General features: G+C 35.2%; 2 protein-coding genes across 3 annotated transcripts; both read right to left on the minus strand.

Moving 5' to 3' along the window:
• Positions 1 to 31,489: 31,489 nt before the first annotated feature.
• On the minus strand, positions 31,490 to 48,375 carry LOC120191332 (pumilio homolog 5-like). Of its 2 annotated transcripts, none has more exons than XM_039194306.1 (10): positions 48,203 to 48,375; positions 38,952 to 39,635; positions 35,343 to 36,751; positions 35,107 to 35,248; positions 34,882 to 34,989; positions 33,922 to 34,134; positions 33,696 to 33,806; positions 33,017 to 33,211; positions 31,978 to 32,149; positions 31,490 to 31,722 (listed from the first exon to the last, which is right to left on the minus strand). In XM_039194306.1, exons 2-10 carry the CDS (start codon positions 39,597 to 39,599, stop codon positions 31,691 to 31,693), a joined length of 3,030 nt encoding a protein of 1,009 aa, XP_039050237.1. In that variant the 5' UTR covers positions 39,600 to 39,635; positions 48,203 to 48,375; the 3' UTR covers positions 31,490 to 31,690. The 2 variants fall into 2 exon arrangements, with proteins under 2 accessions (XP_039050237.1, XP_039050235.1); XM_039194304.1 differs by having other exon boundaries at positions 48,224 to 48,374.
• A 4,527-nt stretch (positions 48,376 to 52,902) lies between these two features.
• LOC120191203 (uncharacterized membrane protein At1g16860-like) lies at positions 52,903 to 58,998 on the minus strand. Its single transcript, XM_039194172.1, has 5 exons — positions 58,913 to 58,998; positions 55,742 to 56,725; positions 55,240 to 55,395; positions 54,574 to 54,785; positions 52,903 to 53,329 (listed from the first exon to the last, which is right to left on the minus strand). The coding sequence occupies exons 2-5, from the start codon at positions 56,639 to 56,641 to the stop codon at positions 53,137 to 53,139; spliced, it is 1,461 nt and encodes a 486-aa protein (XP_039050103.1). The 5' UTR covers positions 56,642 to 56,725; positions 58,913 to 58,998; the 3' UTR covers positions 52,903 to 53,136.
• Positions 58,999 to 72,089: the final 13,091 nt, after the last annotated feature.

A 72,089-nucleotide genomic window follows, 5' to 3' on the forward strand; every position in this document is an offset into this window, starting at 1 on the left:
TATTAGCAAAAGAGTTATCATTATAAAATCCGATATTTTAAAATAAGGTCCATGTCACCAAAATAAAGTCAACTTGCCAGATAAAAACATTACAATCTGATTTACTTCAAGAGATATGTTGATCCTCCAAGTGCTCGAACCAAGGTATCTAACCAACAGTATCTGAAAGGGGGAAAACATTTTCAAAAGGTGAGCTAGGCTCAGTGTGTCCCAACATTTCCATAAAATGTCAATAGGTACAAATCATAGTCCAGTAATCTCACAATTTCGTAAAAGAGTTTAACTTTTGAAAATCATAGTTTAAACCCTTTTCTGGTACACCATCAGTAGTTCTCAAAATTATTTTCTATATAGCTTACTTTATGCACATAGCAAAAAGAAAGCCGACTTAAGGATAGGCTCTGAAGCTTGTATCCTTAAGCCCAAGTCAATAAGTCCATATAGCTTACCCAAAGCACACAGCAAAGGAAAGCCGACCTAATGAAACATCTTGGGGCCCTCAAGAGTCACATTAGGCCCAGTTAGCTTGATCAGAGCTATTCCATCGTAATTCAATTACAAAATTCAATTGCACCGTGACATAAATTCCATAAATCCAAAAACATGGTAATCATATACCATTTCAAAACAAAAATTAGATAGCAGCCATATTCCATAAATTGTCACATTAAATTGGTGCATCCATAAAACAATAACCAATGAATTCGGTGTACCACATATTAAAACCAATAAAACAGTTCAATAATAAGTAGGGAACACACCTCGACAATAGATTCAAATAACAAATCTACTGATTGCTGGTTTCACCACGCTCTGCTACAGTTTTCGAACGGGTGAATACTGGCACACGTGGTTTAACTGATCTAGAAGAGCTGGGTCGAGCTGTCGAACGATCCGTAGAGTCTCTTGTACCTTCAAACAATAATATTTATCAGTCCTAAATCCTATTTAATTGTTCAAAGCTAAACTTCTTAAGTATATAAGCATTTTTCAGGTTTGACTATCAATTTGAGGTATTTCGAGTCTGAATTTAGCCAAACGGATTGCAGAATCGGAATCAGGGCGTCGAAAAACATAAAGTATGACTTTCCAAAAATTCAAATTCTTGGTCAAAGTCAAAGTCAACCACTTTGACCGTAGATTTGGAGACCTTCGGATTCGAATTTGACAAAACGGACCATGGAAACGGATTTGGCACGTCGAAAACTATCAGGATAGGTATACTCGGAAAAGATTAACGGTCGTTTAATGCTCGGTCAAAGCCATTTTAAGTTTTGGTCAAAGAAAGTCAACGGTCAACGGTCAACGGTCAACGGTCGGGTAAGGTCGGGTCAACGGTCGGGTCGGGTCAACGGTCGGGTCGGGTCAGACCGGTCAAACCGGCTCAGACCGGTCAAACCGGTTCGAACCGGTTCAGACCGGTCAAACCGGTTCGAACCGGTTAAACCGGTTTCCAGCAGCCACTCGCCCTGCGGCGGCGCGTGTGGCGCGTGAGGCGTCCTCCGGGGCCCTAAAAATCCCGAAAAAATTTCTAAAAATTATTTTGAGAGATTTCGAGATACTTACAACGATCGGTTCAAATTTTTGAACGGCGGAGAGCTCAATTTCAAATCGGCCGAATCTTTGACTGCACCACCTCCTCACGCGCCGCCGTCTACGGCGGACAAGGTTGACACCGGTGAACTCGGAACAGCACAAGGAACACGATGGTGCGGGAGGTGTCGTAAACAGAGCAACGATCAGCGGTGAATTTAAGATTTTCTCGGCGATAGAGCTAACAAAACCGTCGCTACTTTGACTGGAAATTCCCGACGTTTGGCCGCGTTTCACTTCAATTAATTTGAAGGGTTTGCTCCTCGCTCGATGATGAACACAACGGTGGTTTCAAAACAACGATCGGAATTCGGACGGCGTCGGAATCGAGTTTGGAAGTTGTGTGCGTGAGGAAGGATTTGTGAAATTGATTTCTGTTTTTCAAAACAGAAATCACGCATATAACAATTGTCTGCCGACACTCCATGGTTAAATTCAGGGTTTGGTCCCTAAATTTTCTTTAACTTTAAAACAAGCTCCAAGTTTTAAAATCTTTCAATTCAGTCCCAAATTTTCGCCAAATTTTCACAATTAAACCCTCCAATTTTAATTAAATATTATTTTGAAAATCGGGTTGTTACAATTCTCCCCCTCTACAAGAAATTTCGTCCTCGAAATTTACCTTATGAGAATACTTGAGGAAACTGAGCCTCCATTGACTCCAATGTCTCCCAAGTAGCTTCTGAGGGGCCTCGATTCCTCCACTGAACTTTGACCATTGGAATTCGTCTATTCCGAAGAACTCGTTCATCTCTCTCCAAGATCTGAATGGGCTCCTCTTCATATGACAAATCAGGTCTCAGCTCTACTTCTTCAACCTGAATAATGTGACCTGGATCTGGACGGTATCTCCTCAACATTGATACATGAAAGACATCATGAATACGACTTAGCTCAGAAGGCAACTCAAGCTGATATGCAACAGGTCCTACCCTCTTCAAGATACGAAATGGTCCAATAAATCTTGGACTCAATTTACCCTTACGCCCGAATCTTAATACTTTCTTCCAGGGTGAAACTTTCAAAAAGACCCGATCTCCCACTTCAAACTCTATATCCTTCCTTCTTTGATCTGCATAAGATTTCTGCCTATCAAATGCCTCTTTCAGACGGTCACGGATTAATCTGACTGTGTCCTCCGTCTCTCGCACTAACTCAGGTCCCAACGTTTTCCTATCACGCAACTCAGTCCAACAGATCGGAGTGCGACATTTAAGCCCATAGAGCGCTTCATAGGGTGCCATACGAATACTGGTCTGATAACTGTTATTGTAAGCAAATTCAGCCAACGGCAAAAAGTTCTCCCAACTACCATGAAAATCGATTACGCAACCCCGCAACATATCCTCCAGAATCTGAATTACTCTCTCAGATTGACCATCAGTTTGTGGATAAAATGATGTACTATAATCCAATCTTGTTCCCAAAGCCGTATGTAACGCCTTCCAAAATCTCGAAGTAAATCTCGTATCTCGATCAGAAATAATAGACAATGGAACACCATGCAATCTGACAATCTCTGAAATATACAATCTTGCCAGCTTATCCAAAGTATAATTTACTCGCACAGGAATGAAGTGAGCTGACTTTGTAAGTCTGTCAACAATCACCCAAACTGAATCTTTTTTCGAAGGAGTCATAGGCAAGCCAGTAACAAAATCCATAGTAATACGCTCCCATTTCCATTCAGGAATCTTGATAGGCTGTAACAAACCTGATGGATGTTGATGTTCTGCCTTAACTTGCTGACAAGTCAAACACCTAGCCACAAAGTCATATATGTCTTTCTTCATACCAATCCAATAATACCTCTCTCTCAAATTCCGGTACATCTTATCTCCTCCGGGGTGCATAGCATATGGACTACTATGAGCCTCAGTAAGGATAGTCTGCCTCAATTCAGCATCATCAGGCACACAATATCTACCTTTAAAGCATAAAACTTCATCCTGATCAATTGCGTAATCTGTGTTTGTCCCCTGCTCTACTTGCTCAAAGATGGAAAGCAAGGAGCTATCAAGGGGCTGCTTAGCTTTGATCTCATCAACCAAGGTCGGCTTAACTTGCAATTCTGCTAACAAAGTGCCATCGTCATATAAATTCATCTTGGCCATTAAAGACCTCAACTCCGATACCGTCTTTCGACTCAAAGCATCTGCTACAATGTTAGCTTTACCAGGGTGGTAATCAATCACGCAATCATAATCCTTTAGAAGCTCTAACCAGCGACGCTGTCTCAAATTAAGTTCCTTCTGGGTCAGAAGATACTTTAAGCTCTTATGATCTGTGAAAATGTAACACTTCTCTCCATAAAGATAGTGTCTCCAAATCTTCAAGGCAAAAATTACTGCTGCCAACTCTAAATCGTGAGTAGGATAATTACGCTCATGCGGCCGCAGCTGACGGGATGCATAAGCCACCACCTTACTTTCCTGCTTTAAAACACAACCAAGTCCTGAATGTGAAGCATCACTATACACTGTAAAATCCTTCCCGGACTTCGGTTGAATCAACACCGGTGCTTGAGTCAAAACCGCCTTTAATTTCTCAAAGCTCTCCTGTTGTGTCTCGCCCCAGTCAAACAGAACATTCTTCCTTAACAACTTTGTCAAAGGAGAAGCAATGATCGAGAAGCCCTCAACAAAACGTCGATAATAACCAGCCAAGCCCAAGAAACTGCGGATTTCAGATACGTTCTTAGGTCATTTCCAATTCATAATAGCCTCTATCTTGCTGGGATCAACCTGAACACCTCACGCAGAAATAATATGCCCCAGAAATGACACTTCTTGAAGCCAAAACTCACACTTGCTTAGTTTGGCATATAGACGATGCTCTCTCAAAGTCCGCAGAACGATCTTCAAATGCTCGTCATGCTCTGCCTCAGTACGAGAATAGATCAGAATATCGTCAATGAAGACCACCACAAATTGATCCAAATATGGTCGGAACACCCGATTCATCAAATCCATAAAAGCTGCAGGAGCGTTCGTCAAACCAAAAGGCATCACTAAAAATTCATAATGACCATATCTAGTGCGAATGGCCGTTTTTGCAACATCAGATCCTTTAACTTTCAATTGATAATACCCCGAACGAAGATCAATCTTAGAGAATACAGTAGCTCCTCGCAATTGATCAAATAAGTCATCAATCCTGGGTAATGGGTATTTATTCTTGACCGTCATCTTGTTCAATTTCCGATAGTCAATACATAATCTTAGCGACCCATCCTTCTTTTTCACGAATAGAACTGGAGCTCCCCATGGTGAAGTACTATGTCGGATAAATCCTCGATCGAATAATTCTTGCAATTGGACTTTCAACTCCTTAAGTTCCTTTGGAGCCATACGATAAGGTGCCATAGAAATAGGTGAAGATCCCGGATAAGTCTCAATCTCGAACTCTACCTCTCTATCAGGAGGTAACCCAGGCAACTCCTCCGGAAAAACATCAGGAAACTCGCTAACTGTACGAATCTCCTCGATCGTGGACAATGCACCTTTGGTGTTCAAAATACAAGCAATGAAGGTCTCATATCCCTTCCGGATCATATGATCAATTTCCATCGCTGAAACTATATTGGAGAGATAACCACGCCGTTCACCAATTAACACAACAGTCTGACCATCTGAAGTCTTCAGAGTAGCTCGCTTGTATTCGCAATCCAGTTTTACCTTGTGTTTATTCATCCAATCCATTCCAAGAATTAGATCGAACTCCCCTAAAGGAAGTTCCATAAGATCAGCGAGAAAAATTTCTCCCTGAACCTCGAGAGGACAACGCCGAAATACTTTATTCACTAATACCGCTTGTCCTACTGGACTTGTAACTGTAACAGTATTTTCAGTGTTCTCGATCGGAATCTGAAGGTTTTGAGATACTGAGCTCGATACATAGGAGTGAGTGGAGCCATTGTCCAATAATACAAAGTATGGGGTAGAATAAATAGTAAATGTACCTGCAATAACCTCAGGCTCATCTCTGTCATCACGACGCCTAGTTGCATAAACTAAAGCTGGCTGTCTAGCCTCAGAAGCTGTTGGCCCTCTATTTTGCTGAGGTTGGGCTCTACTGTCTGTCCTGGACGCTGATCCTCGAGTCTTTCCTTGACTACGATCTCTAATTGGGGTCTGTATTGTAGGCTGCGAACGCACAGGAGTTTGGGTAGTGGTCTGCTCAAACGAAACTAACTGAGGACAATCCCTCCGATAATGACCACTAGATCCACACTGATAGCAAAGACCCATCTTCTTACGACACTCTCCTGAATACTGTTTACCACAATACTCACAAAGGGGCCCATTATAATACGACGAGGAACCGCCTCGACTGACAGCTAAAGGTGAGGATGCTGCAGGCCTGAAACGTGTATTGCTTCTCTGAGGGGCTAAAGTACGAGTCCTCTTTCCGGACTGTGCTGATGACTCCATCGGGCCTGAAAATTTCTTAGATCGATCTTGATCAACACGTTCTCTACCAGAAGCTAAAACCTCCACCTCTTCCGCATCTTTGGCTCTGCCCACCAGCACATCAAATATCTCATCCTGATGGGTTACAACTTGCCTACGCAGCTCGTATCTGAGTCCAAGGGCAAATTTACGACATCGATCTCTCTCCGTAGGAACCATACTGAATCCATACTTCAGCAACTTCAGGAACTCGATCTCATATTCAGAAACAGTCATGTCTCCCTGAACCAGGTCTTGAAACTGTTGTCGTCTCTGAGCTAAATAGCGCTCTCCCAGAAAACGGCTCCGAAAGCGATCCTTAAAGAAATTCCAGGTCAAACGATCGGTAGGAACACTACTGGTCACTGACTCCCACCAAGTGTAGGCATTGCCATCTAACATCGCCACAGCACCCTGATATCTCTTAGTTGAGTCCAAACCCAACTGATCCATGCGTCTCTCTGTATCCTGGAGCCAATCCTCAGCTTCAGTAGGAGCTCCACCTATCTGTCCCCCAAAAGTTCTAACTCCATTGGCAATAAAAGTCTGCGAAATAGGAACCTCAGATACAACACCAGTAGCTCCGACTGCTCCCTGTATTAACTGCAGAAATTGTCTACCAAAATTCTCATCCAAAGCAACTCCGGTAGACTCTGACTCAATATCGGTCGCTCCTATTATCGGTGTAGTCATGCCAATACCAGCGGCAGGAGGCAGATCCGTTGGGGTCGTAGGAGCATGATCACCTATCAGAGGTGGGGGATCTACCCGTATCTCATCGATCGGATCTGCGAATCTAGCCACTCGACCTCGTCCACGGCTAGTTCGACGACCACGTCTAGCACTCATTTTGATGGATCTCAAGTTTACTACAGAAGATAAAACTTAGGGTTAGAAAAGCACTTGGAGTCTCAAACATAGTTAAAATCTTAATAACTTTGTGACATGGCCTTAGTAACTCGTTTTGTAAAATATTTCAAAACCGTATTTTCAATGTGGACTCATATACAGTCCGAGGGTTAAAAACCAAAAGCTCTGATACCAATAAATGTAATCCCCTCGACCCGGTTTATGCGTTTCGACTAAGTCTAATGGATCACATTATGATTATTAAAGACATTTTTCGAAACCGTTATTCCATCAATATAAAATCACATTATAAATAACATGAAATTATAAACAAATTATACTATCAAAATCCAACTCGTAAATATAGTACCAATAAATAATAATTTAATTTAAAACATGTCTTCAAATTCAATATCACAATAAACCGAGCAGTATTAGCAAAAGAGTTATCATTATAAAATCCAATATTTTAAAATAAGGTCCATGTCACCAAAATAAAGTCAACTTGCCAGATAAAAACATTACAATCTGATTTACTTCAAGAGATATGTTGATCCTCCAAGTGCTCGAACCAAGGTATCTAACCAACAGTATCTGAAAGGGGGAAACATTTTCAAAAGGTGAGCTAGGCTCAGTGTGTCCCAACATTTCCATAAAATGTCAATAGGTACAAATCATAGTCCAGTAATCTCACAATTTCGTAAAAGAGTTTAACTTTTGAAAATCATAGTTTAAACCCTTTTCTGGTACACCATCAGTAGTTCTCAAAATTATTTTCCATATAGCTTACTTTATGCACATAGCAAAAAGAAAGCCGACTTAAGGATAGGCTCTGAAGCTTGTATCCTTAAGCCCAAGTCAATAAGTCCATATAGCTTACCCAAAGCACACAGCAAAGGAAAGCCGACCTAATTAAACATCTTGGGGCCCTCAAGAGTCACATTAGGCCCAGTTAGCTTGATCAGAGCTATTCCATCATAATTCAATTCCAAAATTCAATTGCACCGTGACATAAATTCCATAAATCCAAAACATGGTAATCATATACCATTTCAAAACAAAATTAGATAGCAGCCATATTCCATAAATTGTCACATTAAATTGGTGCATCCATAAAACAATAACCAATGAATTCGGTGTACCACATTTAAAACCAATAAAACAGTTCAATAATAAGTAGGGAACACACCTCGACAATAGATTCAAATAACAATCTACTGATTGCTGGTTTCACCACGCTCTGTTACAGTTTTCGACGGGTGACGGGTGGCACTACGCACACGTGGTTTAACTGATCTAGAAGAGCTGGGTCGAGCTGTCGAACGATCCGTAGAGTCTCTTGTACCTTCAAACAATAATATTTATCAGTCCCAAATCCTATTTAATTGTTCAAAGCTAAACTTCTTAAGTATATAAGCATTTTTCGGGTTTGACTATCAATTTGAGGTATTTCGAGTCTGAATTTGGCCAAACGGATTGCAGAATCGGAATCAGGGCGTCGAAAAACATAAAGTATGACTTTCCGAAAATTCAAATTCTTGGTCAAAGTCAAAGTCAACCACTTTGACCGTAGATTTAGAGACCTTCGGATTCGAATTTCATAAAACTGACCATGGAAACGGATTTGGCACGTCGAAAACTATCAGGATAGGTATACTCGGAAAAGATTAACGGTCGTTTAATGCTCGGTCAAAGCCATTTTAAGTTTTGGTCAAAGAAAGTCAACGGTCAACGGTCAACGGTCGGGTCGAGTCGGGTCAACGGTCGGGTCGGGTCAGACCGGTCAAACCGGCTCAGACCGGTCAAACCGGTTCGAACCGGTTGAAACCGGTCAAACCGGTCAGAACCGGTTTCCAGCAGCCACTCGCCCTGCGGCGGCACGTGTGGCGCGTGAGGCGTCCTCCGGGGCCCTAAAAATCCCGAAAAAATTTCTAAAAATTATTTTGAGCGATTTCGAGATACTTACAACGATCGGTTCAAATTTTTGAACGGCGGAGAGCTCGATTTCAAATCGGCCGAATCTTTGACTGCACCACCTCCTCACGCGCCGCCGTCTACGGCGGACAAGGTTGACACCGGTGAACTCGGAACGGCACAAGGAACACGATGGTGCGGGAGGTGTCGTAAACAGAGCAACGATCAGCGGTGAATTTAAGATTTTCTCGGCGATAGAGCTAACAAAACCGTCGCTACTTTGACTGGAAATTCCCGACGTTTGGCCGCGTTTCGCTTCAATTAATTTGAAGGGTTTGCTCCTCGCTCAATGATGAACACAACGGTGGTTTCAAAACAACGATCGGAATTCGGACGGCGTCGGAATCGAGTTTGGAAGTTGTGTGCGTGAGGAAGGATTTGTGAAATTGATTTCTGTTTTTCAAAACAGAAATCACGTATATAACAATTGTCTGCCGACACTCCATGGTTAAATTCAGGGCTTGGTCCCTAAATTTTCTTTAACTTTAAAACAAGCTCCAAGTTTTAAAATCTTTCAATTCAGTCCCAAATTTTCACAATTAAACCCTCCAATTTTAATTAAATATTATTTTGAAAATCGGGTTGTTACATTTGAAATGTTCATACGATATCTAATAAAATATGCTGACACTTAGTGTGTCCTCTAAGTGCAACAAATATTAATACTTAAATGTAGACAATTCAAGCATAATATCATATACAATATAATAGTCATACAATCAGTAATATCAAATATTTTATCATTATAAGTTCACAACCTTACCTTTCGTTACGAATAAATAGGATTTGAACATTATCCTTCGAAGAAGATCCCAAACAGAAATCAAGATGGGAATATTACCCTACGAAGAGGATCCCATACAGAAAACAAAAATTAGGATGTGGATGTTACCCTTCGAATATGATCCCAAAAATAGAAATCAAGATGAGGATGTTACCTTTTGAAGAGGAACTTGTACAAAAATAGAAATCACGATGGGATGTTATCCTCCAAAGAGGATCCCATACCAAAAACAGAAATTATGTACCTGAATGAAGACGTTGCCAAGAGGAACCCAAACAAAAATAGTCAATATAAAGATTATAAATAATATAACATTTATTAGGAATCAAACATGTCGGTGCAACATACATAACAAGAAAACAAAACATGCTTACAATGAGAATCATACAGCATAACAGTGTAAAAAAAACTATAATGCTCTCAAGACAATCTAATAACAAGTACATCCACTGAACATAGCATAGAAGAGTAAACATAAAATACGGGTCAAGGGATACACCTATAACAGTTAAACAATACCGACAAATCCTTACGCTTTCCATAGTCGTTAGTATTAGGTCTTGTGGGATGGGAACCTAATAATAACATAATATTATGAGTATCAAACAATATATCAAAACAGAAATAGACTAGTAATTAATTAAACAAAACTCACATGTATCTTGAGTCGAAAGTACGGAATCGGGCTAAGCCAAATGGACACATTCCAGATATACTAGAGAATGATACGGAGACGCATGATCACCTTCAAAATATAGTATCAAAAGTAAGACAAAAAATTTCAAAATTTACTTAACATAAATGCAACACAAAACAATAAATGATGGAAAATGAGGCTTTTAGATCAGAATTTGAAAAATGAATCATAAAAATGGATTTAGGAAGTTGAAAATTATAAAGATTAGGCTCAACTGTCATAGTCGACGATCAATTGTCAACAATTCATATCAGAGTGATTCAATTTAGTCGGCGATTCTGTTCAATCAACAATTGATTTGATTAGATAAGTTCAAGACTGGTTCAGTATCGATTCAGGACTACTGGTTTGTTGGAGCAACTCCCACATGCGGAACGATTGGGCATGTGGCGTGTGGGATGGCCTTCAGTGGCCGGAATGACACCAAATTTCTCAGAATAACGTTTTAAGGCATGAGAAGTCCCTTGCCGATGTTGGTTTGTGGATGTGAGCTGTAGAGATGAGGTTTTCCGCAAAACCCAAAACGATGTTTGCTCCTAAAACGACGACGATGATGGTAATAAAATAACCGAGAGTATAGAACGAATGGGACACGGAGCTGAGTTGAATGATGCCCATAGTGACAACCACAGCGACATGAACGGCGAAAAAAAGCCAAGGAACCGAATATGCACAATCATGATGAATAAGTTGGAAGGTTTAGGCGATTGGGAGAAGAGGAGTTAGGAATTGTCTCATGAAAGCAAGTTAATATACTGCTAATATACAGTGTTATATATATATTTAATGAATTTAATTTAGTGTTATCGGAAATGTTGAGTGATAATAATGTAGTAGGTCTAAATCATGAAGAAATATTAAAAAATTTAATAACCGGCAAACTTAGCTTGTTGGTTTATGTCGATATTTTATAAAAAACTATTGATCCATATCAATATAACAGGTAAAAATATAACAAAACCGGTAAAGCGCTACCGGATATATTAAAAGTGTCGATACTTTTTAAGTTTGTGTCGACACTTTGTGAATTTAAAAGAGAAGCAGTTTTAGCGCTTATAAAGTGTCGATACTTTATAAAAATGTATCGATCCATAACGATACAACAAATAAAAATATGATAAAACCGGTCTCGAAATGACAAAACCGGTAAAGCGCTACCGGATATATTGAAAGTGTTGATACTTTAACATGAGTATCGACACTTTGGTAATTTAAAAGAAAAACATTTTTAGCGCTTATAAAGTGTCGATACTTTATAAAAATGTATCGATCCATAACGATATAACAGGTAAAAATATAACAAAACCGGTCTAGAAATGACAAAATCGATAAAGAGCTACCAGATATATTGAAAGTGTCGATACTTTAATAAGTACGCGTAACAAATTATCGATACTTTCAAAGAAATAGGTAATTATACTATCGAAAGTATCGACACCTGACATAAAAGTATTGACACTTTGGTAGTTGTATCGATTAAATATAAATAACATATCTGGTGAAAATATAAAGGGCATAGTTAAATATCATGTGAAAAATAAATAGAACGGACGATTTTTTGAAATCGAAACGTAATTGTTGTTGCATTTCAGAATGCGTTTCTAAAGCGAAGTTTGTTTGTTTGTTGCTGCAGTCGAATCGAAAAGTACGTTGTCGAAACCCTAGTTTTTTATTATTACAGTAGTCAGAAATAGGGATTTTATGTGTTGTTTGGGGTTTTAGAGTAAAGAAGCATTTGGAACCGATTACAAGTAGAAAGTGATATTCTTGGTAAAATACAAATATTGATATTTTTATTAAATATTATAGGTAGAAAATGATATTATAGGTTGTATAAATGTGCCGATACTTGGAGTATTGAGTGTTCTCATTCATTTGAAGGAAATAAGGATTAGGGTTTTTGGGTTTGGTGGTGGGATTTCGAATCGAAGCCAAGAAGGATATGGGACCAATTATATAATATTATAGGTAGAAAATAAATATAGATGCTTGTTTATAATATTATAGGTAGAAATGATATTGTAAGTTGTATAAAGGTGTCGACACTTGTTGTAGTGGCTATTCAAATTCTTTTGAAGGAAACCGTTTTACTACAAGAGTAGTTATCGATATTTGTATATTGAATAAAGTGTATGTAATCAGTATTTGATTTGATTTGCGTAAGCTAATATATGAAAGAAAAATGAAGTCAAAGGATCTTGGAATTGTTGGTGGTGAAGATGACGTTGAAATTGAGGCCGAGATTCGAAAGCAACCAAACGGTAGATATATGTACTTCTAGTAAGTATCAATGTCTTTTTGTTATTATTGTTGAAATGGTAATTGGATTAAAGTATTTAAGAACTTTAAATTAATTAAAAATTTTAAATATTGATAGTATGACCGAATGCCAAAGGATGAAGGAAGGTGGCAAACACATCGGTTTCGGTATGTAAATTGAAATTGATATTGAGTATTATTTAGCGTTAATGTATTGATTAAGAAACGTTTATGCTTAATATTAGGTGAGAAATGATGTGTTGGAGAAATGGAATTCGATGAGTGATGCTGATAAGGAACCTTACATCGCACAGTCAAAGATGGATAGTGAAGAATACAAATAATGGAGGAAAGCACATGAAAAGAAGGTATTCATTAAACTTGTAAATACGTTGATACAAAATATATAAGAACTATAACATTATATTGTTAAAAATGTAGGAAGTGTCGACAAGGTGCAGCATTAAAAGGGTGAATTCATTAATTAAACACCTTAAGGAGAAGGGTTAGTGGAATGTGCTGGGAGAAATGGGGTTTGGATCGTTGGTAGGAGTAAGGGATCGACCTATTCGGAGGGAATTGTGTTGATCCTTGATGGAGCAATTTGATGTCGAACAATGTATTGTTAAATATGGTGATTATTCATTTCATCTGGGGATCTCATGTGCTGCAGCCGTCTTGGGGGTAGAAAATGAAGGCAAAAGTGTTGTAGAAGTCTCTAAGAGTAAGAACTAGAAAGCACTTGCCTCCAAATATGGTTTAAAGCAGAAGGTGACATATGTTGAACTTGAAGAGGAAATCAAAAGTGGATCTTACAGAGGGATGAGCTGAAGGCCCGAGTTCTATTGTACCTTGTCGGGATCTTTTTTTGTCCAACAGGTGATACGTCAACGAACGAAGACTATATCAAGCTCATTTACGATGAAGGCTTAAAGGGTGAATTCAATTGGGCTGAATATGTCCATTCGAGATTGATTGAATCAATAATCACCTTTAAAAAGGGCAGCCATAGATACCTCAAAGGGTGTATAGCAATCTTAGAGGTAAATGAGTTGAAGAACGTTTTTGTTTTTTTATATAAAATGATAGTATAGTTATTATATAAAATGATAAATTTTATTATAAATGCAGGTTGCACTGTTCAATTTTTCGTCGAGCTGTGAGGCAGTGCAGGCTTATGAAAGAACCGGAGTGGCACACATCCGTGCATGGGGGAAGGAAGAGGTGCTTAGAGTGATGGCAAAGTTGAAGTTGGATAGACCGAGGAAGCAAGAAGTGATAATAAATGTAATTAAATAATATTAAGAATATAATCATTGTCTTAATATTGTAATTTAATTTTGAAGGTTATTGGCAATGAGGTAGAGGAGACAGATGAGGCAGTGGAGGCAAAGGAGAATGAAGAAGAGATGGTTGTATTAGAGGTTGTGGTTTACAATACTTAACGTACTGACAATTTGAATATAGGTTGTTGGACATTGGGATCGATTGCGAATATTAAACGATCTCGTAAGCCACAATCAAAATCAACTAAGAGAGGAGATAACAAAAGCTGCCATGAGACACAAGAATAACAAAAGGAAGCGATGATGTAAATGTAGGGTCAATTTTGTATAAGATTTATAATTTTGTATACGATTTATAATTTTGTATGTGAATGTAATTATGTATGAGATGAGAAAAATTAGCAGTAGGTTGTTGTACATGTTTCTTATACACAGTAAGAGTCATGTTGATACTTACGATATATGGAGATCATTGTCTGCATTATTCCAAATGTCATCATAATTGTCAACATGTGCGGGACTAAATGGTCATTCCATATTGAGGGTATGTACAATAACTACAAAATTCAATAACTTTAAAGTAAAAGGTAAATTTACAATATATGTGATAAAAATATACTTTTTTTAATGAAAAACTTAATAAACACAAAGATTTGTTTCCAGCATTTTGTCCAGTATGGTTCCCAAACGTAAAGTTTCCAAAAAATAGGTAAGCAGATGTGTCAATACATTTATAAAATGTATCGATCCCAAAAACATCGAAACCCATAATTATAATGTAATAGGTGATTTTGTAATATAACTGGTATAAATATACCGATTTTATGTGAGAATATGACTTCATAATGTATCGACACTTTTTAATTTGGTGTCGATATATTTTGTCCAGAATGAATGCCCAAAATGGTGAACGCATAAAGTGTCGATACATTTATAAAAAGTATCAATCCCAGAAACATCGAAACCCATAATTATAATGTAATAGGTAAATTTACAATGTAACCGGTATAATTATACCAGTTTTATGAGAGAATAGGTCTACATAATGTATCGACACTTGTGGAATTGTGTCGATACTTTTTATCCAGAATGAATGACCAAAAGGGGTGCACGCATAAAGTGTCGATACATTTATAAAAAGTATCGATCCCAGAGACATCGAAACCCATAATTATAATGTAATAGGTAATTTTGTAATGTAACTGGTATAAATATACCGGTTTTATGTGAGAATAGGTCTACATAATGTATCGACACTTTTTAATTTTGTGTTGATACTTTTTGTCCAGAATGAATGCCCAAAAAAATGGTGCACGCATAAAGTGTCGATACATTTATAAAAAGTATCGATCCCAGAAACATCGAAACCCATAATCATATTGTAATAGGTAATTTTTCAATGTAACCGGTATAAATATACCAGTTTTATGAGAGAATAGATATAGAAAATGTATCGACGCTTGTGGATTTTGTGTCGATACTTTTTGTCCAGAAGGAATGCCCAAAAAGGGTGCACCCATAAATTGTCGATACATTTTTAAAAAGTGTCGATCCCAAAAACATCGAAACCGATAATTATAATATAATAGGTAAATTTCAATGAAAATAGTATAAATATACCGGTTTTATGAGAAAATAGGTCTACAAAATGTATCAACACATGTGGAATTTGTGTCGATACTTTTTGTCCAGAATGAATGCCCAAAAGGGTGCACCCATAAAGTGTCGATCCCAAAAACATCGAAACCGATAATTATAATATAATAGGTAAATTTCCAATCTAACCGATATAAATATATCGGTTTTATAATAAAATAGGTCAGCATAAAGTATCGACAATTTTTAAATTTGTGTCGATACCATTTTAAATATCGCGTGTTTTCCCCTTCATTATTTATAGATTATAATCGATACAATCTCTAAATCGATAAACCCTAAACCTAAAGGCAGAAGAGAACTCTTCCTCTCCGATGAATATCGGGGTTCTCATAACAGTGACGATTAGATTTTCAGGTAAGTTTATTGATATTTTATGGGTTTGATTGATTTTCATATTGGAGTTTGTTTTCCCTGAATGTGTTTGTGTTCCAATGTAACAGCATCCACACCCAAAATGGCTCCAAAACATTAGCGTCAGAAGCGTGGTCTTTCTCAAAGCTCTTCTCAACCCAGGTCTTCTCAACCACAACCTCCTTTTCAAAAAATCACTTCTTCTGAGGAAATCAGGTCATTCGAAACTCTGAACTTTAGATCCGATGCGGAGAAAAAATGATGGAAGAAGAGTTTTACAGTAAGAAAGATTCGTATCGAACGTGTCATTGACCTGAGTTTCTTATTCGATGATAAATATGCATTTAGTTTTAAATCCACATTTACATCTTGGGGTTGGCTTGAATTCCTTGGTGTAGAACCAAAATATTACCCCAGCCTAGTTAGAGTCTTCTACAACAATGCTTCCTTACAGCACGAGCCTAATAGACTATATATAGGAATTAATACCCATGTCATGGGGATGATATCTATACTATGCATAGGGTCTAGGTGTCATGAATAAAGGGGATTCAGATTAAAATAATTTAGATACTATAATACAACATGTTACTAGAAATATCCCAATTCACCTAGATGTAGAGTCTAGAGTGTTTCACAAAATGCTCACTTGGTATATCCGGCCTACTGGGGGAAAACATTCAACGCTTCGAGACAGTGATTATTGGTGGATAGCAAAGTATAAATCCAAAATGGCTCCAAACATTGCTAAACTGATATTTAATACAATTGTTTATATGGTCACAAAGGGAGCAACAATTTCAACTTCACTACCATATGGATGTGTCATCACCCATCTGTTGAATAAGAAAGAAGTTGACTTTTCGTATGACGCCCATGTTCGATTAACACGCAAGATTGACATGTTATTTATTAAAAAAGTGGGATATGATTTTGTTGAAAATTTCGGATGGAAGCGTGTCAAGGATGTCGGATTAGATCAAGAGAGGGAGGACATGGAACCCATTGGCCATGAAGACGACCAACCAATGGGAGACGCAATGATAGAAGAAGCTCCATAAGCTCCAGTTGGAGAGGATGTCACAATTAAGACGGTGATGGAATACATGGTCAATTTTCGGGAGCATATTGATTCCCTTGTGAGTGGAATACGAGCCGATATTTCATCATTTCGCAATGAAGTCTCCATGTTGCGTGACGAACTACGTCAATGACATCAAATGAGTTAGGTAATTAATTATTTATGTTTCTAAACATTTACACGTTCTAGAATGTATTTTATTTTATTTTAACAGATGTGGACAACCAAGCGGTTAATGAAGATGAAGATGATGATGAAGATGATGATGATGATGATGATCCAAACAAGTATATCGTGTCTGCAACACCACCTGTAATAAAACTAGTAATTTTTTATGTCAATGGTGTCCTTGCCTACTTCCCAAGACAGCCAAAAGGTTTTAATTTTTTTCTTTTGTATCCATTATTTTAACATATAAATGTAGAACTTTAATCTCATTTTCTCCATGTAGTAGATGTTGTCCTCAGAACAGGATTATATGAATTTATGCATTTTTGTGTAGACAATTTTGTTTGTTGCCATTTGGTCTTCCAATATTAGGTTAGAACTGTTGAGCAATTGAATTACTGTAGCCAAAATCATTAATATACAATTAAATGTTAACATTCAATCTTGATTACAATCTCAGGCATAACATCGACCATGTACTTGAGAAACTACCTTTGCAGTCTGACCATTTTCTATTCATTCGGGTAAGATGGATGTCATTACAGTTTGTTGACTTTTATTTGTCTATGATTCCTACATATTTATGTTCGACTGTTTGTGAACAGGATCAAGCAAATTGCAAAACATATGATAATGTTACCTACTGTAAAGATCTCAATGATGTTTGGAACGCGTTTCCTAATTTTAACGGCCTAAATACACTGTTGGTTGATGATTCAGCGGAAAAAATGATTTATAATCCAGTAAGTTACATTTATGCAATATGTTTTTCCAGTTAAACAGGTGTTCATACATTGATTGATTAACAATTTATGTGTTTATATAGAAATACAATTACATATGTCCACATTCCTTTGACGTTGCTTCCCATTCGGGCGACAATGCTCTAGGTATGACACAAATTTATTCATGCTTATGCGAATTTAGTTTATTGTTAGTAAAATTGCATCTCATTAGTTTGATAATTTAAATTATTTATATATGTCCTCAGAAAAAGGCATAACATACGAGAGTATTTGGAAAATTTGTTAAACGCGCCTAATGTTCCGGACTTCGTTAGAAATAACCCTTTTTCATCGGATTAATTTCATTGTGGGTACATTATTTGAACATTGTTATGTATAAATTTGTTGTGCATGTATCTTTTAGTTTGATTATATTGTGTGTATATTTTTCATTCGGATAGGATGGGTTGCGCATAACAAAACAATCTATCTATCTCTTCCATGTGAGTATTTTATTCCCACCATGTAACAAGTGTGACAACCCCATCAACTCACAACTCAGCTTTGAACTCAATCAATAGTGTCTTTTACCCGCTTGATGGTTTATAGCGCATGTTACTTGAGCAGTATGAATCAATTATGCAATTTCCATGTTCAATTTAACACTGCATTTCAAATTCGTTTCATATGTAATTGGAGTTTGAATTTAAATTTCAATTTGAGTTTGAATTTCAATATAAATTTTGGCTCCACTATAAATATTAGCCCGGGCATTTGTTCCATCCAAACAACAACTTACTCAATGGAAGCATTGGGAGTGTTTCAAATTTCATTTATAAGGTAACAACTTACTTTTTCCAAAACTTATTAACTTAGATAATATGCATGTTATCATTGATTATTCCTACTTAGAAATATCGGTAACTTACAAACATGTATCGACACATAAAGTTTCCAAACTTAAAATTTCCCATAAAGTGTCGATACATTTTTAAAAAATATCGATCCAAAAAACATCAAAACCGAAAATTATAATGTAATAGGTAAATTTACAATGTGACCGGTATAAATATACCAATTTTATGAAAAAATATGTCAGCATAAAGTATCGACACCATTTAAATTTGTGTCGATACTTTTTGTGTGAGGCTTTGTTTGTTCAACAAGGTACACGCATAAAGTGTCAATATAATTATTAAAAGTATCGATCCAAAAAATATCGAAACCGAAAATTATAATGTAATAGGTAAATTTACAATGTAACTGGTAAAAATATATCGGTTTTATGAGAAAATCGGTATACATAATGTATCGACACTATATAAATTTGTGTCGACACATTTTGTCTATAATGAATTCCAAACGGGGTGCACTCATAAAGTGTCGATACATTTGAAATTGTATTGATCCCAAAAACATCGAAACCGATAATTATAATGTAATACATAAATTTAGAATGTAACTGGTATAAATATACCGATTTTATGAGAAAATAGGTATACATAATGTATCGACACTGTTTAAATTTTTGTCGATACATTTTTTCCATAATGAATGCCAAACGGGGTGCACGCATAAAGTGTCGATACATTTATAAAAAGTATCGATCCCAAAAAACATCGGAACCCATAATTATAATGTAATAGGTAATTTTACAATGTAACCGGCATAAATATACCGATTTAATTAGAAAAGAGGTCAACATAATGTATCGACACTTGTTAAATTTGTGTCAATACTTTTTGTGCGAGGCTTTGTTTGCTCTACGAGGTGCACGCATAAAGTGACGATATATTTATTAAAAGTATCGATCCAAAAAACATCGAAACTGAAAATTATAATGTAATAGGTAAATTTAAAATGTAATCGGTATAAATATATCGGTTTTATGAGAAAATGGGTTAACATAATGTATAGACACTTTTATATTTGTGTCGATACGTTTTTAAATTACACATTTTTCCTTTATTATTTATATGTAACGCTATACAAACCCTAAATCGACAAACCCTAAAGGCAGTTCTCTTCTCTTCCACTCCGACGAATACCAGCGTTCATAACGGTTACGATCAGTTATTCATGTAAATTTATCGAATGCTAGGGTATTGATTTCCAGATTGGACACTTTTTTCCCTTCATGTGTTCGATAGATACGTTGTCGAAACCCTAGTTTTTTAGAATATTAGTCTTCGAAAAGAGGGGTTAGGTTTTAAAGTTTGTTGTTTTTGAATGGTTATAGGTTGAAAGTTCAATTTTTGTTTGCGAAGATGATGACCTTCAAATGGAGCCCCAGCATATCAATATTGAATAAAATCGAAAGCGACCAGTAAGTATCAATGTATTCATGTAATTGTTCCTGAAATGGTAATTGGATTAAAGTATTTAATCCAATTTAATTGATTCAAATCTCTACAATCTGACTGAATGCGAAAGGATAAAGGAATCTCATAATCATGTTGACAGCATAGCCAATAAAACCCCTTGTAGGGTCTAAATGGTAAGCTAGGAATTGGTAAGGCAAGTTTCCTTTGAGGGTTTAAGGTTTAGAGCTCTCCAACGTAAGGAGTGCATGAGTGAACATTACGTATAATAGTTGTATTTAGTTGTTGAAGAATTGTTCTTAATTTTATATAAGGATAGTTGTTATGATATACGTTCACGTTTCGGGACCAATTAGTTAGATGCATGCAGTAGCCTATATCCTCGTGGCAAAGCACAAGAAATCTGGCACTTAAAGATTTACCAAGAACGGTAGCTTTTGCTTTGCATGAATACTGAACCTAGAATCAACTTTGCAATCATGCCTATCATGCTGAAGAGAACCTGCTGAATAATAGGATTTACACACAACTGCAAGCATTTTAAACGCATCAGCATGATAGGCATGATTGCAAAGTTGGGTTTAGGGTTTAAAATACTTACAGTTGTGTGTAGCATGATAGGCATGATTGCAAAGTTGGGTTTAGGGTTTAAAATACTTGCAGTTGTGTGCAAATCCTATTATTCAGCAAGTTCTCTTCAGCATGATAGGCATGATTGCAAAGTTGATTCTAGGTTTGGTCTTCATGCAGAGCAAAAGTGATACATCCATCACAAGGATCACATCAAAGGAAGAAGTAATAACTCTTCCAAATGATCCACTCGTCCAAGCTTTGGAAAAGAAGATCAGAACAGTAGCAGACTTGAGACGAATTTTCGAATGGGATCCTGATCTTATTTGGTCAACATATCTTCTGGAGATACAACCTTCTATCTCTTATCTTTCCAACGGTTCTTTAATCGTATCAATCCGATATCGGGAACTCAAGATATGGTCATTTTACTGAAGACGGTGCATGCAGAAAATCCTATACGGGATTAATACGGGATTTTGTAAATATTACGAATTTTCAATATTTTTATTGATTATTTGTAATATAACTTAATATATGATGATGCATTATCTTTTAGGATTAGATTTATTATTTTATTAGGAATTAAGGTTGGGTTAAAATATTATCTTTAGTTATTATTATTTTATTAGGAATTAGAGTTAAGACATGTTTAGTTTATTATTATTTTATTCATTAGTTATTTATGATCTTTAGAACTCAGCCCCTATATAAAGGAGGCTTCATTCTACTTTGTAAATCAGATTTCTTTGATTAATAATACAACGAGAGTTCGTTTTTGCAAGTGCTGATTGCCTTGTGCCTTCGAAGCTTCTTCTCCTAGAGTTCTTTCAAGTTCTTGTGAGGGAGATTAATCTTCACACTCCAATTTGTCTTTTCATCGCGACTAGGAGGGTTGGTTAGAGTCATTTATCGTGTTTGCTTTTCATTGCGACTAGGAGGGCTCGATAGGACACTTATCCATCTATTTTTCCACAAATCCATCCGCACCATCAATCATCTTTACCGTTCACCTTCATAAGGGAGATCTTTTGATTTCTTTATTATCTTATTTCATCTTTCATTTATTTATCTTTTGTTTATTTTATTCTAATCGTGTTGTCTTGATTCCAGCACATAAAAGAAACCCTAAACAATCCTAGCGACTGCCGCCACCTTCCCATATTCATCACCTTTGTTCTTCATCGAGTCTAGAGCTTTCTAGGTTTGATTCTTCAACAAGAGCAACGTTCATCAATCCGTCACCGCTTCCCTATCAATTGGTATCAGATTTGGGCCGATTCTTGGAAAGAAACAAGCAATCTTGCTTGTTCTTGCACACAAAACCGTCAAGGTACCCCAACGGAGCTAGTTCACAAAAGATTCAGCGTTTCAAGTTCTTTTTATTTAATTTTAATTTAGATTTAAATCCTTCTTGTTAGTTTGCTATTTTTTTTTCAAAAAAACAAAAAAAAAACAAAAAAAAGCCAAAATTTCAAAAAATTGCAAATGAAGGTATTTAGGGCTGATTTTATCCAAATATCATATTCATTCTAAGATTAATCCCCAATCCAAATTTCACCCCAATCGGAGTTCATTGGAGCCTTCAAATACATCATTCAAGTTTCATCGGCAGATTCGGTTTAGAATCTTGTCGAATTTCTTGAAAATTTTACAGGAGGACTCACCGTTCAACAGAGTCTACTGGATACTACTGAGGGTATTTGGTTCTGAAATTTTACAGGTGGTTTCTTGACGCATCAAAAGACATTCAATAATTTTTCCAGAATTGTTTGACACCGGTAACCCCCTCAAAAACGTTGCTCAAATTGATCTAGCATTTTCCAGGTTTCTGGGTTGGTTTTTTTTTTCTTTGACTCTTAGTACTTATGTTCTTTTGTTTTTCCTTGTTATTGTTCTTTTGCATTATCTAACACATTATCTTCATTGTTTTAGTAGGACTAAAGAGTTTGCATACTTCTTCCTTCTTTGCATTCTCGTTCTCTTGGAGTCTAACCCTTGTTTGGCCTCTTAGAACTTTTAGGTTTTTCTTATCGCCTTTGCTAGTAATCAAACTCCGATACGAACTGTGGAAGACTACTTGGTAAAGTGAGTTTTAAAGAGTACAAGATCGGCTTACTTGCCTCTCGTTGTGTTACTTTCTTGGAGTGACTTGTGAGGTTTCTTGCTTTGTTGAATTTATTTTATTTTTATTTTACTTTAAAATTTTCTTTTGAGTGTTATGATTTCAGGATGGGCGACAATAACAACAAGACACTTACGGCTATCTTAGCCACACTTTCCCGACTCACGACTCAAGTTAAAAGATTTGATGAAATCGTGAGAGAACGACAAGAACCACAACTGGATCTACCAAACCAGAATCCAAGACCAAACAATGCTGAACTTTTGGTACCCGAGAAATAACAACCACGTTTCCAAGCACCCAAACTCTTTACAAAACCAAAGTTCACGATCCCGTCTTTCAAAGGAGACAACAATCCAGACAGGTACATCGAATGGGAAGGAAAATTTGATCTCATGTTCGCATACCATGACTGCCCCCAAGCTAAACAAGTTCACCTCATCACCATACAATTTGAAGGATATGCTCGAACTTGGTGGATGCAAACAAGGAAAAAGATCCAGAACTTCCAAATTCCAACAATCACTTCTTGGACCGACCTCAAACAAACCATGAGGGACCGATTCCTACCGACACATTATACACGAGAAGTTAAACAACGACTACACCGACTTCGACAAGGTAGAAGTTCAGTTGAAGATTACTACAAGGAGATGCAGTCCTTACTCAATAGGGCTAACATAACCGAAAAAGAAGAAGTCACCGTGTCAAGATTCGTCGTCGGCTTAAACTCAAACATCACTGATCTTCTTGATCTACAAGGGTACGAAAACCTTGAAGATACACTAAAGAAAGCAATGATAATCGAAGCACAAATCCAAAGGATATCTCGAATCAGTGAACATTACCAAGGTACTTCATCCTCTTACCAAGGTAATCCTTCAAATCCTTCCTCATCTTCTACTCCATCTTCTCTGAAAAAGCCAAGAGATGACAAACCTGACAATGAGAAAGAACGACCAGCAAAGAATGACACACTTTCAGCCCCTAAAGATCAAATTTGTGAGGAGGTAGGGAAATCAAAAAAAAGAAAAAGTTGAGAAAGAGGCAAAAGAAAAAGAGGTCACTAGTTACAAAAGCCAAAAGCATAATGACCCATGGGAGGTGAGTGAACCTAATTGTGAGAAGAAAAGAGTGACTCAAAATCTACGTGTGAGCACAAAAGAATTGAGAGAGAACCTTCTTTACAAACAACCTTTCATCCTTGTTCGCTTTAGAGAATCAATTGTTTCGATTTCTAACATTAACAAGGATTTGCCTAGTGTGTTTTCATCTTTGTTACAGGATTTTCAAGAAGTGTTAGGTGATCCACCTGATGTATTACCACTGGAAAAAGGAAAACAACACCAAACCAATCTAATTCAAGGTTCCATCATACCTCGTCAAACATACAATCTCGAAGAAACCAAAGAGTTAGATTTGTTACAAAAAGGATACATCCATGAAAGCCTTAGTCGTAACGTCATCTTAATGACGAAACATGACTTGAACAACTCCACATGCTTTATAGTTCGTGCACAGGGAATCCATGTAAATGATGAGAAAGTAAAAGCAACACGAGACTGGCCCACACCATCTTCCATCGCCAAGAGTTGTCGAATAGTGCTAGGTGACCCTCCTGACGGGTTACCAACTGAAAGCCCTAATCACTATGTCATATTAATGAAGAGTCACAATTTACGAGAGTCCAAAGGTAAGTATTTTATTACTCATTTTAATGACATTGTAACGTACTTCTTCTCCTTCTTACAAGGTAAGTCTCTTGAAGTTGTCATCCATACTAAACACAACTCCTTTAAGTGCGTAACATACCGAGGTAAGCAAAACACAGTAGACGATACACTACCATGAAGGTATACTCTTACCTATCAAACTCATATTACTATTCCGAGAATTGAACATATCAAAGATGTATATCACGATAACTCAGATATTTCTGATATTTCTACCCATACTTTTAAAAGTGCTTTTAATCAGCTTTATCTTGTATATGAGTTTCCTTGCCAACTAAACAGGTTCTACAGTCCACAAATATCCTCCTGGGAATCATTAATTCATGAACCACACTTAGAAGACTTAAGGGATTACTTTAACAAACCAGTTGACATGATTTTTAAACACTCATTCTCACCACACACGAATAAAACCATGGAGAAATTATCTGAAATAATCATACAGAAAGCCAACAGTGGCCTGCGCCATGTTGAATTTCAACCAAAACATCATATTGCAAGACTTTTATGGAAAATAGGATTTCAAGACTACAAGAAATCAGTTCCTAAAAAGAAGAAACCTCGACTAAAACGCATAAAGACACATCACATTGATCCTGGTAAATGTTTCACAAGTTTTTCTTTCAACACATCTAAATCTCTTTCTTTTGGATTTTCAGATTCAAGGACGAATCCTTTTGAGGAGTGGGGGAATGATACATGCACCAGAGTCCATAATACATGCTTCTTTGGACTAATGTTTCTACTCAAACCTATTAGAAGAACAAAGTCTCGAAGATTCAAAGCATATCTATTCGGTAAGCATAATGTGAATGAATTATTAAACTATTCTAATTTTGCTCCCTTTAATGTTTCAGATTCAAGGTCGAATCTTTTTGAATAAAGGGAGGATGATACATGCATCACAAGGCTCACATCAAAGGAAGAAGTAATAACTCTTCCAAATGATCCACTCGTCCAAGCTTTGGAAAAGAAGATCAGAACAGTAGCAGACTTGAGATGACTTTTCGAATGGTATTCTGATCTTATTTGGTCAACATATCTTCTGGAGATACAACCGTCTGTCTCTTATCTTTCCAACGGTTCTTGAATCGTATCAATCCGATATCGGGAACTCAAGATATGGCCATTTTACTAAAGACGGTGCATGCAGAAAATCCTATACGGGATTAATACGGGATTTTGTAAATATTACAAATTTTCAATATTTTTATTGATTATTTGTAATATAACTTAATATATGATGATGAATTATCTTTTAGGATTAGATTTATTATTTATTAGGAATTAAGGTTGGGTTAAAATATTATCTTTAGTTATTATTATTTTATTAGGAATTTAGAGTTAAGACATGTTTAGTTTATTATTATTTTATTCATTATTTATTTAGGACCTTTAGAACTCAGCCCCTATATAAAGGAGGCTTTATTCTACTTTGTAAATCAGATTTCTTTGATTAATAATACAACGAGAGTTCGTTTTTGCAAGTGTTGATTGCCTTGTGCCTTCGAAGCTTCTTCTCCTAGAGTTCTTTCAAGTTCTTGTGAGGGAGATTAATCTTCACACTCCAATTTGCCTTTTCATCGCGACTAGGAGGGTTGTTTAGAGCCATTTATCGTGTTTGCCTTTTCATTGCGACTAGGAGGGCTCGATAGGACACTTATCCATCTATTTTTCCACAAATCCATCCGCACCATCAATCATCTTTACCGTTCACCTTCATAAGGGAGATCTTTTGATTTCTTTATTATCTTATTTCATCTTTCATTTATTTATCTTTTGTTTATTTTATTCTAATCTTGTTGTCTTGATTCCAGAACATAAAAGAAACCCTAAACAATCCTAGCGACTGCCGCCACCTTCCCATATTCATCACCTTTGTTCTTCATCGAGTCTAGAGCTTTCTAGGTTTGATTCTTCAACAAGAGCAACGTTCATCAATCCGCCACTGCTTCCCTATCAAAAAGCTACCGCTCTTGGTAAATCTTTAAGTGCCAGATTTCTTATGCTATGCCTCGAGGATATAGGCTACTGCATGCATCTAACTAATTGGTCTCGAAACGTGAACGTATATCATAACAACTATCCTTATATAAAATTAAGAACAATTCTTCAACAACTGAATACAACTATTATACATAATGTTCAATCATGAACTCCTTACGTTGGAGGGCTCTAAACCTTAAACCCTCAAATAAAGCTTGCCTTACCAATTTCTAGCTTACCATTTGGACCCCTAGGTTTTATTAGCTATACAGTCAACATGATTAACATGGATAATACCAGTTACAGAACTGATTCTGGCCATGATTGCGGGAGACGCTAGTTTACAGATTGTTTGGCATTTGTGTGATGATGCGGATGAAATATTAAACGGTCTCGTAAGCCACAATCAAAATAGACTAAGAGAGGAAATTTTGTTAATGTATGGTTAATTTTGTATAAGATTTATAATGTTGTATATGATTTATAATTTTGTATGTGAATGTAATTATGTATGAGATGAGAAATGTTAGCAATAGGTTGTTGTACATGTTTCTTATACACAATAGGAGTCATATTGATACTTACGATATATGGAGATCGTTGTCATCACGTGCGGGACTGAATGGTCATTCCATTCCGACTTCGAAAAAGTCAGTTGACGTAGGTTGTATGCTTGTAGTCAAACTGAGCTTGACTTGAGGACATGTTAGTTTGTTATGTCCCTCACCATTGCAGTACCCACATCGCCTAATTTTCTTCTCGACCTTGTTCTTCGATACTTCTTTTCGCTTTGTTTTCGTTGAGGGTTGTGAATGTTGTTTACTACACTGCTCTGGTTGACTGAATCATTCAAACCAAACGAGTTTTCAATTTCTTTTGTTGGTCTTTCATTTCATCTCTTGCGGTTTTGAAAAACGCTCTTTGATGCAATGTTGTAAAACCTATTTGACGTTGAACGTAGAGCAGCGAACCTTGCCATTTGCATCACTTCTTGAGGAACATTCAAGTCAACAAAACTGGGTGCAGAAGCCTACGCATCCTTAGTCCACCTACTTTGAATCAAAGTCCCGGGCAAATATGTGTAATCCAAGTGCTTCAAAATATGAAGTTGATGGTGATACGGAAGTCCAACAGTCTCAAATTTTCTGTAGGACAATTTAAGGTTTCCGTACGAGAATCAAAACTAATTTCAAATGTCCTATTTTTTTCTTTGTACTTTGTCAAAATATAATGTTGACATTCATCTGATAAGGACTGAATCTCTTCCTGAATCCGGTATAATGTCTCCCGTTGAAGTTCATCTTGGAATGCACGAAAAGATTCGCGGGTAAAAATCTCAGCAATATAACTTTCAAGGTTGACCAGTTTTGTGATCTGGAAGGGCTTCGTCTGGGAACTTAAGTAATCCACTTTCAACTCGTTCATACGTATTCTACTAATTCCATCTTCAATTGCACGAAACAACATCTAAATATGTCTTTTTGTGTTTCAGTGCAATCGCGAGTGAAGCATTCATAGACTCGCACCTTTGTATTGAGTGAATATTGGCAAAGAAATGACCAGTTAGATATGCTTGTGCCCATACGTGCCAAGTATTTCCCTTCTCAATCACACATGGATGCTTTTCGACGTTGAATTCTGAAACAACCGAACGCCATTGAATATCAAATTCCTCGGTTGTCCACTAGGAAGCCATGCATTTTGAGAATACTGCTGTAAATTTTAGGTCACCAATGTTAGCTTGTGCATTGCGAGAAAGATGCCAAGAACATAATCTGTTCTTAGAATAAGGCATAACAGATTTGATAGCCGTCTGCATTATCGTATCCCCATCGGTGAAAACTGAAATAGATGATTTATTCATCATGTCTTCTAAAAAATTCTTTAGCACCCACTCGAAAGATTGGGACGTCTTGTCAGCGATTATTGCAGTGGCAAACACAATTGTGTTATGGTGATGATTGACACCGACAATATTCATAATTGGTCGACCATACAAATTATCTTTGTACGTTGTGTCGAACGCAATTACATCACTGAAGCATGTGTAATCTGATCTCGATGTAGAATCCGACCAAATAAGATTATGCAATGCCCCTGATTCATCTACCAAGTATGTCATAAAAAACCCGAGATCATCATGTTTCTTATAATCAAAGTAAGCAATAAGCGCATTCACATCCCATCGACGATTTCCTTTGCTTTACCTCTTTGAAGTGCATTGTACAGGTCTTTATGTGTAAATCCATCATTATGATAGCCCCCCTGCCTGCTGTGTTAGAATGCTGTGACGTTCCAACACCGACCTCTTTCAATGATGTTGTCTCATTGATACCAGCCTTACTTACAGCTCTATTAGAATGCATAAATGGTGTCAAAGCAGGTGTGCACAATGCATGATTATGTTTATGATAAGACTTACTTATAACCCACTGATCGTTTGTATTTGTTGTTGTAACTACGACTCTAGCCTTGCATCCTGTTCTTATGACTGGCGTATGAGCACGTTGACGATCAACAATATTGACTTTTGATACTCAAAACCCTTCTTTGAAATAACAAAATTCTTGTGTCTTCACATTCCCTTACGTGCACTAAACCCATGTTCCTTTGCGAATCCCTTGTAAAAGTACCAAGTTTGATCACGTGAAGAGAAGAGCTGACCAACCAATCTGTCAGATTCATCAACATTATGTACTTTATGGCATTCCTCGGTTGGCTTAATATTGTTTGCATCAGTATGATCCATGGGAAAAGTTTTGTTGTGCAAGTTCAGTGGTCCCGGAGTTAATGGAGATATAAGTAAAGGTTCATTGAACATGTTTCAGTCGTGCTTTCAATAGGATGTGGTATTGGTAGTGGTAGTTGAAGGGTGGGTACAACATTAAATTCGCATGACATATTTAGGTATGTACAATAACTAGCTAAATATGTGTCGATACATTTCCTAAAAGTATCGACCCCAAAAACATCGAAACCAATAATTATAATGTAATAGGTAAATTAACAATGCAACCGGTATAAATATACCAGTTAATTAGAAAACAGGTCAACATAATGTATCAACACTTTTGGAATTTGTGTCGTTATTGTCCAGAATATAAAGTGTCGATACATTTATTAAAAGTATCGATCACAATAACATCGAAACCAATAATTATAATGTAATAGGTAAATCTACAATGTAACTGGTATAAATATACCAGTTTTATGAGAAAATAAGTCAGCATAAAGTATCGACACCATTTAAATTTGTGTCGATACTTTTAGTCCATAATGAATGCCAAACGGGGTGCACGACATAAAGTGTCGATACATTTATTAAAAGTATCGATCCCAAAAAATCGAAACCGATAATTACTATGTGATAAGTAAATTTACAATGTACCCGATAGAAATATACCGGTTTTATAAGAAAATAGGTCTAAATTATGTATCGACACTTTTTAACTTTGTGTCGATACTTTTTTCCAGAATGAATACCCAACGAGGTGCATGCATAAAGTGTCGATGCATTTAAAATTGTATCGATCCAAAAAACATCGAAGCCGATAATTATAATGTAATAGGTAAATTTGCAATGTTACTGGTATAAATATGTCGGTTTACTTAGATAATAGGTCAATATAAGCGCTACCTATTACATTATATAAACGCCTACCTAATATGTTATTGTACTTGATAATATTTCCGTTTAAATGATATAACATAACCGATCTAAATTTTAACCGGTCATGCCGTTTTTTAGTCGTTTTTTAGGCGCTGCATCGCAGAAGCTCCCAAGGAGTTGGGGGGAAAAGGAAAAAAGGAAAAGAAAAAAATGCATTTAAAATCCCTAACTCTAAATTTAATTATGTCATTAGTCCTTATGCTTTCAAGAATTTAAGAATAGACACGAACACTTCAACGGTATCTCAATTTAACCCCTAAAATTTGAGATGTGACATGAATTTTTAAATTATTGCAATATTGTCCTTATTTTATGAGGTGCAACAACTATCTTGTAAAACTTTAATTTCATGATCTTTTTACTTTCAAATTTTCAATTAGAGGTGTGTAGATTAATCTATAACCATTAATTGTAGTTAATCAGTGTAACATTTATATTTTACATGTTAATTAACTGAATTGTTAAAATTAAACAATTTTGATTAACCAAACCGTTGAAAGTAACGACTAATGATTATGATTACAAATTTTGACAAATAATTAACCTTTGTTAGATTATATATATATATATATAATAAAATTAGAAGTTAATGTTCCTATCCCTAAAGTTATCCAACTCCTATACTAATTTGTTTCATGTTTGAAATATAAGAACGAATGATTTAACCTTCAATCAACTAACAATTATGATTGGTGAGTCATATATTAATTTGGGGTAAATCGGTGAAGACCTTGAGCGTTGATGATTTAATCCTAGAGTTGACTTGTTATATCTTTTGATATTAAGTCATGAAACTTTCATTTATCTTATGTTGGAGCTCATTAAATCGTTAGAGGCTGAATTAGTTTGAAATTAAACTATTAATAATAGTTAACCATTAATAATAGCTAACGATTTCAACGGTTCAATGTAAAAATAAGCATTTAAATTACATATTAGCTCGTAGTTGAACCTTTAGTTAACAATTTCAACAGTTAGTAGATCGTTTAGATTAAACGGTACAATCAATTAATCGATCGTTTAGATTAAACGGTATGATTAATCGACCATAAACATCTCCAATTTTAATGATAAAAAAACACTTGACATAATTTAGTAATAATTTGAATACTTTATCCACAAATTATTTTTCACATAATTTACACCCTTAGGATGGTACTCAGGACTTGAAACCTTATGATCAAACCATACTTACACAGAGGCATACACATAATGAAAACCTGCAAGCATTTGTCAAATTTCTCAATAAATTTCAAAGCAATCACTGCAAGCTTTAGTTGTTTTATTCTATACATAGATACACAAACAGTGTACAATATACAGTAATACATTTATTCCCCAACTTTTTAACTAACAATTTATCAAACGCCCTGCAACAGTTTCAGCCTCTAACATCGATAAAGACCTTTCATGCCTTCTCCGAGGCCGTGGCATCGCTTTCTGCATAAACGATCAAGTATTATTCATTACTGCACGTCAACAATCTTGACTGATCAAGTTTTAATCATTCATGCATAAATGATCAAGTTAACCATATCTAATCTGTAACCAAATAAACAAGAGCACATGCTACTTTTCATCTTAATATTTTCAGGAAGTAGAGAAAGTTATCATTGATGATCTTGAAACTTATGTGCGTTAATGAATCGATGATCTTGAAATTCATGCGAGTTAATGAATAGAAAATCCACGCACCTTCACTAAGCAGTTGTTCAAACCGAGCAGCAATGTGTTTCCCATATGTATATTTCTTCAGAGCATTGAGATGAACTCTTACCCCATCCAGAAATAGTTCCCGTTGTCTATCGTTGCTTACTTCAAGAACCTTCTGGACCACATAATTAGCGAATTGGTCCTTCATCATAGTCTACCATAAAAAAGTCGGAACAAAAGTTCATGAGCTTCAGTTAGTAATATTATCCGTTTGAAAATCGAAAAACATCAGAAAACTAGCAACACTCCCTAAATCTTCATGCTCGGGAAGGCATTGTAAACTCTATAGTAGCTCCACAAAGCTTTACATTAGGCACAAACTTAAGGAAAATAAAGTAAAGATGTTGAATCACAAGTGTAGAACAATTTTATTCAGGTCAAAGAGAACTATGACAATAGAACAAAAGGACAAAGGTATTCTGATATCTCATCATGCAACATAAACAGTCATGGTCCCTCGATTATTCATAATCGAAGCACTGCATTATATAAACACCAAATATAATTGTAAAATGTTTTGGGAAAAACAAAGAACAGCAATTATTTATTGTTTGAGGGCTCGACAACCTGCCACCTGAAGAGAGTTCAATCTAAAAGCACATTGTAATTCATGGATCTCCGACGAAAGTAAGAATGTAGTGTTACAGCAACAAAGAGGGAAGACAGATACAAAAGTGTACAAAGAAACAAATTTGAGTTTACCATATTTATACAATACACAATACTCCCAAAAACAAGAAAAAACTAATTGTGCACTTAAAACATCGGCTTTAACTGGCTATTATTTTCATCCCTCCGTAATCTGGTTCAACCCGTACCCAGCTATTCAATTTAATGTTTCATAAGAAATCGGTTAGATCTTCAAGATTATATAAAGGTGGAAGCAATAAGGTTTAAACTGAACAAAGAAAATGCATTGGAAAAGCTTGAAAGAAACTAATTATCGAGAAGTTCTAGATCTTGCCGAGGACAGAAGCTAAGAGTATAATTGGTTGTGATAAATGTTTTTTACACTACTCACCAATAAAGAGTCGTTTTCATCAGGTTGTCCAATGATCTCCTCAACCAAACACTCCCGTTCCACACTATTGCCATACTCCAAACACTTCTCAACAACATTTGACGCATATTTATGTTGACTCAATTGTACAATTTTCCCAGCCAACTTGTTAATAATACGGCCTCGTTCATGCGGCTTTCCCCTCTCCAAAACATGCTGAGTAGAAAAATGCAACAGAAAGTTAAATCACTCGAGAGATCAGAAACTAAGGTAAGTGAAAAGGTGCTAAAGAGAAAATAATTAGGAACCAATGAAGAGGCCTTGATTTTATCGAGTGAAAAATGGAAATGAATAAAAGAAGCTAAAGTGAAAAAAGAATAGAAAGCAGTAACAGATATGCCATGCACCTACATTGCTCCAACTCCCTTTTTGAAATACCGAGCCCGACACCCGAGTTAGACACATATCCAGACATGGGTATGGAGACATGACCCTCCTACATAGAAAAACCTAGAGAAAATTGCATATACCAGAGTAGAACAAATACTGATATCCAAACAAATACTGATATCCAACACACCCTAGTCCGAGTAACATAGCCACTTCCACTCACCAGACAACATTAATAGGAAGTATCCAATCAGCCATCAATAAAACTGACAATCAGAAACTAAAAGTGAACCTGAAACTAAAAGTGAACCTGCGTAACATAGTTTCCATACTGATCTTGAGAAAGCTCGTAAGCAGCATCCAAAATTTCATCGATGATGCATTGGCTTTGCAGTTCGTTTGAACAATGCTCCAAAATTCTCTATCATAAATCCAAAAGAATAGCAAATGATAAGAACATGACATAACAGGTATATCAAATAAGACTATGTTCAGCGAGCCAATGTCTTGTATAGGCAAGCAAAATGTAATTTTACCTGAATGACACGGCAACCGTAGGGATGAGTAGAAAGTGTTGCAACTTGACCACGAAAAGCCGAAATAACAAACCCAATTCTATCCATAGGGATGCACTCTATACACTTTTGTATCACATGATTCCCATTTTGGTCACGCACACATTTCATAACGTGACCGTCAAGCTCCTCAACAAGTTGTATTTTCTGATCAAGTTCAATCACTTCTAACGCCTGGGAAATATTGACATAATGGAGGTCAGAAAATTGCATAAATTGATGAACATCTGCTTTGTCATCATCCACAACTGAAGCCCATTCTAAAATACACATCGAAAGATGCTCAACTACTTTATGACCCCAAGGCCAAAGATAAGCTTGGATGGCATCAAAAAAGCAATAAACAATCTCCGCATACATGACCATATCTAGATACATACGTTGGAACATATATTAATGTGAATGCCAACGAGAATAACCAGTTATTAATCCAACATATTTAACTAAATACAAGGCTGCTAAGCATCAGAATACTTACAACAGGTTTATGTGTTCATATAATAAAATGAGTGGAATGCGCACATAGATATTCCTTGAGAAAGCTAAGATCTCACTAGAGAGGACATATAACAAAATAATAATTCATGGCCTTGTTGAGAGTCTTACTGTTATAAGACTTTACTTTCAATACATTGATATTTTATTAGCTTATAGAAGAGTGTATGGCTTGAAAAGGGCATACCCTTCTCAACTCTTATTGCAAATTGTATTTGAGAGAGAGAGAGAGATTGCACATATTTATGTACATGTACAAGCTAAGTAGATGAAAACCAGGTGTTTTTTTTCAGACTGATCATAATATTTGTTTAATGATTCTTCTTTTGGGGGTCAAGTTTTTAAAATAATGAAACTGAGTTTCGTCCACTGAAATATTCAAACTCAACCACTGTCAAGATCATACTTTTAAAATGGTCCACACACCTTCTGTATCACACGACAACCATACATTTGCAGACTAAAGTTTAGCATATTTCCAACAAGTTGATCAGCAAGTTCATTCCGCTGCTCGGAACTTCCATGCCCAAAACACTGCAACACAGCAACACGATTAGGCCCTCCAAAACATGTCATCCAAATTGTTTACAATTCCCATCAAAAGTAAATTACTTAAAGCATTCATGACATAAACAACATTTAAAACCATACCTTTTGAATAACATAATTACCAAAAACATCAGTCATTAATCTTGAAGTATGTGGAAGGACTTCTTTGTAAACAGACTCCTTGTCCTCAAGACAGCAATGGTCCAGCTTCTGCTGGATAAATCGACTCCCATGTTGATCAACACTGAAGTCAAACAGGTATTAAATTATTTCTTCCACAGGAGATAATAAGAACAATATAAATAGAGAATGAAAACAAACTTGATAGAGAAAACTGCCTGAATTCAACTATACGCCCAGATATATCAGAGAGCTCAAATTTCCGGGCATTGCTGGATTTAAGTTCTTCGAGAAAAGAATGCCTTTTGAAGTCCTCAAAGCTGTTGATTCTCTGTCCTTGCCAACCAGAATACGGTCCTGCTTTTGGAGGAAACCAAATTTCGTTTCTGTGACCTAGAGGAGTCATTCCACCTACTGGTGATGATGGCATCAGTGGACTGGCAAGCGGTGATGTTGGGTATTGGGAAATAACACCCATGCTTTGGTGACCTCCATAATAGCCACCACCAATACTTCCAACTTTTCCAGGACTCGAAATTCTTAGCCTCTCATTAATTAGAGGATCAAGTTTTGAATCACTAATATAAGCAGCACCACTTGCTTCTTTCTGCACAAAAGAATCAACTTGACCCCCAGAAACACCAGTTGATTCCAAATGACCATGCTGAGCAGAAGCACCATATATGTTGCTAAAAGAATGTTGGAGGTATTGCATATGAAGTGGATCAACTAAGGAAAGCGGAAGCATTAAGCCATGGTGCCCATAAAAGTGGCCAGGAGGTTGCAAATCACTTGTATTTGGATTGCTTTCCCCAGTTGAAGCACCATAAGTTTGATTATTGAAGCTTGGACCAGATGCAGTAGAATCAAATGGCAAAGAAACAGAAGCATGAGAAAGGTATCCTCCCACAAATGGGGGAAGAAATGCAGGATTCATGGGATATCCGCTAATATTGTTTTGTGGAGCATATAGACCAGATGGCTGAAAATTGGCATACAGTGGGTTCCCGGAAGTCATATATGGTGCCGCCGTTGCATATATGGGGGGTGCGAGTCCAGAAGAATGTAATAATGGTTGTGAACCCACAGAAGAGAACTTAGGATGGCTATACATATGACTCAATCCTTGAGAAATGGCCTGTGCTGCAAATCCTTGGGATTGCTGTGCAGAAGCTGGTTGAATGGACGAATAATATTCCCTTGGCATATTCTTTCCATGAGTTTGTTGTGCTTCTTGTTTTTTTCTCATTCTGGAATTGGAAAGTAAAACCGACTGAGGAACATCACCAGATACATCAGCATCCGACCTAGCATCTTTGAAGTTTGTATCATCTTCCAAAGATGCTGATAATCTCCCTGTCTGTTCAGGGCATGGTGAGTTCTGAATATCGGTCACTGAAGAATCCTTGTGGGGTATCAAACCAGTAGCATGAGCATCTAGGGCATTTTTATCCACGCATACATCAGCAGAACCTAAGATCAATTCTGGTACTTTGGAAGAAGCATTGACAGAAGAAAAGTTTGATGAGATTGCATTAACATCATGATCTATTGGCTCATCTGCTGTTGCGATGCCTGATGAATGTGACAAACTATATACCGGTGAAGGGGTGCGGGGGAAGTCTTCCTGCACATTTAACAAGAAAAGAAGCATAACATCAATATAAGATTATACAAATACGTAGGTTGTGGATATGACATCTATATTAGTGATTGTAACTAATTAGTTAGTTTTAGTAGAAGACTTATTCATCTAAAGGATAAGTCACTAGTTTATCTCTAAGCGAGATTAAATTAGAGTTTTAATTCTTGTACAAGAGGTCATTTTAAAGGAAAGACTCTCCTTTCTGTAACTGTATGAAGAAATAGAAAAACAGAGGAATTCTATTTCTCTCAACTCACAAAATAAAAGATTCAAATGCAAAATGCTGAATACTAAACCAACACATGCTACTGATGAAAAAGAAACTAGCAAACAATACATGTAAAGCACGTTTCGGACAGCTTTGTATCAAACATCATAGGAGCATTCATGGCTGCATAGAGTATTTTTTTTATAGGAAGTGTAGGCCTCGTTAAAAACCCCCTTCATGATTAACAGAACACCAATCGGTGTTCCTTAATCAGCGGAAGGAGGAAAAGAGTGCCTCAAAATTCATTAATAAGTAAAAGATTACTTAATGTTTAAAACAAACAAACCCCTTACAAAAACAACCCGAAACACACCAAAGAACACATCTTTCACTCAATTAAACAACATCCTAACCCAACAAACAATAACTACCCAATACCAGCCTTAGCTAAGCTATCAGCTTCTATATTTGCTGTTCTGTCAACCCATCTGATAGCTCCTTCCAAAACTCTTATCATGACAACAATATCTTTCACTAGATGAAGGAAAACACCAGGACAGCTATCTAAATTCTTAACCCAATCCACAGCAAGCTTGCTATCAGATTCAACAATCCACCGATTCTTAAACATTAAGAATTTACTCCATATACTTTTATTAAAAGAAAATTAACAGATAATTGCTGACAACATTAAGATATTGCCTTTAAATTTATATGATTTTCCGTTCTGGTAATAACCTGCAAGATTAAACCCACGGTCCTTGCTACTAAGTTCAATTTGGGTTCAGTATAATTCTGATACTTAATGCTAAACCATCAATTTCAATTTCATTGAAATTTTATAACTTTTGCTTATCTCTATCTGTGCTACATCAACTCAGGTTCGAATGTCCAATACCGATGTATCTGTGGGTTGGACTTGCCAGTTTGTATTTTGGACTTGCAGTAATCTAAAATGTACCTGGAAACAGGACATACATATACATATATGGGAGTACTTCATTTTAAAATATCACAAAAATATTTCTACCATTAAAAATCAAGTTTCTTAAATTCAATTTTTTATAATTAATGTTAGTTTTAATTATTAAATATATGTGTGTTAGTCACCTTAAACACTAGATTATTATATTTTATATGATCCAATATACAAGCCCAAAACATAGAAGCCCAAAACTCCTTTTTTGTTTCTTATGGGTCAAGAGAATAATTATTCTTTCCTCTCTTTTTTTGCATCCTTTTCTTATTTCTTCCTTCCTTTTCCTCACCTCTCTTTTCTATCTGAACTCTCTCTACAGCAGCACCAAAAGAACCCCGAATTTGGCTGCCATCCTGGCCGCCAATCTCTGAAACTGGCACCAGATTTTCACCGAATTTCACCCACATACTCCCCTTTATCTACTCTTTCTGTTTCTTCCATAAAAAAAATATAAAACAAAATGCCTAGAACTAGAATCTCCATAGAAACTACCAGAAAAAAAAATATCCATATGTATGTTAGTCCCCTCTTCCTCCTCTCTTTTGATGCTCCAAAACAGCCGTTGCTACTGTGAACCACCACTGTCAACACCATAAGCACCCAACTCTCACAACCCAAAAATGGCAAGTCGAATATGCAGCACAGTGTCCAACATATACTCCATTACATGTTGTGTATGGCAATTGGCACCCAAAAGTGCTGAGAGTTCATTTCATTTAGGTCTCTATAACCAACATGATCAGTTTTTACAAGTTCAAATATTTATATGTTGTGCATACTAGTAGGAGTGCGTTGATATCTAAATATTGTATTAGTAGAGGCATGATGGACAAATATTAAGTAAAATGGACTCTCACCAATAATACTGTGCATACTGGAGAGTTAACTCTCACAACAATCTATCCAGAGTGGCAAACAATATAATAAAACAGTAGGTAAATAGAAGAATAAATGAAAAAATGAAAAAAATAAAAAAGATAAGAAAGGCTTTATACCTGTATCAGATCAACCAAACTCTTGTGGCGACCAGTGAAAGATGCCAAGTCTTGTTCAAGCAAAGACCCATTACCATCTTCTGACCACTTGTCTAAAGCTTGTCTGGGGGATGATCTATCCTCAACTTCCTCCTTATGAGTAGTGAGTGAAGTTCGATTAAAAGGTAAGAACCCATTGCCACTATCATCCATGGATGTTGCTCTCCAGTTATTACCGAAACAACCAATATGGCGCGCCAAGCGTCGATTTTCATGTGAAATCAGAGGTGGCGGAAGCCTTGGATTTAAGTTAATGTTTGAGCAGTAGTAAGCAAAATAGGCTGGATGAGAGCGCAGTTGCTCCTCAGACTCGCACTTGTCAATGACACTGCTCAAACTTGCCAAGCTGGAATTTAGGCTAGAATTCTGTTGAGCCAAAAGGTTGCCGATAGCTGTAAATGAACCTCCCATGCTTGGTGGAGCACTACCACTTCGATTTGGCACTTTGTCTGTTTGATCCCCATGGATTCTTTGCCCTTTCAAAAGCATCATCAACTCCTCCATTTCTATATCCTTCAATTGTGAACCAAATACTAGAGCTTCCTTTGAAGAGTGCCACTTTGTGACCCCACTACTTTCTATCATTTGCATCAGGCTCTCAGTTGCCATGTTCTATGGAGAAAGATCATCTAAAACTTCCTTTTCCTACAGCAGTAAGATTCACATTATTCTCTTTTAAGTGATCTAGCAAACATAAATGTAATGCATTGTCTAATAATTAAAACTCACTAAACATTCACAATCATTAGCACTTATACGAAAGCACCTTTTAACAGAAAGGAAAACCAGCATTTTGTGCTCTTGTCCTGTTTCTATATTGGGTAGGGTTATCATATCAAATCTGTGCAGTCTCCATAATAACATTAGTAAAGTAAGAAAATTTAAGTACTAGGTAAATCTCGGGGGCTATAAAAATACTGAATATTAAACTATGCCCTAATATTTGGAAAATAAGCAAATATAATTATTATATTACATTGTCCAAATCATTATTTTCAAGGCATGAACCCAAACAACAAGATCGCATCAAACTCAATATTTTTGGGCGTTTTGCATATTATCAAGTGCGAGACTAGTGCACATACAAGCTTGTTCACTAAGGTGATAGGACAAAAAAGCCTGCTTCATTGAAGTTCTCCCTAATTTCTTTTATATTTTTTTTCTTTTCATTAAATGTACCTTACTAGTAAGAAAAGGGATAATATCAGTCCCTAATTTCTCGATATTTACGCAATTCCAGTATTCAACAACACATCAAACAAAAAAAATATGCATGAAAAAAATTGTATGTTTTGTAGATAAACCGCACCACTTTTTAGAACTATGTTACTCAAACTCTGAGAATGAGTGCCAAATAAGGGTATGCATCCGAAAATATTATGTCCAGATCATTCTAAATTTTCCCATGTATGTGGAGGATCCTTGGAGGCCATATCCCTATATACATGTGTTATAGACGAGTGTTGTCGAACACAGGCACTTCAATAAAAATGAAGAACCAAGCAACATAGAGTTTATTGTGATAATAATACATCTTAAGCTTATATATAATATGATAAATAAATGCATGCAAGATCCACATTCAAAAACAAATATATATACATATTGCACCTCACTTCACTTTGGCAAGTGCTTTTTTTTTCCTTTTGCATTGTGCTTATAATGTATGTTGTGCTGGAGGCAATATAAGGGTTCTGGCACCTAGAGAGCGCCTTGTGCCCTTGACAACATCGATCCAAATATTATACAAACCCTACGTCTATACAAATTTTTAATTAAACCCATAAAATATATGAAAATAAAATCAACCCAAAATGGATAAAAAATACGAAATAAGTTTTTAATCAATTCAATGCTTGTGAGAATTAATCAACTTTTTTCCTAAGTTCTGATTCCTCTCAGCGACTAAACAATTCAAAATACTAAACATTTAGAGGATTGTTATTATCTTTCAAATAAACACATTCTTAAAAGGTCATAGTCTCAAGTATAATGTGTAGGAATTATAGAGATATATGAGTTGTTATCATTCCTTCAATTAAGGGATTCTGTAAATAGTTTTCTACAATCCCTTATTTTAGGGGAAAATATCTCCTAGGATTAGTATCTTTCCTTACTTAGAGTTTCCTAATTTAGAGAGATAATTTGTATATAAAGATGTAATCTGTCCTATTAAAAATATGAAGAAAATACAGAGAATTACTCTGATTTCTACATGGTATCATATTAGGTTACAGTTTCTTTCTAACCTAGACGATGTCCACAACTTCTTCTCCTACTCCAGAGATCACTTCAAATCCAGAAAATCTTTTTGGTTCTGATGCTCAATCAGAAGGTAATCTGGTCATGAAAGAACAAGAAAGTAACCCTCATGCTACGGTTTTTTCTCCTCTCAGTTGACTCCTAATTGGATCCTCGATTTTGGTGCTACGGATCACATGACTGGTAACAAAGATTTGTTTTGCAATTTTTTCCCCAACTTTGGTAAAGCTGTCAAAACGACTGATGATTCCTTGTGCAAAATAGAAGGACATGGCACTGTTATTCTCAATGAACAGATTGCACTTAAAAATGTCCTCTTTGTACCAAATTTGGCTTGCAATCTCGTTTCAGTTAGTAAACTTTCCACCGACTTGCACTGCTCTGCAACTTTTACTGATATTGATTGTACTTTGCAGGCACTGAACTCGAAGAAGATGATTGGTAAGGCCAACTTGCAGAATGGTATCTACATTCTTCTTGCCTCTACTACAACCGAAATCTCAAAATCTTTCACCGCTTTAAAAAAAAGTTGATAGTGTTATGTTATGGCACTATCGTTTCATCCCAGTTTCCACTATGTTGCAAAAAATTTTCCTGCTCTATTCACTCATAAAAGGCCAAATTATTTTTCTTGCAAAGTTTGCTCTCTTGCCAAACATAATAAATTATCTTATTCTCCTTCTACACACAAGCATTCTCACCCTTTTGCTTTGATCCACAGTGATATTTGGGGCTCTTCTCGGGTGAAAAATGCTAATAATTGTAAGTGGTTTATCACTTTCATTGATGATCACAGTAAGATAACTTGGACTTATATGCTAAAAGATAAATCTGAAACTGCTGGTGTTTTTGTCCAATTTTATAACATGGTTCTCACTCAATTTGGGTCTAAAATTAAGCTCTTTAAATCTAAAAATGGCAGTGAATTTTTTGCTAAGTCTTTGGGTGATTTTTTTCAGGGAAAAGGGCATAGTTCAACTTAGTTCTTGTGTTGGAACGCCACTGCAAAACAGCATTGTCGAAAGAAAAATAGACACCTCCTTGAAGTTACCCGTTCTCTTCTATTTACCACTAATGTTCCAAAATATTTGTGGGGGAAGCCTTATTAACTGCCACATATTTAATCAACCAAATGACTGGTAAGATTTTACAATTTCAAACACCTCAATCTATGTTTTTGCAATACTTTCCCCATTTTAAGCCTATCTCCTCCATTCTGACAGTTAAAATCTTTGGTTGTATTGTTTTTATCCAAAACATTGCTTCTAATAACTCCAAGTTAGATCCTAAATCGTTAAAGTGTGTACTGCTTGGGTATTCTTCACTTAAGAAGGGTTATAAATGCTATCATCCTCCTTCTAAACGATTTTTTACCGCTATGGATATAACATTTTATGAGCAAGATCCCTATTTCACTCAGGCTGAAATTCAGGGGGAGATATGGAAGGATTTTTAGCCGCATCATGTATTATCTCCTCCTACTCTTCATTCTCAACCTTCAGAATTGCCACCAATTTTGTCTTTACCTACAGATTTGTCAGCTGTAACTACTCCCGTAGATTCATCTGTAGTACCTATCACTACTTCACCCACACCTACTTTTAACGCCCTTCCTGAAAATACACCAACTCCCATTCAAAATCTTCCACAAACAACACCAATCAAACAACTTTGTGCCTATACAAGGAAAAGAAAACATATTCTTGAGGCTGTTTTGCAATCTGATTCTTGTCGAGAATTGGATTTAGGTCCAGCTGCCAAAATAGAAGAAGAAATCGGTAAGTCCACTTCCCTTACTCTAGATGACTTCCTTATTGCTATTAGAAAAGGGGTTAGACAATGCACCAAGCATCATATTGAAAATTTTGTTGGTTATAATTCGTTGATACCTTCTTTTCTAGCATTTACGGCAACCTTGGATAAAGAACAAGTTCCCACAAGCATGGCTGAAGCTCTAAAGGATTCTAAATGGAGAAGGGTTGTTGAAGAAGAAATTTGTGCACTAGAGAAAAATGCTACTTGGACCGTTACAGACCTTCCTCAAGGAAAAAAGGACAAAACGGCATCTTCAGGCTTGCAAAATCTAGGGAGAATAGGAAAAAGGATCTAGGTAGCATTAGGTTTATTAAGGACAACAATGGCGTTCTTTTAGCGAAAGATCATGATATTAAGAGGGTTTGGGGTAGTTACTTCTTTGGCTTATTTAATGACGGTGCCTCTCCCTGTAGAGATAGTACCGTTGATGGGTCAGCCGACCATCATACTACGGCCAATGACTGCCCTACAAGTAGGATTGGGTTTGAGGAAGATGGGTAGGGACAAAGCTGTCGGTCCTGATCAAATTCCTATCACTGTGTGGTTGGCCCTAGGAGAAGAAGGAGTTAAGTGGTTGACCAACATCTTCAATATTATTTTAGAGACTGCCAAGATGCCAGAGGAGTGGAGAGAGTCTACGGTGATACCAATCTATAAGAATAAAGGAGATCCCCAACGTTGTGGTAACTACAGAGGTATTAAACTACTCAGCCATACCATGAAGCTATGGGAAAGGGTGATAGAGGCTAGGTTGAGACAAGTTACTAGGGTTTCGGAAAACCAATTTGGCTTCATGCCAGGCAGGTCTACCACGGAGGCGATTCATCTACTTCGACGACTTATGGAGAAATATAGGGAAAAGTCTAGAGATCTTCACATGGCGTTCATTGACCTTGAGAAGGCTTATGATAGCGTTCCCCGCGATACGATCTGGAAGACCTTGGAAACGAGACGAATCCCAACTGCTTATATCCGAGCGATTCGTGATATGTACTGTAAATCTACTACATACGTCAGGACTACAGTTGGCGATACCGAGACATTCCCGGTTAAAATCGGACTCCACCAAGGGTCGGCTCTTAGCCCTTACATCTTCGTCTTGATTCTGGACGACATCTATTGTGCGACACCAAACGGTGTACCATGGTGTATGCTTTTCGCTGACGACATTGTCCTAGTTGCTGAAACAAAATCTGAGTTGAATAGTAGACTGGCTACCTGGAAGACTGCTTTGGAAGAAAAAGGTCTAAGGATCAATATTGAAAAGACAGAGTATTTATGTTCAAACTTCAGTGGGGACCAAAACGATGAAGATGTAGAAATATGCATAGAAGAACACGTTCTCCCCTCAAATGATTGTTTCAAATACCTAGGGTCTATGATACATAAAGATAGGGGTGTAGATGATGACGTTACACACCGTACAAAGGCGGGATGGCTAAAGTGGAGGGCTGCTACTGGAGTTTTGTGAGACAAAAAGGTGCCTCTAAAACTTAAGGGAAAATTTTATAGAATGGCAATAAGACCAGCGCTGTTGTATGGATCAGAATGTTGGGCAATCAAGAATGATCACGTAAGGAGGATAGAGGCCGCAGTTCGATGGACATGTGGTAGGACTCTGTGGGATATGGCAACAAACTCTGCTATTAGGATGTCCTTGGGGGTGGTGCCTGTTTCCGAAAAATTGAGGGAGGGAAGACTACGGTTGTTTGGGCATGTCCTTAGGCGACTACCGTCGGATGCGGTCAGGAGGTTAGAGTCGATTACAGTCGACGGTGCCAGAAGGAGAGGACGACCAAGGCGGAAGTGGGAAGACTGCTTGAGATCTGATTTGATGGATTTAGCCCTTACCGAGGACATGACATCTGATAGGAAAGTATGGAGACTTAAGACTAGGGTAGTCGAGTAGTGTGGGTCACATCTATTGGGTGTATCATCTCTGTATTTTTTTAATGCCTTTATAGTAATTTCCATGACTTCTACTTTTTATACGTTTCTGTTATCGGTATTTATGAAGGCTTAGAACTGGGCTTCCTATCGTTGACTTCTGCGTATCATTCTCTTCACTTTTAAATTTAGCCGGGTCTTACGTTTCTGTCTATATGCATAGATTTTTTCGTATGGATTTATTTGCAAGGATTACTTCCCATTACAGACCCGCATATGATATTAATGATATTAATGACTGCATATGAATACTGTTCAACTATGTATTTATGTATTTATTTATACATGCATTGCATTTTATTTATATTTTTAATTTTCTGACTGCCGGAGGTCTTTCACGGAAGCTACTCTCAACCTGGCGTTAGGGGCAACCTACTACCCTACCTCCCTCTTACCCCATTGCATATGGGAATTGGGTTTTGTTGTTGTTGTTGTTGTATAACTCCAATGGTAGTATCCAACGATACAAAGCTAGACTAGTGGCCAAAGGCTTTACGCAAACATATGTGATAGATTTCACATAAACTTTTGCACCTGTGGCGAAGCTGAATACTGTTAAAGTACTCAAGTTTGGTTGTAAATTGCGATCATCAATTACACCAAATTGATGTAAAAAACGTTTTTCTTAATGGCAAGCTCGAAGAAGTCTATATGAAATTTTCACCTGGCTTAAAGTCTGTTGAATGTAGCAACAAGGTTTCCAAGCTCAACAAATCTCTATACGGGTTAAAACAATCACCTAGAGCTTGGTTCGAGAGGTTCACTAAAGTCATTTTGAAAAACGGGTACAAGCAGTCCCTCGCCGATCATACTCTTTTCATCAAGGTAGCTTCTAAAAATAAGAATGCTATCTTTATTGTGTATATGGACAACATAATTCTTACCGGAGATGATGAAGAAGAGATTTACAATTTGAAGAAGTTGTTAAATAAGAAATTCGAAACCAAAGACTTGGGAAAACTAAAGTATTTCCTATGAATGGAGGTGGCAAGGTCAAAAGAAGAACTTGTGATCAACCAAAGAAAATACGTACTTGATTTACTCAAAGAAACCGGTTTTCTTGGTTGTAAGCCGAATGATACACCAATGGAGGCAAACTTGAGATTTAGCAAAGAAGATGGATCCTTAGTAGACAAAGAGAAATTTCAAAGATTAGTTGGGAAACTAATTTACCTATCCTTGACAAGGCCAGATATAGCCTTTCCCGTAAATGTGATAACACATGACTAACCCTACTAAAGAGCATATGGCATCAGCAAATAGAATTCTCAAGTACTTGAAGAAAACTCAAGGACACGGCTTAATGTTTAAGAAGACACAAGGCAGAACTGTTAAGATTTTTACAGACCCTAGTTGGGTCGGATATCTTATTGAAAGGAGATCTACTAGTGGCTACTACACTTTTGTTTGGGGTAACCTTACTACTTGGAGAAGTAAGAAACAATCAGTCGTGTCAAGAAGTAGTGTTGAAGCTGAATTTAGAGCATTAGCATTGGGAATATGCGAAGGAATTTGGCTACTTAAATTACTGAAAGAACTTGGCACTAATCAAGAGGATCACTTTGAAGTTTTGTGCGATAATCAATCTGCTATTCAAATTGCCAAAAACCTAGTTCAACATGATCGAACAAAGCATGTTGAGATTGATAGGCATTTTATTGCTGATCAAGTTAACAAAAAGACAAACACACTTTCATAAATTCCTTCAGAAGGACAAATTGTAAACATTCTTACTAAGGCTTTGCCAAAGCCTGTTTTCAATAAATTCCTATTCAAGTTGGGATTATACAATGTATATTCTCCAGCTTGAGGGGGAGGGTAGGAATTATAGAGATATATGAGTTGTTATCATTCCTTCAGTTAAGGGATTCTGTAAATAGTTTTCTACAATCCCTTATTTTAAGGAATCATATCTCCTAGGATTAGTATCTTTCCTTACTTAGAGTTTTCTAATTTATAGAGATAATTTGTATATAAAGATGTAATTTGTCCTATTGAAAATATGAAGAAAATACAGAGAAATACTCTGATTTTTACATGATGACGATATCGCCGAAGTTCACAACAATGCCAAACATCATTGTTATAAGACGGTTTCCCAACAGAAGGCATCCTGCTTAGCAAAGCACGTAAGCTAACCAATCTTCTATGTTAAGAGGAAATATGATTAGTCTATATCTTCCTTTGGCATATAGCATTCCCCAGATGCCAGAAAAGTATTATTAAAGAATTAATATGTCAATGTCTTGTACGGTATCCGACGAACATGGGTTTATTAGATGCAAGGTATATTTATTGGTCAGCCAGGACTTGACTATAGGGTTAATTTCAACACAAGCAACTGTGCAGAAGAAATAAAATTCTTAAAACAAGGTTTCCTAGATAGTGCCAATGACAAGAGCATGCGAACTAAGACATTTCAAAACCAGAAAGACTGAAACTAAAATACAAACATTGATATCTATAACATGACAGAAGCACAGACAAGCATTAAACCATAAACTGATAAATCAGCCAATCAAGATACGACTTTAACGATGGATCATGAAATTAGAAAAGATACAAACATCAAAGAAAGAAGATAGTACTCAAAATATAAATAAATAAAAACCAATTCATACATGCAAAATGGTAGATTTTACTGATACAGACGCATCATAAGCAAAAGTTGTCAACTTCACTCTCGTCCCTTCATACCACTACAAAGTTCATCGGCAGTACAAAACAGTAAAGACCACATTATAATCTATACATTAAACCATTCAACCTCTAGCTTTTTGGCTTGTATAGTTCAGATTTCGGTTCCAAATTATTCCAAAACCCCATACAGGCACAGCTAACAGCTATCGATTAGTATGCATATACAGTAGTGATGAATTTTCATTTCAAAGCCTAAAAAAAACTAACCCAAAAAAAAGTAAAAATATCCAAGAAATAACAAGTCAACCTTTATCAATAGTCCTAACAAGAACACCCCACAAAAGGAACCCATATTTCATCAACCAAAAACCTCACAACAACACCCAGCTAGATCCATATATTTAAAGAAACATGTCATCCAAGAGCCATATTTAATAAAATTAAACAAAACCCATTGATCTTAAAGAGAGAAAAAACTACCTTTTACTCAACAATCAACCCAATCCCCGAAACACTAAACAGCCAAAAAATACACAAATACGAGTTTCCAAAGTATAAAAGACACACACCTTGGGAGTTTGAAACAACAACACTTCACCAAATCTGTTGGAGACTTGGTAGACTTATGGAAAATGCCAACTAAACCCAAAGCGCAGGCTTTTTCAAAGGAGAAAACTTGTTGCTGCGATTGAGAAAGCAAAATCTTTTCTTGCGGAGATTGCCTACTTTTTATTTAACCCCGAGGCTTTGAAGTTTTGAACTTTCAATTTTTTTAATAATAATTAGGTAAAGCATATAGAGTGAAAACAAATGGTTAAAAAACAATGAATTATAAAACGTTTTACTTTATTTAGAGATTCTTCCAAATTACGGAGTTGACAATCTCTTTGGCTTTATTAATTTATTGGATGGATATTGGATATTATTTTTTTTATTTAACCCTAAATTCAATGGTTTTAATAAAGGGATTAAATGTAAAATTTTCATTGTACTTTAATTAATATTGAATTTTATTGAATTTTGATCTTTAATTGAACTTTATTCTTCATTTGAAATTATTTAATATATATATATATATATATATATATATATATATATATATATATTTCTTAAAAAATAAAATATATATGAGTTATTAAAAAATTTACAAATAGTTTCAGATGATGTTAAATATATTTCTAAGTATTTTTAAAAATAAACAATCACACCTAATATTATAAGAAGAACGTTTATAAAATTATTTTGTTTAATTGATAATGTATCAAATAATAATTTTGTATAAAAATAATATTGTATTTATAAGTGTAACATAACATCTAAATAAATATAATTATAATCATAAACGAATACATGATTTTATGTCAGACAAAATTAGACTATCAAAAAAAGGTATAAATAAAATAATTAAATTATATATAAATTTAAAAATTTCAAAGAATAAGTCGATCCATCAATCCTTTCAGTCAATCACTGATTACAATATATTATCGATAAAAAATTATTTAAACACGATTTATATATAATGAAATTAAATCTAACATTTTAAAATTCTCAAATTCAAATTTATTATTAAATTAGATATTTCATAATATTATCATATATTATAAAAAAATCAACATGAAACTTTTATATTTTTAAAATAAGATTAGAAACTTTATGTTAGACTAAGTGTCTAAATAAAATAAAATATGAATATCAGAATTAGTTGGTTAGAGTAACAAATTTTAATTTTAAGAGTGGATGGTTTAAATATAAAATTTTTCGAATTTTATTATTTGAAATATTCTTAAAAATTCAAATTTAAAAAATAAAATAATCTATATTCAGTATAACTGAAATAAAATAATGGAAAAGATCATGTAAAATTTGGAAAGCAAAACGTGCGCATTTTTGTAATTGGGGGATGGGAGTAAGTGGGTGCGAAGCTCGAACACGTGGCTTTGAGAATTTTCCAAGAAACTAGACAGAACCATCAGTTACGTTTGGATTTTAATAAACTATAGTAGGTTTTATACATGTTGGAGTTGGGACACTGGAGTAAAGTAAATAAACTAAGGGAGGGTTCGGTAAATTATTAGTATAATGTTTATTTATGTTCGTTTATTAAGTTTATGAACAAAAAAATTTATATTCATTTAATAAACTTATATATCAACTCATTTATTTATGTTCATGAACAAGTTCATTTACTTTATTTTAATTTTCCTTTTATTTTTTATATTTTAAATATTAGCGAATATAAAAATTAAATTGAATACATGTTAAAAGTTAAAATGTAAATTGTAAATTTTAAAGAATTTAAAAACTACTAGCATAATTTTACTATTTTTCTTTAACTTGTAAATGAAAAGTTAAAAGTAAAAATTGAACATGTAAATGCATGAGTGAAAGTAGAAATTTGTTATAGTGGAGTTCAAGTATTTTTTTTATTTTTCATGAATACAATATTTTTTAATTAAAGGGGCTTGGTAAATTTTTATTTATTTTTTTAAAAAATATATATATTTTGTAATATTAATTAATAGTTAAAAATAATTGGCGGGGACCAAGTCTTCCATCGGCTCCCATGATGTTCCACCCATGTGTAAGCGAACTATAAACGAACAATAAATGAATACTAAATAAGCATGTTTGTAAACGCTAAATGTACACGTTTGTGTACATATAAATGAACATGTTCGTCAACTTTAAATGAACACTTTCACGAACAATAAATAAACGAACACGGACAACTTCAAAAATAAATAAATGAATACAAACACGATATTAATATTTTTAAACGAATATATATTGAATATGAATACCTTACAAATTAAACAAATGAACATGAGTATAATCTTGTCTATTCAAGCTCGGGTCATTTACATCTCTGTATGAATATTTAAATAATAATAAAGGTTAGTTTATTTCCTCGAAAAAAATACTTTTAAAAAATAATTAGTACTCTAAAAAAAATTTATTTTTATTTTTTAGATAAATTATATTTTCCTAAAATATTTATGAGTTTTATTTTTATTTTGATATGAAACTATCATAGGAATAGAGGTTTAGTTTATGGTACTTGAGAGTAAACTTGCAAAATAAAAAAATAAAAAAAATCGTTTGATACAAATTATCAATTTTACTAATTAAAACTAATAAAATAATTAATACTAATATTTATAGTTTATATAATAAAATGGTTTAATGAAAAAATAAAATACAAATTATATTTTTTCTCACTTTAGGTGTTTAAAGTATTTTTTTTTTAAAGTAGGTGTTTAAAGCTTCCAACATTACTATTTTAAATGTATGATCCGTCCACAATTGTTAAAAAAAAGTATTATCTAACACATGTCGCGTTATGTTTTTTATATTTTTATTTTAAAAAACTTAAAATTATTTTATTTAATTAAAATCAAAAAAAAAAATTAAAAAAAATAAAAATCCTAAAATCCTAATTTCAATTCTCTTATCAACATTGGTCACCACTAACATTGTCAATCGGATGAATCTCCAATGCCGCGCCATCAATCGAATACCCAACAACTGAAATCACTATTTTCTATGCCAACATCGTTGCTTCTACTACGATTCCTCTACACATCAATCGATCAATGATTCCTCTGTGCAATGACCAATGTGGGAGCAAAGATTTCTCTTGCATGTGCTGAGGGTTTGATGAAGCGGACGACTATAAAGAGTGACGATCAAGGCAACAACGGCAATGACCGAGGATGGAAAAGGAGTTTGAAATTAGAGTTTGACACTTCTTTAAATCAAAAATATTTTAGACACCTAAAATGAGTAAAGTGTATAATTTGAATACTTATTTTATATTAAGTCTAATTAAATATTAAAATGTATGTGGGTCAAATGCAGGTTAGCTCCTAAAATCTTTTAGGGCCAATTCTGCAGTAGGACAACCTAATTTAAGAAAGGAACAGCAAGAAATGAGCGTAACAAAAAATGTGATAAAAATATAACACTTTCGGTTCAAATGTTAAGAAAAAATTAACATTTTAGGTTACACCCAATCGAAAATATTATAATTTTTCTCATATTTTTGGTTGCGTTTATTTCATGTAGTTCATTAATCTAATATTAGGTCGTCGTTCCTTATAATTTTTTTAAAATTTTAGGTGAACTTAAATTTGTTTTTTCTATACTACCCCTTTTTTTTTAATAATAAAATATATGATTGTTATTCATAGTTATATACTTTATCCGTCTTACTAAATTCGTCTCTTTTAGTTTTTAAAATTATCTTAATTAAAATGTCTTATTAGAAAAGTCAACAAACAACAATTATATTTTAATTTTTACCTTTATATGTCTCACTTTTTTACACCTATCAAATCAAATATGTCAAATCTATTAATTATTTTTTAGGGATAATTTTATCATTTCCTTTAACCAAATATATCTTCTAAAATTATATACATGGTCAATATAAGATATAAATTATGAGACCAAGGTAGTATTACATAACTAAAAAAAATAAAAAATAACTTTTCAAAAAAAACATAGGGTAAACTACTTACAGGGCCACTTAACTATTGTTCTTTTTCACTTTGACTACCGATATTAAAATTTTACCAATCAAACCATCTAACTATTGATGTATTGCAATCATGTCATTGGTCGTTGATGAACAAAGTGACATAACAATTAAAAAACTTGATTTAATTACAACAAAGTGACATAACAATTAAAAAACTTGATTTAATTACACAATTTATCAATATTACTTATATATTCTATCAATTTGATCCTAATTTTAATAAATTAAAATAAATTTAACCCTCGAATAAGATAATATCATGTGCCACTTAAAGTTAACCCTTGATATATATATATGTATGTATCATGAATAGTTAAGGAACTCGACTCAAACTTAAAAACCATTCCATTAATTATTAAAAATTTCAAGTTATTAAAGTTCTATTTTATAAATTAACTCGAATCTATTTTTTTAATAAAATCAAGTTTATGAAATTAAAAATTGAGTCAAATAGAGATTTTTAAAATCGAGTAAAATCCAAAAATTTGATTTTTTTTTTTCAATCGAGTTATATTTTACTCATCCTTAACACTAATAATCTAATCTTATATGAATTCAGACTCATACTTTATTGATGTATTTTATTTAGCCATTTTTTCTCATCAAGTCATTGCCAACGAACACCAAGCAAAACAGTCAAGTAAACATCATACGAATCTTGTAATGCAAGTAATGTAATGTAACGTTTATCTTTCTCTATATAACAATATCCGACAAATCTTCTAAAACATCAGATCCTCAAACTGCATAACAGTAAAGCAACCTGGAAAAGCTATACAAGTTCAAAAGGATTAAGAACCACCCTGCTGCCTCTCGTCTTGGGTTCATCTCTCCGAGTTTTATCAAAACCACCATTGACAAATATGAATAAAAAAAAAAGTGAAGTAGATGAAGTTTAAAAGAGTTGTGGTTGAGAAAAAATTTACAATGCACATGATTCTAGACCGGTATGGCATCGTTATTCGATGTATCTTCACATCTCAATACGATACCCTCGAGGGTCAACGGGAAGATGCATTTGGCCCATTGGAATCCGGTTGTGATTGGTTCCGGGGGCGGAACAATCATAAGCACATTGTCGTTTCTCTGAATTACTCCCATCACACTCACTGTGCTTCCTTCCTTGATATACCTATAAAAATATAAAATTCGAGTTTCAGAATAGTTTAAAACACCATTCTAGTTTTTGAAACCAACTTATTTGATGATTCAGGATAGAAATACAAAGCTTAAATGCTTTTTATTTTGTAGTTCCCTCATCGAAAGCCGACCCCAAAGGAAACAACCTTTCACACTTCCCTATGAGACAACCATAATTTTGCGTATCGTTTATTTCATAGTTACATTCAATAGTTAGATCAGCTCAGCCATAAATGACCATGATGCTACTGCATCAGACAACCCAATGATAACCAGGCTCAATAATTTACAATCCACACCAATATAAAGCTTGATGTTCATCTCATGCTAGGCCTAGAGGTGGCAATCGGGCAGGTTTGAGCTGATCGGTCTTCAAGTCATGCCAGTTCCATTTTGGATCATCTCGACTTTGAACAATATGGAGTTCAGACCACTTCAAGTTTGGACTTTGGACAGTTCAAGTTCGAACAGTATAAGATTAAGCCATCTCAAGTTTGGACCATCATACATGGTTGTTTCAAATTTGGTCAAACTTGGGTTGAGTACAGTTCAAGTCATTTATGGTTTTTATTTGAATCGGTTTGGGATTTAGATGGCATTGGTCTCAAACTCGGTCAGGCACTGCAGATTCAGATTACTTCTGGTTCAAGGGCTTAAGGTTCAGGCTGTTTTAGAGTTCAGGTTGGTTTGGTTTGAATTGTTTTAGATTCGGTTTTGACTTTCTCATTCAATTCGGAAAGAAACAGGTTCATTCCCGGATCATTCGAAACTCTTTTACAGGTTTGATTAGATTTTTGCCACCTCTACCTAGGCCAATTACATCAGGATTCACTCCACTATCTCACCACCAAGTCACTTAATCATTACAAATCGAGAATGTCGCAAAAAGACTACTCATCTTGAAAACAACCGAGTTTTAGAAGATGACTTCTTAAAATTCACAAACTCAAGAATAAGCCCTATCAGCCATCAATCTAAGAGACTCGCAATATATCCCATTTATTGTTCCAATTTCCTTATGTTTTCCTTGAAGTACCCCATGTCTGGCACTCATATCCGAAATAAGGATACACAAATATATCTTCCAAACATCCTCGAAATAAATGTAAAGGACTTAGAAATATCTGACCATAACCATACCCATACCAGACACTTAATTCGTGTTTGATTACCAAAGGTTTCTGCAATATAGGCAGTTAATATTATGGAAAACTATTAATAGGATAGAACATTTACCCTTCTTTCATTCGCATTACTCGGTCATCACTTGAAAGGTTCCTTTCTCCCAACCACCTGACAAACTCGGGAGACAACGCTTCGTTAGCTGGGTTGACATCTATAACAATCGAGTCATCCACATAAGGAGTCACCCTTGTCGTATAGCCTGCTTTTACTATCGCTCTCAACCCAGACTGGAAATCCGAGATATAGAAGTCAACAGCACGCCTCTGTCAAAATGACATACACAAATGTTATGTTCAAAGACATCTCAAACTAAGAAAAAAAGGTTTTATTGTCCGACTTAGATCCCATAGTGACGAAAAGTGTAAAGAATACCCTCTTACGATCACAATAAGATAAACTTGAATTTTAGACCACAGAAAAGCGAATGCTTCTCAGAGAATAACAAACAAGAGTCAGTTCTCTCTCTCTTTCTTTCTTTCTTTTTTAAATTTATTATTATTTTTTTTGTCAGACAGTATCGCAAAGTTAGTTGACCAAGCTTCTGGACTACTTGGTGAACAGATCACCGTGTTGATAAATTTGATAATTCCGAACAAGAAAGAAGCCTACAGAACAGTTGTGACATGTTTTGTGACTTGTAAATACAAAGGGAAAATAACAAATTTTCATAAAAAATCAGGAAATAATAGAATAAAAATTAACAGTTCAATTACTGACTTCTAACAATCGGAGTCCCCACGTAAAGCGGCGATGAGTATGATTTGCAGCTTTGGAATCCCATCCTCGATACTCATACAAACTACTAGATGTATAAACACATCTTGGAACTTTTTGGAAGGACGACTCGAGAGGTACATTCCCACATGTAACGACCTTCAAAATTAAAACCAAACACTTAATCAATGCCATCTACACACTAACAAGCAGTTGAAATCAAATTATTTCAATAAAAAGCAGATCTACACAAGCATAAACAACCAATTATTAAATTTCCGATAGTCGATGAAGTGCAACAGATACAGGAATCATATGTCCATAAAATAAATGCTCATTTATGCCTACATTTGCACCATCTTTTATCCAGCAGGCCTAGGACCAAAATAATTATCGATAGGGCCTTTCAATCATGTGAATTTTTTTCAGTTCTTTCAATCTTTCTCGGTTTAAAAAATGATAGTTATCATGAAAAATATCATATCAAATAAAGAACTTTACTTACCCCAGAAATTTTCACAAATTGCCCATTCTTTGCATTTCTAAGCTCTGCGTTCGGATAACGAGCAATGAAATCTGTAATGGCTTTTCTCCTGCAATAGGAGTTCCAAGCAAATAATGCAGCAACAGCACCAAAAAGAACCACAACAACAACAAGGAGAATGGCATTGTGGACTGCTGCAAGAATAAAACCACCAGCAATGAAACCCATTATGAAAAGCAGTATTAGTGCCCATAATATTGGTTTTGGGAAGTTCCTCTTGAAAGAAATGTCATCATCTTGGCTAAGAACATTGACAGTCTGATTATGAACAGCAGAACCATTTACTTTCATTGATCCCATAGATTCCAAAGGACCAGATACCTTTCTTGGAGCACCAGAGGAATTCAGTGGGCCTGAAGAGATGGGTCCAGATGTAATAAGGCCCGTTGTAGGGAGAACAGGAGGAATAGGACCAGAATTTTGACGTCCACTCGGTGTTACACCACCAGATTGTGAACCAGATGATCTCTTTACAGGATCCCCATGTCTATTCAGTTGACCAGAGTTGTTTGACCTTTTTAATGAGGCTGAACCGGACATGCCCCCAGTGGCACCAGGACCTGATGTGGTATAGCCTGCCCGAGGTGCTGCATTAGACATGATCGGTCCAGAATGTGAAGCAACACCACCAAAAGATCCAGTCCTTGAAGGAGTAGAATTTATAGGTCCAGATTTCCGTGACTTAGAACCATCCATAGAGATATCAAACATTTTCCCCAGTTCTCCGGACTTCTTAATATCTCCACCGGTGTAAGGCATGGCCACTGAGCTCATGGTCGGAGCCCTTTCTTTAGGCTGCTCTGGCCTTCCTGATACATAAAGCCCATTGCTGAGCTTATGAGATGGGAATCTTGAACCCATCTAACTTCCTATATAGAGAATGCACCACTATATCACACAAGAACGACTGCCAGCAACCGTACACATAAGAAACTCAAAGGCTCCCTGAGAACACAGAACGCGACTGAGTTATTCAAATGATTACAGAAATATTATATAGAAATATATGTAAATGGACTTGTCACAGACTAGGTATCAAAAGTTGAATAGCTAATTGACACACAAAAGAGTCAAATGGCACAAACACATGTAGCAGTAGAAAGGCGAACATAAGTTAATCTTGTACAAGGTAAAAAGGATAATTATTCAAGCAAATTTCCTTCCATGTAGATAGAAGCAACAACAGGGTTTCATAACTAGATTTGATCTGAGCTTTACATTTTTGCTAGAGCAAGCAGATTTTTAGGTAAACAGATAGGATATTCATAAGATACATGTATAAGGGTGGATCACAATAATAAGAAGGTTATATAGAAGATCATTGATCTAAAGTTCTATCGAAGTATTCAATGGCAGGCAAGCCAATATTACAACTAGCATTTAAATGATTATGCAACTGTCTCTTAAGGATAGGGATTTTTTGGGGGCAAATAAAGGATAAGACTTGAAAATTTAGAATCTTTGACGAGTTTGGCAAGGAACAAGCATAAAAATTATTATCGCCAAAGAAGCCTTATTATTAAAAAGAAAATGAACTTCATGAAAATAACAATTCAAAGAAATTAACCAATGACACCTGCATTATTACATTTTTTAGATATACCATTATTTGCTAAATGACCAACAAACAGAAATAAAAATTAATTACTTGACGCTATAAAGACAAATGTTCTACAACATCCCTCAATAGTTTGTTAGATTTAAATTACAGGAGACTATTGCATTATTGTATCATCGTAACAAAGACAAATTTATTTGTCAAACCAAGCAAGAAAACCACAATAGAAACAGTGCCCCTGAACAAATCATCCAAGACAGTGGCCAACTCCAAATCTTGCATTAGATAGGCTGACTTCGCATTTCAGAACAGATACACATATTAGATAAAGAACTGCTTAACTCAATGGATTCCAGAAAAAAACGACTCAAAAATAGTAGAAACCGGGAAGGAAACCGCTAGTATGTTGCAGAACACTTGAAAGAAAAGAGATAAATATCATGGCTTAATTAATTCGAGTAAAAAGGCATAATAACCTACTAACTAAAACAAAGTAAGCAAAGAAACGTAAACATGCGGCATCATAAAATACAATACATGCAACTCAGGAAGCATATGGCACCATAAAATGTCAATATGCGAAGATGTGCATGTATGTCTGCACAACGAGAAATGAAATCAAGTTCACATACCAGTCATCTATCTAATAACCACATCCAAGCAAGGAATATATAAACATATCGCGATTTTGAATGAAAGTTAAAAGAAACAAAAAGATCTCAAGGCATAAAAAGAGAATGACAATCCAGTGCAATGAGAAAATGTTGAAGGAAGGCCTTCTTTATCTTGCTCTATAGCACAGTTTCTCAGGAACTAACAGAATCAATCAAGTCAAAGCACTCAGATTTTGCAAGAGAATCACCATTTCATACTTCCATAAAAGCATAGAAGAAGTACTATTCCAGTGATCAACCACAGAATCAATCACCCAAAACAACATTTCAAACAAAATCAAGGAAAGGGGATGAGATCTAACACAAAACCACAAAAAGTTCCAAAATTATGGGAAACTTTAGATTCAATGTTAGCAACTCATTTCTCTTTAAAACATTTTCCCATAAAGAACACAACCCAACATGGGACTTCCTACTAACTAAAAGGTGTAGGCTTTCACAATTTCCTAACTAATAATTGCATAATAAAATAAAGAAGACACCTATTACATTCACCTAAAATCTGAAAAAAAAATTGCAATCCAAATCAAAGAAACTAACCAAACCTCATCTAATTGTTCACCAGGAATGGATAAAATGGAGATCTAAGAAAGAGACATATATCACAAGCATAGTGAAGCCACCTAAGGGAACTTCTCTTTTCTACAACAGAGCCCAAAATCTAAGATTTCGATTACATTTTTACATCCCCCAACAAACCAAATGACTGTAATTTTCTAGTATTAAAAGAAAAACTTAACAACGAGATATAAAAGAAGCAAATTTACATGCTAAACAAAAAAAAACAAACAATACCCAGATCGCCATTTGGAGTAAAAACCAAGAAAATTGGGAAGATCTGAAGAGAAATTGAATAGTCGAAGAAAATGGAAGTTATGTGAAAGTAGAGTAAAGGCATACCTCAAGTGAAAAAGTAGACACTTGAGGAGGTAATGAGGAGATTTGAAGACATTATGATTTGGAGAAAACTTGAAGAAATAGAGAGAGAAGAGGAAAGAATCCTCCAAATAGCAATACTATTAGTATACACTCTGTCTTTAAAGATAATTTTATTGTAATTGATTGTTGGTTGTTCATTTTCGCTCTCATTATATTTATATATTATTATATAATACTACTGCAAATTTTATTCACTGTTTTCTTAATGCGGCTGGTGGCTCAACTTATTATTATTAGGGTAAACTGCATGTTTAATAATTAAATTATTACTTCTATTTTGTTTTGGTACCTAAATTTTATTTTTTTTAAAACCATACCTAGGGCTGTAAATGAGACGAGACAGATCGCGAGTTACTCGAGATTGACTCGGTCAAGGCTCGATAAATACTCGGATCAAATGGACTCGACTCGAACTCGAGCTCGACTCGAATTCTTAACGAGTCGAAACGAGCTACTTGATACTCGACATGAAAAGCTCGTGAGCAGCTCGAAAATATAATATATTAAGATTTTATTTTTTAAAAAATAAATTATTAATAATATTAACATTTATGTGTTCATTTTTTTAAAAAAAATACAATAAGACTTTCATGTATTTAAGGTTCAAGTTCGAGTTTGAGTTTGAGGATTCAATCTTGTTAAGTTTAAGATTTTTTTTTCATTTCGAGCCATTTCGAGCTGCTCACGAGCTTCAGTTCAGGATTTCGAGTTTGAGTCGAGCTTAAAAATTTTAAGCTCGCGAGTTTTCGAGTTGAGTCGAGCTTCATTTCAGAGTTTTCGAGTCGAGTCAAGCTCAGCAATACTCGAGCTCGACTCGGCTACACCCCTAACCATACCCAGCATTTAGTTTAGGTTTCCTTTTAGTACTCCCACCGTTAAAAAACTTAACAATGATATTGACGTGTCACCATAAGATAATACCACATAATCATTGAAAACATAAAAAATATCGCATCAGCAGTTCTGTTAAATTTTTAACGGTTGGTACCAAAATGAAACATAAACTAAACATTATATATGATTTTGAAAAAGAAAATAAGTTTGGGTACCAAAATATAACAGGAGTAATAGTTTATGTACTAAACATGTAGTTTACCCCTTATTATTATTTGGTGAACATTATTATTATTATTATTATTATTATTATTATTATTATTATTATTATTATTATTATTATTATTATTAGGCTAAACTATATATTTAGTCATTTGTTTTGGTTACAATTTTTCTTTTCAAAATCATATATAAAGTAAAGTTTTTCGACATTCACTGTGAAAAAAATAAATAGAACTATCGACATGATATTTTTTTTATTTTTTAATAATAATGTGACACTATCTCATGGTTATTTGTTTGTATCGCTGTTAAATTTTTAATAGCGGATGACCAAAATGTAACTTTAGATACACTTTGAAAAAAATAGTTAGGTGATCAAAACACAACTATGAGAATAGTTGGGTGAATAGATACTTTGTTCACCTTTATAATTTCTTTTTGATTAATATGTGGTGAACATCATAAGTTTTATGATATTTGATTTTGAATAACTATTTTAAAATATAAAATTCATTTATCATAAGTATTAAATTTGAATAATACTATATAAATACAACTTTACTAACAATTTTATATTTGAATTTATTAAAATTAATTTTTAAAACGTGAATCAAATAGAAAATTCGTATTTACAGAGCTAAAGTTATTTTTTTGTTAATAACAACACGAATTCATTATGTGTAAAAGGAAAACAAATTTAGATAAGAAGCATTTAATAATTGATATTTTTTTAAATAATATTTATATTCACCTTAAATCCTATAAGATAATAATTAAAACATGATATTTAAATAAAAATGGATTTTGCAAGGGAAACGAGTTCACTTGAGAGAAACGCAACAGCTGGTAGGTTGTCCCGTCTGGTAAAGCCACCAAACTCTCAAGCAAAAATCATTGTGATTGAGATTATCAACCGTAACCTATCAATTTCTGCCAGAAAATATATTATTTTTTTAGGAAAATTCATCTTTTGATTATTCTAACTTATTATTTTTTTATAATTATATATATATATATATAATTAATTAATTAATTTTAATTTAATAAAAATATGTTTTTCATTAAAAATAATTATTTTAATTTAATTTGTTCTATTTATAATATCACTAATTTTTAATGACTTTTAAAATAAAAATATTTTAAAACAAATTTCAAAATGTGAAAATTTTAATATTAAATGACTTACAAGAGTTGAATTTTTTTTACTCTACCTAAAAAAAATTATGTTTATACCCATATATAAAAAAGATTTAATTCAATTTTGGGACGAGTGTTATAACATAATTTATTAGGGCGACTTGGGTTTGGGTGGAATAGATAATGTCACAACCCAAAATCCGAACTAGAAAGTTTTGTCAGTAATAATCCATAATTTTATTGGATTAAATTTAAAATTTGGGGCTTAACTAGGAAAATTTCAATTTTACGGACTAATAAGATTTAGAACTTTGGTATCAAATTGTAGGTTGTTTTGGATATTTCTAGAAAAATCTAGAAGTGTCAGGGTTAAATTGAGAAACCTAGCAAATTCAAGACCAAATTACAAAGTTTCAGAAATTCAATGTCAAAATTTCTCTAAAAAGATGGATGTTGTTTCTAAAATCCTAGAAATCATGTGTAATACCCAAAAAGTTTGGTTAGTGGCCAAAATGAATAAAATGAAAGTTTGATGGCTAGAGCATAATTTTATGGACTAAATAGTAATTTTAAAAATATGTATTTTATTCCTGTAAATGGATAGTTTATCTCCAAGAACGATGTTTTTGTGTTACTCAAATTTTTGATACAAAATTTGTGTTAAAAGCTATAAAGTGTTAAAGTTTAGGAGAAATTCGGATAATTGGACCAAAAGGAAAATTTAGGAAATTTTGGCTAGATAATAGAGAAAGAGCAAAGAAGTCAATTCCTATGTTAATATTTAATTGGGTTAGTAGTTTCGGGTTTACCCGAGAGGTAAGTGGAAATTTTGCTAGATAATAGTTATAAAGGAAAGTTAAAGGGAAATTATGTAACACCCCAAATTATAGGTTAGTAGTTTCGGGTTTACCCGATAGATAAGTGAACCATGTGAAATTGTAAATTAAGTTGTTGGGCTTAATTGAGTTGGATTTGGGGCCTTATTAGCCATAAAAGGGGATTTTTTAATATAAGATAAATACAAAGGACCAAAAGTGCAATTAAACCATTAAATATTTTGGAAGCTGATTTTTGGGTTTTTATTGATGTTTTGGACGTGGGATCTCATCCCATATTCTCTTCTTAGATTCTTCTTCTTCATTTTTATTCTCCTTTTCTCCTTCAAGTCTCCATAACTTCAAGAATTGGTAAAAACATCTTTCTCTACTCCTTTTGACTTCTAATATGTTTCAAACTCATCCTATAACCCTTGGTATGCTAAGGATATTGTCTTCCTTTTTGGTTTGAGGAAAAATGGTGAAAAATCAACCAAAGTTAAAAAAGAGGGTGCCTAATAGAAAAAAGGAGTTTCATTTCAGGTTTCTAAATTCAAGGTAGTGTATTTCTAATCCTTTAGAGTATTAAGGTTTCATAAATCTATGGCTTTTGCTAAAATTTGGTGATTTGAGCATTTTAGGGTTCATCTTTGATTTCTCAACCAAATCGCGGTGTTAATAATATGTTTAAATAATGCCTTAAGACCCTGAATAACTTATTAAATCTTTTGAATAAGTTTAGAAACCAACTCATGTCGTTTGAGGTGATTCTTGAGTGATTCCCGAGCTCAAGCAAGTCATTCCCAGAAGAATGACCGATCCCTCGACCAAAGGGATCGATCCCAAAGTTTATGTCCAACAAAGGATCAATCTCTTTTCAAAAGGATCGATCCCTCGAAAGAAATGATCAATCCCTTCTCTGTTTTGCTCGATGAAAAAACATGATTTGCATTCATTAAAGGTCCTAAGTGTTGTTGAATGTTCTTTTGACCTGTTTAAGTTCTGTAAGATCTAAGGACGATCCGTAATAGTAAGACTTAGTCCATGAGGAACATAAATGACCAAACATATCTAAAAACACTCGTAGGAGTAGGTTACATCGGGTGTAACCATATTAAGCGTAATACACTAAAGTATCTTCAATCAATGATGTATATGAATAGTTGGGATCGAAGATCATTACAAGAGATATCTAGTGGTACGATGAATATGTTAGATTCAGTACAGACAAAAAGTATGAGGCTTCAAGAACGTCAGTGAACTAGGAATGGATAAGTCATTCAACTACTTCAAGGGTCTTAGAAGAAGTACGATAAGAGAGTTGGGAGTGTTGTTACCCAGTAATGAACCTGAATCAGGTATTAGGATAACTAGTGATTTAGTCGGTGAATAACAAGTATAATCGACAGAATATCGTGAAACGCTTAGAGATCTCTCTGAAGTCATTGATGACTAAAATACCCCTTTAAGTGTTAATTAACCTTTCCTTAACGTCCTAGGTGAGAGGACGAGTGAGATAGTTCAGGTGAGAGGAAATGGCCTCACATGATTTCAACAAGATCGGTAACGAGTAACTAAGCTACTTTGATTTCCTTAGAGGGGCATCGGGTAACGTGTGTTAAGACGTTAGCTTTAGATAAAGACTTATAATAACAACGGGATAATAATAATTGTGTGATAACCATAAGAACCTTATGAGTTAAGATTCCATAAGACTTATGCCTTTGTGTGTAGCTCAGGAAACGGTGAGGACACCCGAGTTACTTTAGCAATAGGACGATCGTCTTGTGTGCATAGAATATCCAAATATATCCAAGTCAGTGCAAGATGCACTTTAGTCGATAGTTGAATGTGGCTAATGTTATGTGACCCAGACACGTTTCGAGTACTCAAGAGGAATAGTCTAGCCAAGCAAGGTGCTGATGTTGTGTGACCCAGACCTAGCCTAAGGTATTGAGAGGTTTCGATGCTATGTGACCCAGACCTCCTGAGATTCTTGGGAGATACTGATAATGTGTGACCCAGGTCTACCCAAGGTGTCTCTATTAAGCAAACAGAGGTGTGAATTTTGTGATGCTATGTGACCCTGAGATACACTACGATGCTTACTTATTGTTGAGTGATAATAACAACGACTCTATGATATCGGGACCATAATTATGTTTGGTATGGTGATGCATTATAGGATGATAATGAGGTTAGAGACTTAGTACTTGTATACTCATGGCGAGACCCTTAATGAATACTAAGGGAAGCATGAGACATAGATTCAAGGGATAGAACTGGAAGACTTTACGTGGGTAGCACTGATTAGAATCATACTTGTAGCTACTATCTAGTACTATTTCTCTAACATGCTTTAGTTTATGAAATTCTTATGCTGTTCTAGATTAGCTATTATACTACTGAGCTTTGTAAGTTCATCCTTTTAATGTTTTCCGTTGGCAGGTCCGTAGCTTGAGTAGTTCATGGAGCACCATCGCCGCAGGACTTCCATCATCTCCGATAGAGTATTGCATTGTAACTTTAGTGGGCATATGTATTCATAAAACCTTACTTATGTATTTGAGTTGTAAACTTCAAAATATATTATTTTGATTTAAATCATGCGTCTCGAAGCTCCGATTTTGTAAAATGTTTTTATAACAATTGTTTATGTTTTATTATGATATCATTCATTACATTTGAAAAGAAAATGAACAGGTTTTGAGGATCAGTGGTTGCCTTGGCAGCCCAGTGTGTCACTTTAGACCCAATCGGGTTTAGAGTTTTACAAATTATATTTAAAGTGTTTAAATAGTTTGTTATTATTCAAGCTTCATTTTTTAGTTAGAATGTGAAAGTTAGAGATGAAGTGTTGAAAGAGGGAAAATAAAGTTTTGGTGGAATTATGATATTCAAGACTTATTTAAAGTATATGAAGTTTATATACTTTAAATTTATATCTATTAATCTTTTAGAGATTTTTATTTGATTAGTGAGCATGATTAGAAATAAATTCTAATCATATATTTTGAAGTGTGTGTTTTGTAATTTATGCACTTGAAGCATCCAAGTTTAGTCAAGACAAGATAAACAAAAGAGCAAAAGAAAAAGAACAAGTTTGAAGCTTTTCAGAAGGTTGCATTTTCAATTGGTACATAGTGTTAGGGTGAGTGCATTCTTATCTTATAATATTATATATAAAATAAGGAAGGCTTGCGATAGCCAACTATCAAAATTTTAAAAAGAACCGCTTTGATTTATATTATGATATTTTCATAATATTTTGTTAAATTGGAATTTAATGTTTTTGGGTATGAATTGCCCACTACTCATTTATATGATATTTTTTGTTATATCTATCTATGGATATATTTGATAAATGAATGATAGGTGATTTTAATAGAAATGCCCATTGTATGTACATTGAGAGTTCTTGGTATAGTTGGCATGCCATATAGTACTAGCAGCTGCATTAGGTACATAGTACATATGTGTTAATGGTGCTACAATACTTTCAGGATACATTATAAAGTACATATATGTTGATGATGCTATAGTATTCCTGACCTTTGGTACACTGATACATATGTGTTGATGGTGTTGATGGGTATCTTTAATAAATGAATGATAGGTAATTTTAATATAAATGTCCATTGTATATACATTGAGAGTTTTGTATAGTTGGCATGTCATAGAGTACTATAAGCTGAATTAGGTATACTTTCAGTATACATTATATAGTATATATAAGTTGATGGTTCTATAGTATTCCTGACCTTTGGTACACTGATACATATGTGTTGATGGTTTCTTTGTACATGTGATTCGACACTAAAAATGCATTATTTGTGACTCACATACCTTACGTTTTCATTTATTTACTTTGGGCTATTATTTTAAAAGAATTTGGAAAGTAAATGCTAGACTGATGAATTTGAAAGTAAATCTTTCATTGATCATAACTAGTTTGATGATGAGTGTTTAAAATCGTTAATCTTTGCTCGTTATTTCTTCGATTTTGTCGAATTATTGCTGCTGAATTGGTCGTGTTATACTTGTTTTTGTACAAGTCATTGCTTTCCAGAATTTGTGACAAAACGACCGAATTCTGCATTTTTTTTATTATTTGGTCACGGCTGGAGACATGGGCACGACTCTGGGCACGACGCGGTCTGACGTGGTAGTTTCTAAAAGGTCCAGTCAGCGGCAGTTTTTAGAAGACTTCGTCCGAAAGCCTTCTAGAAGATTAACGAGCAGAGTTTCATTAGGAGACTAGTTTAAGTTTGAATTTAAATTTAAAAACTATTATCTTTTGTATTATTTTATTATTTTCTTTGTTTATCCTTTAGTCATTGAGAGGCTATAAATACCCACTTGGGGTAAGCCTAAAATCATCATTCGGAATACATTCTTATTTTCTCTCTAGTTTTTATAAAAGTTTTCTCTTTTCCTTTTCAAGTTCTTTTTATTTTTCTTTATTTTCAAGTTTTATTTTTATGCTAAGTATGACTTTTGTCATGCTTAGCTAAACTTTTCATAAGCCGAGAGCTGTCGCGATGATTCAATTCCAACGGGAGAATTGAAACGGTCCCTTAATATCTTCGGAATATCTCTCTCAATCTCTGCGCTTATTTTTCAAAAATCAAAACAGTTTTCAAAATCAAAGATTGACTTTGGTCAAGAGGTTATTGCGATTAAACGTGTGGGAGGAAGATTCGGCTTATAGAAAGCAATTCGACTTCCTGGGAACACACTTGGCGAGATAGCTTCGCCAAGAGGGAATTGAGATCGGAGTTGACGGTTATAGAAACAACAATCCGAGTTGGTCGCCACGAACTTAAACGGTATTTGATCTACGACAATAGATGTTGTTAGAATCAATTACCGAAGCCGGAATCAAAGATTACCTTGGGTATTCGGTATACAAGATAGAGTCACAAGGATAGCCCTTGTAGACAAAGTAACCGATGTGAATCCCGAAGAGAAAATCTTATTCGATGATATAAAGGAAATTGAATCAAAGCGAAGCTTGAGGCTACTTTTACCATATTTATTCATAATTTTCATACTCTTATTTTTATTTAAATTGCTTTTATTTATTTTTACCATTTTAATCTCATATTACAAACCCCCTTTTACTATTTTCGCCTGGTTAGAACCATTCAAACATTAAACTATGATTTTCTAAGTCCCTGAGGATTCGACCCTTATTTCTCTATACTATATATTTCCTTTATTTATTGATTGAGAATAAGGAATTATTTTGACATCTGAAATGACAGTTGTCAAATTGGCGCCGTTGTCGGGGACTTTGCCAAAAATACTAATTTTTTTGTTTGCTTTTGATTTATGACCAGGACTAATCCGAGCACATTAGTGGAGTACAACCCGGAGATCGAAGTTGAAGCTAGGAGATTCCACGCACAGACACTTCGGGAAAGAAGGAGGCACCAAACAAATCCAGAAGAAGAATCAAACTCAGGTGAATTCGCTAATATAATTTCGATGGCTGAACCTACTATTCGGGAGTTAGCCACGGTACCCACTGAACAAGGACCTATGTGCATTGATTTTCTCTAAGGCGAAACTTCGTACCAGTTGAAGACCGGCCTTATTCATCTCCTCCCTACATTCCGTGGATTGCCAAACGAGAATCCACACCAATATCTCAAGGAATTTCACATGGTCTGCTTTAGCATGACACCACAGAGAGTAACTGAGGACCAAATCAAACTTAGAGCTTTTCCTTTTTCCTTAGCCGATTCGGCTAAAGAGTGATTATTTTATCTTTCCCCTAATTCTGTAACTACATGGGCTCAAATGACTCGTTGTTTTCTTGACAGGTTTTTCCCTGCGGCAAAAGTAAGTGAACTACGAAGGAGAATACTTGGAATCAAGTAGCTTGATGGAGAGTTATTTTACGACTACTGGGAACATTTTAAGAAGTTATGTTCTAGTTGCCCACAACATGGGTTAACCGAACAAAGACTCCTTCAATACTTTTATGAAGGATTATCTCCCCAGGAAATGAAGATGATCGATGCAGCCAGTGGTGGAGCCTTGGTGAATATGACTCCTACTGAGGCAAGAGACTTAATATCGACGATGGTTGCAAATTCCCAACAGTTCCGTGCAAATAATGAACCTTCTCGAAGGGTTCATGAGATAAGTTCATATTCCTTGGAAAATAAAATAAATAAGTTAACTAAAGTCGTAAACTCTCTTGTTGCAGGAAAGACATGACAAAACCGATTATGTGGAATATGTGCATTACCTGATCATCCAACAGATGGTTGTCCACTGATTCAAGACGACGCAACAACTCAAGTCAACGCAGTTGAAAACTTTCCGGGACCTCCCCAAAGAGCTTATAATCCTTATGGTAATACATACAACCCAGGATGGAGGGATCATCCGAACTTCAGTTATGCGCAGAACCCAAGACCAAATCAAGGCTATCAAGTGAGACCTCCACCACCGCAACAACAGCAGAAGTCATCATTAGAATCGATTGTCGAGAGGTTAGCACTATCCCAGGAAAAATTCCAGACTCGAACTGAAGCCCACTTCCAAGAGATGGACAAGCAATTGAGCCAACTGGCTCAAACCGTGGGGAGATTAGAGTTAATAAGGAGGCTACCATCACAAACTGAACCGAATCCAATAGAGAATGTTAGCGCCATCACCCTCCGAAGCGGTACAATTGTTAAACAGCCAGACCCAAAGGAAGTAAGCGTAAGATCCCGGAAGAAAGAAAAAGATTCAAACTCCCAAAGGGAAGAAGAAGCAGTTGACGCAGGATCCCAGAAAGAGAACAATGAAGAACAAATGGACGATCCGAAGCCATCTCCCTACAACGTGCCACCGCCTTTTCCATCAAGGTTAGTTAAAAAGGATAAAAAAGCTGAGGAAAAGGAAATATTATACGTACTTCGGAAGGTGAAAGTTAACATACATCTCCTCGAAGTTATCCGAAAAGTTCCAAGGTTTTGCCAGTTTCTAAAGGATCTCTGTACGACTAAAAGGAAGCTTACCGGGGTAGAGAAAGTGGATTTAGGCACGAACGTCTCAGCAGTTTTCCAACGACCGCTTCCACCGAAGTATAAAGACCAAGGTATGTTTTCAATACCTTGTAAAATTGGTGAGGTTAAAATCAAGCGAGCTATGTGCGATCTAGGTGCCTCTATCAATGTAATGCCTCTCTCCGTCTATAATTTAATTTCCACCAAGCCTTTGAAGGAGACGAGAGTTACACTTCAGCTAGTAGACAAATCAATAATTTATCCTGAAGGACTCATAGAAAATGTTCTAGTGGAGGTAGAAAACTTAATTTTCCCTACTGAGTTTTATGTGATTGATATGAAAAATTATCGTAGCAACATTGGTTCTGAAATCCTCCTCGGTCGTCATTTTCTGAGCACGGCAAATGCAAAAATTAATGTTTGAAGCGATATTCTTACTATGGAGTTCGACAGTGAGATCTTAAAATTTGATGTTTATAAAGCAATGAGATATCCGGATAACATTCATAGTATTAATTTTGTTGGCATTTTTGAACTTGTTGATGATGAATCTAACTTTGTTGATGATTTATGTAAGGAATCGGATGATAAAAAAGACGACATAAGGGAGTTGAAAAATATTTCAGTTGTTGATTCAAATTTGATCTCAACTCCTTTAAAAACTAAAGATTTACCTTCTTTTTTGCAGGCACCAAAAATTAAGTCGAAATCATCAAGGATCCGTTTGAAGAAATCATTTTTTGGTAAAAAAGATGTTTTGACGGCCATTCTTCTGGACAAGATTTTAAAATTGGGAAATATCCGAAGAAATCTTTGTGAGAATTTTCAAATTTCTCATAAGGAATTTCTTAGTTGGAAAAAGCGAATGAAGTGGAAGTGTCTGTCACGGAACCTGTAGTCTGAATCAGGTCGTCGAGCTAACGACATTAAGCAAAAGCGCTTCATGGGAGGCAACCTATTGTTTTCAATTCCGTTATATTTTTTTTATTTTTATCTTTACTTTTTGTTTCATTTTATTTTTATTCATTCAAGCATGTTTAATTTAATTTTTATTTTTATTTTGCAGGAACCGAATATTTTTATTCAAACTTAAACGACGAGGATTTACGAGATTATGATTCAAACAGTGCTAATTTCAGAGTCTGTTGAGCAGTAAATAGTCAAACAAAGTAGGAAAAGAGGAGAAGCCCAGCTGTGCGCACAATTTCATTAACGGCGCACGTTAGCAAAACCCAAGAAAGGCTTGGCACACGATAGCAAAACCCAAAAATAATTTTTTTCACATTTTGTTTTTTTTCTGCCGCCCACTTTCTCTTCTCTCCCCTTTTTACTTTGTCGTAGACCCCACCCCTATCCTCATCAATCTACTTTTTCAATGTTCAACACAAACAAAATACCAATTTGACTCAAATTTAAATACCCCCTCCCACGCACGGTAGTGAAAAAATAACCCCAATTCAACCAACCTTCTCCTCTTCATCTCCCTCATCCCCGATCGCTCCCCTCCCAAAGCGCGAAACCATCGCCTTCCTTCTACTCACCACTGGTGGCATCTACGCCTTGCTAACGTGTTTCATCCCCTCCATCCACGATGGTGCGCATGAGGAACCAACAACACGATGATGCCGAAGCTAGCACCATACACTCCGACCACATCGTTCGACGTTCGCACTCACCGTCTCTAGCGCCTTCCACCATGGTCGTGGTCGGTAACAAAATCCGGGGAGTTCTCTATTCCTTCTCTTGTACTTTAATTTTCTTTTTGAGGCAAAATGCTTTAAGTGAGAGGGAGTAGAGTGTTGATTGAATTTCCCTTTGCTTATCTTTATGCTTTGAATCTAGTATGTGTTGGTTGAATTGGTCAGAAATTTCATTGATTGTCTTTGTCTTGTTGAAAATTTTCGGAATGCTATGATTGTTTGGGAACACATGATTGTTTATGTTAGGATATTCTTGATAGTGAATAACATGAATTGTGATAAGTTGGTGTTTTTGTGATATTCCATGATTTTTTTTGGTTGAAATGTGATTAGCTCAATGCATGAAACAATTTGGTGAGATTTGAGCCTTTACGAGCATATCATTTTCGCTCTCATTTTGTTTGATTGAGTGTGTCGAATTTGGCATTGGTATTCTAGAACCTGCATGTTAAATACTGGCGAGATTACACATGAGCATGATGCTTAAAGATGATTTGGGCACTTTAGGATTAACCATTTCATTTCCCCACTAAATAGCCTACCCATGCATTTTACCCTTAGTTAACCACTTTTGAGCCTTTTTTTCCGTTTTCTTTTTTTCACCATATTTATAAACCCCGAGCCTTTTTTTATCCCTCTTTTCTATCTTTTTCAGGGCAAGTGAATAATTTTACCATTGTATGCTCCATCAAAAAAAAAGTTGAATGCGAAAAAAATAACAGTTCGAACGAAAAAAAGAAAAAAAAAAAAGGGACTGTTCGAAAGAAAAAGAAAAAGAAAAAAAGACATGAAAAAGAAATAGAAAACAAAACAACAAAGTGTGAAAAAGAAAAAATTCATTTCGAAAAGAAATTTGTTGTTTGATATATTTTTTTTATCTTGTTGTGCTTAATGTTTTGATGGAGTTGAGATTATTATTTGTTAGTTCCTTGCCTTGAATTTTTAGCCATATATTTAGCCTTTTCCCCACCTTCACCTAAGCCCCGTCACAACCAATAAAAGACCCTTTGATTTATGCATCTTGTTCTTATTAGTAGTGGAGATTTGATTTACTTGCAGGCTTATGGTAATACCGTGTCAATTCTGACATTGAGCGTTTCTTTACCCCAAACACATTGAGTGATTTAAGTGAATCCCAGTAAGGTGTCGAGTTATGAGCATTGAGATTAATGAATGGATATTACAATTGCACTTGACTTGTTCTAATTAGTGATGTTCAATTGATTGATTTCTTGACTTGAATAGTTATTGTGGTCTCTACCTTGCTCCCTTGAATGTGAAACTTGACAAAGAACGTTTAATGAAGTTTTTGACTGATTTGGTTAATCATACTTGAGGACAAGCATGAGATAAGTGAGGGGGAATTTGATGAGTGTTTAAAATCGTTAATCTTTGCTCGTTATTTCTTCGATTTTGTCGAATT

Source organism: Hibiscus syriacus, unplaced genomic scaffold, assembly GCF_006381635.1.
Source record: "Hibiscus syriacus cultivar Baekdansim isolate YM2019G1 unplaced genomic scaffold, ASM638163v2 tig00116965_pilon, whole genome shotgun sequence".
NCBI classification, from domain to species: domain Eukaryota; kingdom Viridiplantae; phylum Streptophyta; class Magnoliopsida; order Malvales; family Malvaceae; genus Hibiscus; species Hibiscus syriacus.

Excerpts from the sequence above, each read along its gene's own strand:
- LOC120191203 (XM_039194172.1), bottom strand. The coding sequence starts at position 56,641 with ATGGGTTCAAGATTCCCATCTCATAAGCTCAGCAATGGGCTTTATGTA. Across the intron at positions 54,786-55,239 it reads GGGGACTCCGATTGTTAGAA|AGGCGTGCTGTTGACTTCTA; the intron begins GTCAGTAATTGA and ends TCATTTTGACAG. Across the intron at positions 53,330-54,573 it reads GTAATGCGAATGAAAGAAGG|GTATATCAAGGAAGGAAGCA; the intron begins GTAAATGTTCTA and ends ATATTTTTATAG.
- LOC120191332 (XM_039194306.1), bottom strand. The coding sequence starts at position 39,599 with ATGGCAACTGAGAGCCTGATGCAAATGATAGAAAGTAGTGGGGTCACA. Across the intron at positions 34,990-35,106 it reads GTAATTATGTTATTCAAAAG|TGTTTTGGGCATGGAAGTTC; the intron begins GTATGGTTTTAA and ends GCTGTGTTGCAG. Across the intron at positions 33,807-33,921 it reads ACGGTTGCCGTGTCATTCAG|AGAATTTTGGAGCATTGTTC; the intron begins GTAAAATTACAT and ends GATTTATGATAG.